Source organism: Miscanthus floridulus, chromosome 3 (genome assembly GCF_019320115.1).
Source record: "Miscanthus floridulus cultivar M001 chromosome 3, ASM1932011v1, whole genome shotgun sequence".
NCBI classification, from domain to species: Eukaryota; Viridiplantae; Streptophyta; class Magnoliopsida; order Poales; family Poaceae; genus Miscanthus; species Miscanthus floridulus.
Window position 1 is genome coordinate 112,616,696 of NC_089582.1, and position 51,032 is coordinate 112,667,727.

Below are 51,032 nucleotides of genomic sequence, written 5' to 3' on the forward strand. Positions count from 1 at the left end.
CGACATTGAAGGTCTAACCCCGCACTTCAATGGTTGTGGTACCGACGCAACGCTTGCTGGTACTTGGCTAACCGGAGGACAGCGACGTTGCATGCTTCATCTAGCTAGGCTCCTTCCTGTGCTCCCCCTCATTGGAGCGTTCGGACAAGAACTACTTCAAGAGGTCACAATCCTTATATAGGTGCTCGACGGGAAAGAATGGTTCGGGCATGGCCCTTTGAATAGCTTCTCGAAGTGGTTTGGGCTACCCTCGGTGGGCTTTTGATCCCCTTTGTAGTCGGTGGTGGCCACGAGCGAGCCCTCATGCCACTGCCTACTCTTCTTCATGTGAGGATGGTTGAAGGTGCTTTCGCCAGTGCCTTTGTCTCGCTTCACCTTGTTGGTCGAAGACTACTCCGACCGCCTCCTCGCCTGAGGCAAGGCTGGTGGTGATGTCTAGGAGCTTCTTGGTGGTTCATGGACCCTTTCATCATTGCTTGTGAACTAGGGACTCATAGGTGGTCCTAGACAGGAAGGCTCCTATGATGTCAACATTGGCGACATTGGGCAGCTCGTTGCACTATCGGGAGAAGCACCGGATGTATCCTCAAAGGGTTTCTCTAGCCTTCTATCAGTAGTTTTTGAGATCTCATGGGTTCCTAGGATGCTTGTATGTGCCCTAGAAGTTTCTCATAAAGATCTCTTTTAGGTCCGCCCATCTTTGGATTCTGTTGGGCGGAAGGTGTTCCAACCATGTTCACGCCGAATCAGCCAGGAACAATGGAAGGTTGCAGATAATGAAATCATCATTATCTACTCTACCGGCTTGGCAAGCAAGCCAATAATCCTTGAGCCACAACCTAAGGTTCGTTTCCCTAGAGTATTTTAGGATGTTGGTTGATGGTTGGTACCATGGTGGGAAGGCGGCGTTGAGGATGTGTCGGCCAAAGGCCTAAGGTCCTAGTAGGCTAGGGCTCAGGCTTTGATCCCCACCACTGTCATAGCATCTGCCATGACAAGGGTGGTAATCGTGGCTAGCTCCCTCCCCTGCATCGCCTTGGGTACGCCTGCGGGCATTGAGGGTATTATGCACATCACGGTTGTGGCCGAGATGCTCATGCATCGAGACCATGGTGCATAGCCTACCACCTTGTGGCACTTGGTGGACTGATGCCTCCTTGTTGGGTCGCTCTAAGGACGTGCGCTAGCTGGCATTGAGCTCACGTCGTCGAGACAATGAGCTTTCGCCTTGCTGCACCGCCACATGCTCGAGTAGCATGCGAATCTCACGATAGGCCCGATGATCCTTGGGCGTTGTGGGCCTCAGAAGCCCACGGAACAAGGCTACCGCAACAGCGATGTTCTGGCTTACCCAGACGAAGTGTGGGAGGGCTTCATCATCCTCGATGATCCTCTGATTCATGTCACGGGCCATGGCGCACGCGCGCCGACCATGTTCGTGGCACTCGATCTCTCGATTGAGCTCCACACGTTCCTGCTCAAGCTAGAGTCGCGCTTCCTCAAGCTCTTGGTGTCGAGCCTTTAGTTGCTCCACCCGCAGGCGAGGCAGGGTCCCTACATCCCCCCAACCTCATCGTTGAGGTCATTCATTGGGGTAGCCTCTTCCTCGTGGATGCTTTCGACATGTTCCTCAAGGGTACCCGCCATGAAATACTCACGAGAGGGGTGATGGCTCCCCTGCTAGAGTTAGAGCTGGAGGGTGACTCCGATTCTCCAATGAGGAGGTCATGGAAAGACTCCATGGCATATTCGGTCATCCCCACAAACTCATTGTTCGTGGGTGATGGAGGCGTGTGTTGTGCCACAGGGTGGCCATCGATCTCTATGGCGCTGTGGAGACCAAACAGGAGCACTGTTGGGGCACTCTGGATGAGGTATTACAAAGAGAGGAGCTCCCCTCCAACAAGCTATACCATGACATTAGCGAATGAGAAGGTGAGGTGGCGTAGGTCCTCCCAGGATGACCGGGGTCCCAGGAAGGCGCTGAGCTAGCGCTCTGACCTCCCGTAGTCGAAGTCGAGGAGCTAGTTGCTTCTGAGGGTGTGGGCCTTTGGTGCGTGCAACTGTAGCTCCTCAAGTACCTCGGCGATTGCGTTGAGGCCGGCAGAGTGGAGAGGTCGGACGACAGCGGGAGCCATCGCCAACTCTCCCTCCATCATGATGATGAAGTCTAGGTCCTCAAAGCGCACGTGCGCGCCCAAGACCTAGCTAAGGTTGCGACTAGCCATCCGAGGCCTAGTGTGGATATCGAGATGTGCAAAAGGCCCCTACCTGGCGTGCCAACTGTCGGTGTTTCAAGTTGCCACCAGCTAGTAAATTTCTAATATTATGCATCTAGCTCAGATGGTGTGCTAAGAGGACACGAGGTTTATGCTGGTTCGGGTAGAATGTCCCAACGTCTAGTTCATTGCTGTTGCTCATGTTACTAGCACTGAAAGTTTGTAGTAGGGGTTATAAATGGTTGAGAGAGGGACATGTCCCAAATCTCTGGTGAGAGGAGCGAACGGGTGCCGAGGGCTCGGTCGCTTCTCGGCTGTGTGCTTGTGTGTTCTAATCGGTTCGAGGTTTGAGTCCGAATTGGTGTGATGTGTTTTGATATGATGCCACTTATGGGACACCCTGCTTTCAGTTTTATAGGCCAAGGGAAAGCATGGGTTACAGTCGAGGGAAAAGAGGAGAATGAGAAGGAGAAGAAGTTCTCCAGGATCACCGGGTCATTCTTTTCCTTCACGCGGGTCCCGCTGACCCTATAGACGTTAATAGGGATAGCTCCACGTCATGGCCTTGTCCATCACTAGCGCCATGTGCATGCATCATCTCTCAGTCATGGCGCTCTATTCTGTCCTTGCGGACGTCGTGGTGAACTAATGCGCCTGTTAGTGCCCATACGAGGGTTAGGCAGAACAGCACCGGTACGCCCGACGCTCTTCCTTATGTGAATCCTCAGGTATGGACCATCACCTCCCTAGTGTCAGAGCTTTGACCCAGGCCCACTCGCTTGGACCTAGAGTGGTTGGCGGCGGTATGGGTCTCTGTCAGGCGAGATGGATCCCCCGGCCTCAGGGTCGGGTGAGGCGGAGCGCAAACCCAAGGGTCGGGCAAGGCAGAGCCATTCCTCAGAGGCTGGGCGAGGCGGAGCCAGCCCTTAGAGGCCAGGCGAGGTGGAGCCAGCACTTAGAGGTCGGGCGAGGCAGAGCCCACGGCCTTGGTGTCGGGCTAGGCGGAGCTAGCCCTCAAAGGTTGGGCGAGACGGAGCCTGCCCTAGAGATCAGGCGAGGTGGAGCCCTCCCTCAGAGGCTAGGTGAGGCGGAGCCATCCCTCAGAGGTCAGACGAGGCAGAGCCCACGGCCTCGGTGCCGGGCGAGGCGAAGCCCGCTCCTAGAGGTCGAGCGAGGCAGAGCCTGCCCTCGAGCTTGCGCACCTAGGGTCGGTTGGAGCTATAGTCACGTTCTTGACTGCTCGAATGAATTAATGTTGATGGTTATTAGCTCCTCCTCTTTGGGTACCCTAGTATTGGTCCCCGACACTCGAATTCAACATTCAACCACATCCCTTTCAAAGGCATATTTCAAAATTAATTTGGTGCGCTTCATTTTATTTTAGGTGCATGAGTTTTGTTTCGGTCTGGTTTGGAGTTTAAGTCCTTAAACCCCCTCCTTTGTCCCTAAAAGAAAAAGAAAAAACCCTTTGGCCTTGTAACCAAGCAAACAAGCCTCCACCGTAGACACAACATACTGCATCAGTAATATTTACTAAACAAGAGCAATACTGACATCTCTTGGTCTTTCCCATTGTTGGAAAATACAAAATGAGCTTCACAAACCAAGAAGAGAACACATAACTATAGGTGTTTATTACCCATTTTTTAGCATGAGAAATGAAAATATAATCATATAAAATAATTACTTTATGATAATGTAGTTTTACAATTATTGAGAAGAGTCTTAGCAAACATAAGATATGAACTACATTCAAATAAATAAAGACCATGGAAAAAACATAAAACAAAATTGTCTGCACACCACGATGGTACTCAAGCAGTAAAGCCTTGGATGTTCACCTCATATCCACATTTACATGGCTTTAGTTGTTTATCTGTCAAATCCATCTTGTTCAAGTAAAGTGGACATTTTTCGTTAGTTTGGTCACTCATTGCGACTCTGCCTTAATAGTTGAAGAAGCAAGATAACTGAAAGCAGAAGAAGAGTTACTCACCAGAATATGATACAGTATAAGGATGTACAATTTCAAAACATGATTAATCTAAACAACAGCATCGGAGAGATGTTACAAAATATGAAGCTCGATTGACATAGGCACATAGCCAGCACCTTTGAACACAAATGACCTATGTTAGTTTAATCAAGGAATATGACAATATAGCTTTTATGACAACTAACTATTAAAGGTACGCATAATGAATGCCACTGCCGACGGACCCCGCCCATCAACCTCACCCTCCCCATCCCCTTCTTCGTCCTGAAGGGAAAACTACTTCCGGCCCTGTTAAGTAATTTTGTCTTAAAATCCCTATGGCAACATCCAAACATGCAAATTAAAATAACCAAACGACAGCTTAATGCATCAGACTTAGCATTTCCCATGGACCTATTAAAGATGGAGGCTGTAAGGTTATCACAATATTAAAATTTTGCCATGCTCAGTCAATTCAATGTAGTTTTATGTACAATCATAATAAACAAATGTCAGCAAATCATTATCTGACTCTTGCACCTGAAACTTTAATTTCCAGCTCTATCCCTATCAAATGTTTTCTCTTCATGAAACAAAGGTTTTTGGCAAGTAGTACGAGTTAGCTTTACTCATTTACACAAAACAGAGGCTATTCAATACAGTTGGCCAATTGATTTCATCAATAGATAAAGATGGACATATATCATTTTCTGAATTATGACAATAGGCAACCTGTTTGAATGGATTAGTTCCTTGGGCTAAACAGCCATAGTCCGTGTCCTCCCAGTTGATTTAGTGATACTCTGTAAAATACAGATGAATGGATCAAACATTAGTACAACAACTTTCAAGAGTCTTCAGATTGTAGCGTACAAAAATTGTCATCTTTTTGGTTCTGGAGTTTGAAATTTACTAGGTAAGAAAATAAACCAAGCCTGATCTTTAGATTGAAATGGCAAAGCAAGCACAAGCAAACTACCAAGAATTCTCTAAAGTGAACCTACGATCTCACTTTGTACACCATCAAATCTGATAGATCCAAGCTATGTACACAAACATTTGTAAATTGCAAAAAAAGAAAAAAAAATTATGAACATCTGAGGCCTCAAAATACTTACCATGTATTGAGGCATTCCCCTCGCCATCGCTGCTCTTCTGCCATGCAGCACTTGCCCTTGCCGTCGCTGCCTTGCGCTCCTGCTTCCCGCACCACCGTTGCCACACTCCAGAGCCGTAGCCGCATGCCTCCGGCTCCTGTCCACCGAAAGCCACACATCCCCGCCTTCAGTCAGTTCTTCCATACAATCAAACTTTTAACCCTCAATACCATTTGGGTGGAGCTCGAAGGATTGGCATCTGTGCATTCAGTTTTTGCTTAGATTTCCAGTCTAATTTATTCATTTTTGCAAGGAACTTGTTCGTTCTTATAAGCACATTATAGATAAAGCATCTGTGCATTCAAGATATTATAGATAAAGCATCTGTAAAAATATTTATATGCCTTAAAACAACACATTAAATATACAAGTATTACCAGGTTGACAAACCATACCTTTGAGAGGTACCGGTGATATTCAGCATCTCCCAAGTAAGGCCCAAACTGATCCTAATATAAAAAGGAACCCACATGGTAAGAAAATAAACCAAGCCAGATCTTTAGATTGAAATAGCAAAGCAAGCACAAGCAAACTACCAAGAATTCTTTGAAGTGAACCTACGATCTCGTTTTGTACACCATCAAATGTGATAGATCCAAGCTATGTATACAAACATTTGTAAATTGCAAAAAAAGAAAAAAATATATGAACATATGAGGCCTCAAAATACTTACCATGCATTGAGGCATTCCCCTTGTCGTCGCTGCTCTTCTGCTATGCAGGACTGCCCTCGTCGTCGCTGCTCTTCTGCCGTGCAACATTGCCCTCACCGCTGCCACACTCCAAAGCCGCAGTCGCACGCCTCCGGCTCCCGTCCACCAGAAGCCATGCATCCCCGCCTTCAGTCAGTTCTTCCATACAATCAAACTTCTAACCCTCAATACCATTTGGGTGGAGCTCGAAGGATTGGTATTTGTGCATTTAGTTTTTGCTTAGATTTCCAGTCTAATTTATTCAGTCTTGTAAGGAACTTGTTCATTCTTATCGGGGACCTAATATTGGGGTACCCAGTGAGGTGGAACTAATAACCATCGAACATTGACATTTCTGGTCAGACAAGAACGCTACAACGCTTCTTGCCCGAACAACAGAAGATTGGTCCTGCCTCGCCCAACCCTTGAGGGCTAGACTCCACCTCGCCCGATGGCTAAGGGCTGGCTCCACCTCGCCCGACCCCCGAGGGCTAGACTCCGCCTCGCCAATGGCTAAGGGCAAGCTCCGCCTCACCCGACGTCCGAGGGCGGGCTCCGCCTCGCCCGACGGCTAAGGGCTAGACTCCACCTCGCTCGACGCCCGAGGGCGGGCTCCGCCTTGCCCGGCAGCTGAGGGCTAGCCCCGCCTCGCCCGACGTCCGAGGACAGGCTCCGCCTCACCCAATGACTACACCTTGATCCTTCATAAAGACGAGCATAGGGTACGATAGGACATTCGAGTCAACCGCAGTATCGAGGGCCATGCCCTGTACGCCTACAGGAAGGCACGGTCAGGATATGATGGGACGAGCGCTTTAAGCCCTTTCCGACCTAACAGTGCCTGAATAGTATTGTAGGCGCCGACTTTTGTCCCATAGTGTTATAGGCGCCGCCATCAGCCCTTGGACGCAGATACTAATACAAGCATGCAACAACCACTATGATCCAAGATAGAATTCACATCACCTACAGTGACGGATGTAGGGTCACTTCCCTGTGTACTCCCCGAAGGGTCGTAGCTTGGCCCTCTGACACGCCGCACCATTCACCGGCGTAGGATGGGACGCACCCACTTGCTGACAGAGGCCAGGGCATGGCCCTATAAGGATCAGTGAACATGTCATCCCTGACATGGTCTGCCATGTTAGTAGGGCAGGCACAAGAGAAAAGGAAGACCCGACTCCTCCGAAGGACCTTCTCTATCTTTGGTTTTTTTCTCTTTCTCCCATCTATAACCCCTGCTCTCCCTTGGTCTATAAAAGGGAGGGCAGGGCACCTCACTAAAGGGACCGACTTTTGATCGATCGTTTTCGATAGATAACACACAACACATAGCCAAGTAGCAACCGAACTCTTGGCGTCCTTTCAACCTTTCCATCAGAGACTTGGGACCTGTCCCTCTCTCGACCGTTTGTACCCCCTACTATGAATCTTTTTTGGTACTAATAACACGAGCAGCAGCGGACTGAACGTAGGGGCATTCTGTCCGAACTAGTATAAACCTTGTGTCCTTTAGTACACCATTCGAACCTAACGCGCAATAATTATAAATTCACTAGCCAGTGTTTGTTTGAAACACCGACAATTCTTATAAGCACATTATAGATAAAACATCTGTGCATTCGAGATATTATAGATAAAGCATCTCTGTGCATTCGAGATATTCATCCAAAAGTTCAGAATTCATGATTTGAGATTATATCTATCAAAAAAACATTATCAGAACATAAACTAACATGAGAAAATTTGATCATGACTTTCAATGAGCAAGTTAGTATCACGAACACAAGACAAGTGACTCAGTAGTCAGTGCTACGGGAGCATGTTGATACACTGAATATTGGAGTGCAAGAACGAAAGCAAGCTGTAAAAATGAGTATCTTTTACTGCAAATAAAGTGCGGGCGTACCTCCTGCTTCTTCTTGAACTCCTCCCAGGTGATGGTGTGCATCTTGTTAAGGTGCGTGTTGTTAAGGCTGGCCAGGCGCGCCGCGCCACATGTCACTCTGGAGAACTAAAAAAATCCTAGACTCAAAGAAATGAGGAAAAGAAAATGGAAGCAAAGGGAGCAGGGCGTACGACCTCTTCGGAGATGAAGTAGAGCTCTCCATGGGAGACTCACCGTGGCGGGCGAACTCGAGCGTGGCGTGGCTGCACCGGCCATCCGAACCGACGGGGGCAGAAGCAGGGAGGAGTGCACGTCGCCGCCGAGATGGTCGCGCTCTTTCACTCGGTTGCCGGCTAAGGGGAAGACAGAGATGCTGGTCATGGGAAAGATGGAGATGGCATCGTGATACCAGCCGCGGTGTCCTCAACTGCGCACATTTTCTCCATCGCGAGATGGACGTAGCAAACCCTACTGGCCATCTATTGCTTGCTTCTAGAACAAGAGAACGAACATGTACCCTACTGAGGCGACGGCGTCACGGTGGCGGCACGGGATTTAGGTCTCCCCTGGGATCCGCGCACTCCTCCGCTCCCCTCTTGCAGCGCGTGGGAGGAGGTCCGTCACGAGGATCTCGCGCTCGCTCGTGGCCGAAGGCGAGTGGAGGATGTCCATGGTGGGTGCGTTGAGACGGGTGCCACGGATCGCAAATGACGGAGGCAGTGGAGTCCCTTTCCTACCCGCGATCAACTGAGGCAGTGGAGATGGGTGCCACGGATCGCAATCGACGGAGGCAGTGGAAAAGTGGCAGTGGATATGGGTGCCACGGATTGCGCCGCCGTCGTTGCAGGCGTCGTGGGAGGGGAGGGGAGACGCTGCGTAGGTTGGGGTGACAGAGGTGAGGGAGGACGAAGGGGAGCGCGTGATGCGGATGTGCTTCGTCGTTTGTTTATTCCTCAGCCGATTCGGGAGTTGTCCGATGGTATTTGATAAAGTCTCAGATAAAGTCTCATTGCGTGGTGCTCCGCCTGGGTGGCATTTGGAGGGAAGATCGCAGGGGCCGCGGTAGGACGACCCGACAAACAGATATATTACATGTATACTGGGTAGCTAGCGTGTTCGTGCGTTACTATAGAACAACTAAATTTTTTTTACTAAAAATATATGGATCGTACGATAAGATAACAATACTGTTAAATTAAATACCGACGTTAAAGTGACATTTAATTTAAAAAGGAAAGTTCGTGAAATTAACACAGTCACGGAGAGCGCGGCATCGTAGGCTCACAAACTCTACTGTATAGACTTTTTTATGATATGGCTAAGATTATATTTTATATCGGCAGAAAGAATTCTCCGATATCCATTTCTTTTATGCGTCAATAAATCCATGAATAAGTTTTGCTGCATCTCCATATAATCCTGTACACACAGGTTCGAGTATATATATAAATATTAGTGCCTGTCACATGGATAATACTGCATGTTTTAAAAAATCTCTCATAAAATTTTAAAACAAAGTACGTTATACTCACCTCCATTCAGACATATATTATAGAATAAGGTATCCACTTGAGTGTCTGTTTCAAGACGTTGAATTAGGTGTTGTAATTCTTAATTTCGACATATCTTTCAGGTCAAGGCAACCAATGGTGAGACTTTTCTTAGTGTGCATAATTTTATGGTGCACCTCTTGACTATCTGAGTAAAGACAAGTTAGCACTGCAAAGGCTCAGAAAAGCTGCTAAGAAGGCCAAGGTTGAGTTTTTCTCCACTATGCATACTAAAACATATGTCCCCGTTTATCATTGTCGATGCTTTTGATGCAAAGCAATTCAACATTACCATGATCAGATATAAGTTTGAGTCTCTTGTGAGCAATCTCATAGAGGGAGTCTCATCCTTTATGTGATCTGCCTTAAGGATATTGGCAGGACGATGGACCCATGTTGGAATGTCGCACCAAAAAATGTTCACGTTTTGTCCACGATTTATTTTCCATAAACATGCGGGTACTATAATAACACTAACTACACCAAATGAAAGATTACATAGAATTTACATTGCCTCCAGAAGGATTTATTTATTAAGTTCTTTGGACTCTACAAGTAGTTTTGAAATATCTGTTTACGTGTCTTACCTCGTATCCTAATTCAAAATTTTGTAGTTTAATTAGAATATAGTGAAAGAATTCAAAATAAACAGATCCAAGGGCAGCAAGAAACAACAAGCGAGGGCGATAGAACACGTGAGCGTGAAACCAAATGAAAGGAGGAAAAAGTTATCCCTTTTGAAAATACAAAGAGGGGAAGTAATTAAATGTATACAGATTTGGCAAGATTCTTAGAAATGCAAAGAGGTTCCTTTTATCTTAATTATCTTTTTTTCTGTGTTAATTCTCTTGTCTTTTGCTCGTTGTCATGTATGCTGGTGCATGCAAACATGCAATGTGTATATGGATAGCACAATAATTTTCTACTTCCTATTTTACCGTGATTCCTCTATCATATGACAGGCAATATTCAATCAAAGAAAATCAAACCTAAGGACGCAAGATGCGGAAGATGTCGTGGGATCGTAGACGTGGACAGACGAACGAATAAAAAAATATCTACACTTTATTTTTTTAGTTGTAGGAGATAGGAGAAAGGAAATTTTGTATTTTCTATAGACTTTATATAGGTATGGCGTCCGCCAAGCCTTGCTAGATAACTAGCTCCACCCCTGGCTGCAAAGAAGATCCGAGATCCTAATCACTACTGTAGTACTCTACTCACTACCGTGTCCTCCCTGCTCTGGTTCGCGCCGTCACCACGACCACGTGACAGGGCTTGGCTGGTAGCTCGCGGCCGGGAGCTGCAGCTGCGGCGACGCAACGCAGTGCGGCGCCGGCCACTGGTGCTGCTGCTGGTAATGGTGGTGGAACGCCTCCCCCTGCAGCGCACCGACCGCTGGGGGCGTGGTCTGGCCCTCCACGCCGTGCTCGATCTCCATGGATGCGCCGTCTCCGTCCTGATCAGCGTCCATCATTTCCGCGCCCGCCGATGTGGAGCTGGAGGCGGCATGGGCATGGGCCTTGGCGGGCGCCCACGGGACCATGGCTAGGCTTAGGTTCTCGTCCTCGGCGGCCATCTCCTCGAACAGAGCCCTGTAGTTGCTCGCCTCTTGCAGCATGGTGCCTGCAGGATGCATCAATCTTCGTTCAGCATCGAACAAAATTTGCCCAAATTAATTTGGGGGAAGGAGCAGCCGAGCAGACAAACAGGTAAGGCGGCACATACTCTTGAGCCCATGGATCCAGTCGGGGCTGACGCGGAGAGAAGCCCCCGGGCGGAGTGGACCGTGCAGGAGGTTGCGTGCGGCCTCGGCAGGCCGGTACACCACGATCGCCCGCTCCTCGTTCACCGCCGGCGCAGCCACGCGAATCGCTGCGGCCGGCGGCGCCACGTCGCTGCTCATCGGCAAGTCCCCCACATCGAAAGGCTGCGGCGTCACGCTCACGCCAGGCTCAACAAGCGGCACACCCACCGCGGCCTCGACAGCCGGCACATCGGCGTCCTGTGCGAGCAACACCAACACAAACGCACGCGTCAGAGAGAGAGAGAGGGAGAGAGAACGAGCGAGCGAGCGGGCGGGCGGAGGTTTGTACGAGTCGGCGGATTTTGGTGGCGGGTATAGGGACCCCATCGACGTCGAACCACGGCTGCGGCGCCTCCTCGCCCTTCCTCTTCAGCAACGGCGTGGCGTCCATGGCCGGCTGCGCCCCCACGTGACCGCTCATCCGCACCTCCTCCACCCCGAAAGCATGTTGCGGCTGTGGCAGCACGCCCGCGCCGGACCCGACAGGCGGCACCTCCGCGTCCTGCGCAATCCCAACCCAAACGCACGCCCGTTACAGCGGCCCCATCCACCGGAATCTAATGAAGAGAGAGAGAGAGAGAGAGAGAGAGAGAGAGAGAGCAGGCTAGGTAGGTGCGTACGAGTCGGCGGATTTTGGTGGCGGGGACGGGGACCCCGCCGAGCAGCCACGCCTCGGGCGCCTCCTCGCCCTTCCGCTTCAGCACCGGCGCGGCGTCCATGGCCACACTTCCGCCGCGCGCCTTGCCGCCGCGCTCCTCCCGCTCGGAAGTGGCAGCGTCTCGGGTAATCGAGCCGCGGATCTGTCGAATCGCAATTCGCAATGCGGGAAAGGCTCGGCGCAGAGTTAGAATTGGAATTGGGATGCTGCAGCGGTGGCGCGGCGAATTAAAACGGAGGGAATGCGAGAGTTGGAGAAGGTTCAGCTGGCGCTCGCGAGGGCTCTAGAATATTTCCAGAGGGCGGACGATGATGCCCTCTTCGTTTCGCTTCGCTTCCCCTCGTCTCGGTCAGCGGGCCAGCGGCGGTCAGGTGAGTTGTCTCGTGTCACTGTGTCTCAACCCGCGTGTCAGCGTGTGCGTGTGCGTACGCGTACGGGACCGATGAGTCTGGTCTGGTGCTGTTGGTGCCTACCGACCGGCTGGGGCTGGGAGAGGGCCTCGACGTCCACGTGGCTCAGGTACCGTTTACGTAGATTTTTTAGAATCTAGATTAAAAAAAAGTCAGAACCCTAGAATTCCATCAAAATATGGATGGATTATAAAATCCGAATTCTAGATAATCTCTAATGTTTCGATAATCCTAAGGTGTTTGATGGAATTCTAGGATTTTGAGATTTTTTTTATCTGGATTCCTAAAATCCCTATGGATCGAACACTATCCTATGTAAATGCACCTAGACACCTACGCCCTGTTCTTCGTCACTACTTCAGCAGTACTTTTCAGCGAAAGAATAGTGTTTTCTCTCACAACAAATCAGCATAAGCAGCGGCATAAGCCAAACAGTGAAGTGAACGGGGCATTAAAGGATTCTTACACATAAACACAGAATCTGAAACATAAGAGATTATTTTTATTCGAGTGAATTTTAACACATAGACATAGAATATAATAAAACATGCTAGATTTTTTATCCGGATTCTAAAAATCTCCTAGTAACCAAACGGGACCTAAGGCTTCCACCAAGATATTTTTATCCACTTGTGCAACTCGCAAGGTCTTGAATTTGAGAGAGCGAGAAATCACAAATTTCTCCCTCGATCCCCTCCAATCTCTATAGAAAATGATTGATCCAGAGAGACCCTAATGTCATTGCTTGGAGTTGGATTTTATTTGGTTTTAATTTCTTGCTAGGAGTTCATTACTACAGAGCGTGTAGAGAAGCCAAAACAAGTAAAACAAAAAAAATGATTTTAATAGATTTTATAAGTTTTTAAAGGAAGAGAGATAAAAGGAACTCTTTGTTATTGACTACGGAAAATCCGAAAGGGACCGATCTAACAAATGATCGATCGTGAAGGCCAAAGAACGATTGAACGAAGGATCAGGTGGGGTGATTTGATGCTGAGCGCTTAGAATGTGTCAAGCTACCACCATAGGTTTCCCTTTTTTTTTTCATTTTTTGCGACGGAATCCTCCATTGCTCTTCTTGTCCGTGGAGCCAAATCCACGCATCAAAAACGTGAGTGTCTCCCGCGAAAAAAAAATAGTGAAACGGATGCTGCGAAAACGAGTGAAAACAAAACGGATACGGATAGATTTCAGATATAGATTTTCTTTGTCGGATACAAATACGAATACAAAACGAAAAGTCAATTCGCACTTGAATACAAAACGATTATAAATTAGATATCTTTCTTTTTATCAATAGTTTTGGAAAACAGTATCACTGTGCATGTAAAGATTAAAGTAAGAGTAAGTAACACACGCATCACATCATATTCGTCAACAAAATATTTTAATAGTTAAATTTATAAAAATGAAAAATATATACAAAATAATTATTTCTAACATATACAAAAACATTTATAAGGTAATTAATAAATTAAACTAGGTAAAAGTATTGTTCAACAACAAAAAATAAAATAATGCATTGAAATATAATTTATAACAACAAATATATAGAATTCAAACTAAATCAAAACAATATTAAATTAAGAACTTGATATCTATATTTAAATATTACATTTTATATCATTAGTCATTAATCATTTCTCATAGAGATAACTTTTAAATAGTTTCATCATGTGTATAATCCTCACATATACACATTCAATTAGATATTCCATGATTTTTTTAATACAGATCTAGAATCAAATAGAGAACGAATTCGAATAAATCCATTTTAAGGTTCATATTAGGGCGTCCCCAACAATGGTAAACAAATCACTAGCGACGTAACCTCAAAAAATAATGAAGAAAGAACATGAGAACGTGGAGCAAAAACCTGCTGTGAGAGAGAACTTTTCAAACAATATGCGAGACAGGCTATTTGTCTCTCGCTAGAGCGATGCTCGGTTTCCTTTTCGGCCAATAGAATTTGGCACAGGCTAGCGATTTGGCCTTCATTCGGGACGCCCTTAGTAACGAGATGAAAATTGAATACGAGTTCGTATTCAAATTTTTATCAGATATGAATTCGGACAAAACGAATAACTAGACATCCATTTCCATCCATCATTGACTCAATGCTCATGCTTCCATGATTTCACGGTCGCCTAGCTAGTGAATCATTCATCGCCTCATCGGTCGTCATTGCGTTGGCAACATCCAGTGGACGGGCCTTTTTTTTTCTTTTGTCAAAATAGCGTTGCTTAGACTGTCTTCAAAAGACTGCGCATCTACCTAAAATGCGTCGTATACAGGAAAAAAACATCCTCCAAGGGACTACGCAAACAAATTACCTATTTTGCGTCCACGGTGAGAGGCAACCCAAAACTGCGTCGCCTTCTCCCCGCTCTCCTCCGACGCCGCCCCCTCCCCGCACTTCCCTCCCGCACTCGCGAACGCCAGCGCCGACGCGTTGGACCTGTCCTTCACCTCCACCGCCTCCGCCTCCACCTCGTCCTTCACCACCACCACCACCTTCAGCGCACGGAGCTCGTTCTCACTGCCGTCCTTCTCCTCCTCCACGTCGCTCTCCCGCGCCCACACTCCTCCTCCGCGTCCCCGCACTGGGCGCACCTCGCCACGGCGCGCGCCGCCACGCCCGACGACGTGCTCCGCCTCGCGCACCTCCACCTCGTCCGCGAGCTCGGCCACGGCCACCTCGCGCGCGTCTTCCTCTAGCAGCGGGGTTCGCGCGCTCCGGCGGCAAATCGAGGCGGTAGGAGGCGGATCGAGGCATATGCGACGGCATGCGGCCGGATCCCGCCTTCCTCGGCCAGATCCGGCATGGAGGCAAGCGAGGATGTGGCCAGAGTGGAGGCGGGCGGCGCTCGGCGGGGAGGGAGGTGGGCGGCGCTCCGCGGGGAGAGAGGCGGGCGGTGCTGTTGGAGTTCGCCGGTTTGGGTTCGCTGTTGGAGTTCGCCGGTTTGGGTTGTGTTTTTTCTTCGCTGTGCGTGACCCAAACGCTCGTGTTTGGGTCGGCTTTGTTGGAGATAGTCTTAGGCTGAGCCCAATGCACCAGTGTGTACAGTAGCCTCACAGTCGCAGAGAGACGTGCTTGCTCGGATGCCATCTAGAAGAGAGGTAGCAGGATAGGAGCTTCGCAGTCTGTCAGAGTGTCTTACACAGGAGCCCGAGTCGATGGCCTGGTCAGAAAAAAAAAAGTATTAGCTTCGCTAGAAAGGAGCCGGAGAATGAACGATATTGGCTTGTACACTGCAAAAACAAGTCCTTGAAAGCAACATTTGGGGCATGCTCGACGGTGACCAAAACTTGCCACGTCTAACCTTCGACAAACTGTGACGGCCACAGAAAGCGTGGCGAGTAAAATCATAGCCACACTTATGGTAAGGTTTGACGCGAAAATGAGTCTATGACATGTAGAGCAGGGTACTAAGAAAGTTCGACGTGCCATAGCTCTGGCAGTGAACCAAAATATGACATGATTGACCTTTGGCATGACACGCCCTTGAAGTGAGAGAGAGCGGTGAGGTGAGAAAATAAATAGGGTAGTGCGGTCTATTTTGTAGAAATTACAATTTCAACTTGTACAAGTCTACGTGGAGCATGCCTTTTCAGACGAGGCCAACGTTCGTGCTACCTGCTTTGGGCTTGGCCTGATTTAACATGACGAATTGAATATGCTATTGGCTTTCTTTTCTTTTTTGTTTATCAAAAAATTGACAGTACGAACAACTATTTCTGTTGTCGCCCTCGTACCGTCACCTATAATACTTTTTCGATATCATAAAAATTAGTACTTTTCTATATAGATTTAGTAAAACTTAAAATTGCCTGACTCCTTAAGAACTGAGAATTTTAATTTTTTGACAGAGGGGAAGTAGAACACATGAAATTTTCTAAAAATGGATCGGTATATGTCTATTCTAAAAATTCTATATAATGGAGAGGGAAGCCTATGGTCAGGGACTGATTGTACGGTCCGCGCGAAGCAAGATACAAAGGCCGGCCGGTAGTAGGGCATCACAGGCCACTGATTTATTCTTCCGGTGGCTGTGATTTCCCCCCGGACGAAGCATTGGGATTTAGGGGTACATCCTCAAATTAAAGGAGTATCGAGCTGAGAAAGACACTTGGTAAAGAAAGGGATGAGACGAAAAGCACTCTGTGAAGTAATTAGTGGTGTTTGCAGTGGCCAACGGGAGCAAAGCCTTATCTCGCCAGATTTGTTTTTTTTTTCACCGAAAATAAAGCAGGAGCACTGATTGGCCCTGCTGTGCCGCAAATGAAAGCAGGTTGTCTAGCTAGCTAGTCGACTGCACACCAGCTCTGCTAGCAGGTAGGTGAGTGAGGACCGCCATGGCCATGCGTGATGCTCCCATGCACGTGGCGGCCGGGCCGGGGTTGTACCGGGACGACGCCCCGGCCAGGTTCGTGTCCTCGGCTTAGCTACCTCTCGGGGTGGGTGCGTGCAAGCCAGTGCCCATTTCTAATGAGCTGCTGCTGCCTTTTCTCCTCGATTCTGTGCTTGAGTATCACTTCCTCCATGTCACTTCGCAATAACACGACATCATAATCGATAACGTTTACTTTGCTATGATGCTCAAGCCATACTAAATTCAATGACTCATTGTCTACTCCCTTCATTCCAAAAGTGTAAGTTGTTCACTTTTCTAAAAACATATATCTTTTTACTATATACCTAGATGTGTATAGTAAGTGCTAAGAAAAAACAGATTAACTTACAACTTAGAATGGATGGAGTATAAAAGTTGTCTATAATATTTTATCTAGATAAAACTCATCCAGCATATGAATATGGATAAAAAAAGTATTATTCTAGCTATGAATTTGGACAAGTCATCAACATATCATAAATGTCTACATCATCCGTCCTAAAAAACATCGTTATAGCTATGAATTTGGACACAATTGTATATTTATCAGAAGGTTATTATTATATATACGTGTTTCCAAAAATGCCACACAATCATGTATGTCTGCATTCAGTTGATGGTTGTTTCATCATTTGGTCGATTCATGCAAGAGGCTAAACTTGTTAAAAAGAGTGTCCATTTGGTACTGCTAGTTGTTAGAGGAAGGTGGTTTCCGCTATAATAATTGTATATAAAAAGTAAATATGCCAAAACTGAGCTTCTCCATGAGTTTGAGCTTCTGTAATGGAACCATCAACTCCTTCAAGGAACTAGTAACATATAGGTAACCTCAAACGAGGTCCTACTAATATGTGATCATGTTAATCTTGACAACAAAGAGAAGAGAAATGAAAATCAAGACGTGGCAAAAAAAAATTGTATGCTAACTGTGTAGGCACTTTTAGCGGAAGCCATTTTCCTCTCCTGAGACCAAAATGAACAAGCGAGGACAAGAAGCTAGTTTAGAGGGGCTTCACTGACTTATGCTACAATAATACTATAGTGCGCTACAGCGCAGAAGCTGAAGTCCTATAACTCTATAAGCCCCACCAAAGAGGCCCCGAGGCAGCCTGGCTCATAGTAGCTCCGGCTTCTGCGAAAGTATTATAGCAACACTGTGTTTTACTAAGCTTGCAGGCGGGTTGGTTCGCGGCCGGCCGCTAACCCGCATCGTTTGCCACAGAGTTTATTGGCGGGTTTGTGGCCAGTCACCAAGCTATCTACTTTACGGGACAAGCCTTCCACGGACATAATATACTTAGCTGCAAAACCCGCAGGGCCTGCCGCACACACAACATCCCTCAAATATCTGGTGGCCAACAAGTGAAAGAAAGCTGCGAGGTACAGGAACAAGATCATAATAACGGGCACATGACCGGCACAACGACGAACCAGTTGACCTTGTCGGCGCCGTCCTAGAGCGTGGCGAGCGCCGTCGACACGAAGGCGCCCATCGATCCATGCATATGCAGTTAGCTTGCTAGCTATAGCTCTCAAATGACAAATCGATCTCTTCACTGAAAAATACGTACGTGCAGGCGCATATATACATACGATACGTACGTCGATGCAGTCCTTGTGGAAGCGGCTCATCGGCCGCAGGGGCAACTCGTCGCTGGTGTCGTCGTCGGATTCCTCGTCGGCCTCGTCATCGGGGACCTCGAGGATGAGGCGCGCGTGGCGGTTGCAACGACGACGATGGCCTCGAGCTGTGGGCCGCTGGTGTTCGTCGTCGTGGAGGAACAGCCGTAGAGCCTCCGCCCGATGCCAGACTATCGTGATGACACTAGCGGTAGGGTTCGGGAGATGCGGGTTCTAACAATTTTCTTTATTGTCCAACGGGCTCGGCGGGTTGAAGGACGTTGTGCCATAAAAAAAATCGCAGCTGAGCCACAATAGCCACGAAGATAAATTTTGCGGGTGAGCGGGCGGGCTACGCTAACAACCCGCCCCGCCTGCAATCGTATGTTTTACTATAGCAAGACTCTCTTTTTTTTCTCTCCACCATCAAAATGACTATGAAGGGAGGGAGATAAGCCGATGAAGCCAAGTTGGACTTCAGCTACAGCACACTATAGTACACCACAATGCAAAAGTTGAAGCTTAGGGAAGCTCCTCCAAAGAGGCCCTAAAGCAAAAAAGGGTTGTTTCCGCCCATACGTAGTACTACCTCGTTCAAAAAAAAGTATAATTTTAGGTGCATTTTCGGTCAAAGTGACTAAAAAAATTTGACAAAATATATAGATAAAAATATTAATGTTTATGATATCAAATAAGTACATTATAAAAATATGTTTGACGAGAAATATAATAACACATACTTAGTACGATAAATATTACTGATTTTTTAGATAAATTTAGTTAGAATATAACACTTCTTTCTAGAAAGGAGGGAGTACCACATAGTGCTGCCACACGTAACATGACACAGCTTTCGCATACCAGAATACGGAGTACTGGGAATATCTTGCCGGGTTGTGACGAAGCTGCCCCCGGCAATTGGAAGCCAGCGCAGGACGACCGGACACACTCACACACAGCAGGAGCCGGCAGGCGCCCCCACACCGTCTGCTACTGCATGCGCGCGTCGTACTTGCAAGCTATCATATCGTGTATCGATCTCTCCCGAATCCCGGCATCCGGTTCGGCGTGGCCGCCGGCTTTGAACATGCATGATGGATCGCAGGATCCTGGTCCATCACACTAGCTCCCACTGACGAGTGACGAGTGAGGCAGCAGCTAGCTGATCGAGTGATCCCAGGGCGACCACCGTGGCGTGGAAGTCTTGGTCGCGACCAAAGTAGGAAGACGACTAGGGTGCCCATCGTGGCTAAAGTGAAGTGGCAAAGGCGCTCTCCTCTGCTTCACTCCTTTTCATTTCATTTCGATGAATCTTTTCGTTTTGTTCTTACAGTGAGACGAAGGTACGTACTAGGCAAGAATTGCTCATATATATTTAGTTTCAGATTTGAACTACATGACCCGAGAAAAAAAAAAGAAAAGATCATCGGAGCAGTCCCCTCAATCCAAGCAAGCACCCTCGTAGTCGTAGCACAATGTCAGGTCTTAGTTACATCACCTGCTGCTAGTGCCAAGAACGGAAAGGCGAAGAGCTGAAAGAAAATCCATCCGGAACCAAACATGGCGCGGCCATTCGGTTGCGAGCCAAACCAACGACGTCCGGAACGAAGAAAGGGTCACGCGCTCCACCCCGGCCGTGTGCCCGGTGCCCGGCCCGGCAAGCATCGATGCTGCCTCCATACGCGACGAGGAGATGGCATTCGCTCAGCCTACCTGCTTATCATCCGGCGGGCGGGCGCAGATTTTGCACTGATTACTGGAGCAGTGCTCTGGTTTTCGCAAAAAAAAAAGGGGAAAAAAAGCTTACTACTCTGGCCATGGCCGAGTTTTGTGTTGCTACTTTTAGCTACTGATTGCTCGCTACTAAAGTTTGTGGGCTTTGTGTAAGATGCCACTACCTCTGCATCCTTCCTTCACCGTATCTCTCTGTGACTTTGTGTGGAATTCGGCCGTTCCTGCTCTATATATATGAGCGCCCGCCCCGCACACAGACAGCTCCAGACGCCTGATCGATCGGAAAGCAACGTTGCCCCCAATTGATCCGACGCTTAGCCAAGCATTCATTCTGCTTATAGGAGTAGCTAGCTAGCTAGCGTCGTTCCGTTGCTTGTGTGCGTTGCGTGCTTGCTCTGCTCGTTGGGTGGATCATGGAGTGGAGGGACAGCTTCTTGGACCTGGTGCTCATCCCGCTCAGCCTGCTCCTCCCCATGGCGTACCACGCCTGGCTGTGGCGCGAGGTCCGCCTCCGCCCGCTGCGCACGGCCGTCGGCATCAACGCCGCCACGCGCCGCCTCTGGGCCATCGGCATGATGAAGGTACGCTACGCTACGTCACGTTACGTACGCGGCGCAGCACGGCGCATTGTTTGTGAATTTTCTTTCTTTCATGGTTGCCTGATGATGCTAGCTCGCTCTCGAGGAAAATTAAACAGAAATGCTATACAACATATATATGTTTTAACAAAAAAAAAACACATAGATTTTTTTTATCTCTCTCCCTCTCTCTCTCCCCCTGCCGCGCCACCACCTTGAGCAGTTCCGACGACCGGAACCCGCCCAGCCACATGAAGAACCGCTCCGCGGGGCTCATCAACATGCCCGACAGCACGTGGAACACGTCCGTTCTGGTGGCCACGCCCTTGAGCCGGAACATCTCGTCGTAGTGCAGCATCACGCCGTCCACCAGCACGCCCAGGTCGTCGCCGCCGATCTGCGCGCTCAGGGCCACCCGGAGGTCGTTCATGTGGTGCTGGTGCTCGTCCCGCCACCGCGCCGGCCATGGCAGTGACGGTGGCAGCGGCGGCGGATCTGTGATTTGTCCTTCTATAGAAAAAAAATTTGTGATCTGTGATCTGTGGACACTGAAGGTTGGAGGGTTGGAGGTAGAAGAAGAGTGGAGGCTGTTGAATCTTAATCCTATTGTGCAAAAAAAAATTGTAGTAGACAGACTCCAAATTATATCTGCATGCAGGACAACGCCAAGAACGCGGTGACGGTGGTGCAGTCGGTGCGGAACGTGATCATGGGGTCGACGCTGATGGCGACGACGGCGATCCTCTTCTGCACGGGCGTGGCGGCGGTGCTCAGCAGCACCTACACCATCAAGAAGCCGCTGAGCGACACCGTGTTCGGTGCGCACGGCGAGTACATGATGGCGCTCAAGTACGTGGCGCTCATGCTGCTCTTCCTCTTCGCCTTCCTCTGCCACTCCCTCGCCATCTGCTTCCTCAACCAGGCCAGCTTCCTCGTGAACACCTCGGGATGCCTCTTCTCCTCCTCCGCCGACGCCGACTCCGACTCCGACGCCGCCCTCCCGCTGCCGCACACCAGGGACTACGTCGGCGACGTCCTGGAGCGCGGCTTCACCCTCAACCTCGTCGGCAACAGGCTCTTCTACGCCGGGGTGCCCCTCCTGCTCTGGATCTTCGGCCCGCTCCTCGCCTTCCTCTCCTCCATGGTCATGGTCCCCATACTCTACAGCCTCGACGTCGTCAATCTCAGGGGGCACAGCGGCTGCGTCATCAGCGGCAAATCTGCAGAGATGAACGGGAGCGAGTGCACGCATGTCGTCTGAAGCTGCCGGACTTGTCCTGAACATACCCTGTTCGCTTGATCGGTTCTGTGCTTTATAAGTTGGCTGATGTTGTTTTGTTACGAGAGGAAAACACGGTATTATTTGTCCTTCGTGTCGGGCTAGCCGTCGTAGCTGATGTACTAGGAAAACCTTCGTTGCATGGATGACATGGAACCCATACCCATGCGGTTCAGTTGCTTTGCCTTTGCTGCTCCTGGTGGTCGACAAGTTGACTGTGTGTGTGTGCCACTAAAACAGATATTCCTAGTTGGCTTTATCTCTTCCTCCCCTTTGTCTAGTTTATCTTGACATTTTTTGCCATGGCGGTTGAAGCAGCAGAAAGACAGCATGCGTTGGTGGCTGTTAGCATGCGCAATGTAGAATTGCACAATGTCAGTGAGTGCATGTCAGCTGGCGTGTATCAGCGCTGTCGTCCATTACCATGCCCAAACAACTGATCATTGACGGATGCGGCGTCAACACGCAGGTAGACCAGCACAGCAAGGCCCGTGCGCGCGGATGCAATTTTTTCAAAAAAGAAAAGAAAATAAAACTCCCTCAACTCTAAAATAAATGCACATCTTGCACTTTGAAAAGTCAAACAAACCAAAGTTTGACTAGATTTTATTAAAAAAAATAGTATTAATATTTATATCTCTAAATATGATTAGTATAAAAAATTATGATTTGGTTAATCTAATGATGATTTCTTGATATTATAAATCTTAGTATTTTTCATATAGATTTAGTCAAACTTTAGTTTGTTTGACTCCTCGAAGTGCGAGATGTACACTCATTTTTACAAAATATAGCTCTAATCTAGAAAATCTCACGAATAACATACTCCGTCAAAAAATAAGTAACTTTCCAAAATTTAAAATTGATCTTAGAAAAAATAACATTATACTAAAACATGGGACTTTAATACGAAAGCTAATCATAGGTGCATGCAAAATGATGACCGCCAAATCCATAAGATATTCTTCGAAAAAGGAAAAGAGACGAGGATACATATGTCATTTACCAGTGTCTTTAGGGCCTGTTTGGATGCATAAATTTAGCTGCTAGGCATCCAAACAGCCCAGTAAAAAGACCAGCTAAAGTTTAGTCGGATAAATTTAGCTGTTAGGTATCCAAACAGCCCAGTAAAAGATAAGCTAAAGTTTAGCTGGGTTTAGCTATTTCAACCCAGTTAAAATTTAGTTAAGTCTATTAGTTGGAGTATCCAAACACCCCAACTAAATTTTAGCTGGGAAACTTTTAGCCAACTAAAGTTTTACTTTGAAATTTTAGCGCTAAACTTTAGTTGGGTGCATCCAAACATGCCCTTAATCTACCTGAAATTTTACAGAAAGTTGTTTATTTTGGGATACAGTAATGGTCGTACTGGTGCGGGAGGAGAAATTGCTAAAGTCATATGCCCAGAGTACAATTTAAATTAATTTAGTTCTATGAGAAAACAACATTTACTTTTGCAAATAAAAGTGGCAATTTCTTAATGGAACTGTTTCCATCGGTAAGCAAAAGCTCGAAGTCATTCTACCACTGTATGACTTTACCCACGGACAGATATGGAGGCCGGGACTGAGAGCAGCTCACACACTTTTATGACACTCGATGAGCTTGCACAGGCCAAGGAGGACATGGCCCCCCTGAGAGATGCTGATGTAGTGAGTCTGGAGCCGGACTAGCTGGGGGATGGAGAGGACTTGCTGCTCACGACGACAAGGCAGGAGGATCTGGAGTGGCGACAGTAGAGTCAACATCTGTGCCTTGCCGGCAAGCTGCGAGCTGGGTGACGTCCCATCTCCCATCTTCCTCTATATTATTCGTGTTAGATTCACTCTGCCAGGAAGGCTCACTCGTATTCCCTGCGTGCATCAAATTTGCCTTATAACACGTGAAGTAACAGAAACTCAACCCTGTTCTCTCTTCTATCTTCTACTTCAAGGTAGAGACAATTCCCTGTGTGCCTATTAAAAAAGATCGTAATGCTCTGTGTGTCCCTGAAAAAATTCAGCGGTCTTCATCGACACTGCTCCAACTTTTTTGTGCCCTCCATGCCACTTCCGTCAGTTTGGACTCTAACGCCGTCAAACTGCAGGTGTGAAAAGACAAAAATGCCCTTAAGTGTAAATATGTCGTTAATTTTTTTGAGCATCTTAACGACTTCAAATGAAAAAACTCAAAACTAGAAAGTTGTAGATCTCGTCGATATCTATAATTTTTATATAACAATTATTTTCATTTAATTTCGCAAAAAAAATAATATGATTTTTCTAAGATATATCAACTCATATTTTTTTGTGAAATTAAATAAAAATAATTTTTATATGAAAATTATAAATCTCGACGAGATCTAGAACTTTCTAGTTTTGAGTTTTTTCATTTGAAATCATTAAGATGCTAAAAAAAATTAATGGCATATTTACACTTAAGGACATTTTCGTCTTTTCACACCTGCAGTTTGACGGCATTAGAGCCCAAATTGACGGAAGTGGCATGGAGGGCACGAAAAAATTAGAGCAATAACACTGAAGACCGCTAAACTTTTTCAGAGACACACAGGGCATTACGATCTTTTTTTTTTTTAATGGCAATCATAGAATTCCCCGTTCAAGTTATCGTGTTATCGAGGATCGCCAACGAGAACCTCACGACTCACGTCCCAAGCCATCACCACTAGAGGCAACGGGAACCCCATGGAGACAGACGCGAGGGCCAAGAGCCTCTGCCGTAATTTGGCTCCACACCACACACACACGCTATATATCTATAACCATTTCATTTTAAGGACACCACCAGGCATGTTCAAATGCTAATCCGCGTTCTTGCTACAAGGGTGTTATTTACAAATATGTACAGTGCCAAACTGGCTTGCGCTACAACAAGCAGTATGATCGCTCTATTTGTCTGTATGGTCCCATTTTGCTCGCATCCAAACGGATGAAAATGGGAAATAAAATGACGTAAGAAACAATTTACAGCCATCCAAAAATTTCCAGCACTTGGAAGAATCAGTTGCTACTGTATGGAGGGAAGGCTCCTTGGGGGCACTGGATGTTTGTTAGTTGCTACACATACAGCTCCTAGATAACAGGCACTTAGCTTTCCTCTACTATTGCTTTGGAAGACGGAAAAACTCATAATCCAAGCACCATTGCTACCAAAATTGCTTCACAAAAGCTGCCATACCCATGAGATTAGCCACCTGATTACAATTTTACAGATGAGTGTGTTAGCTTCAGAATAGCATATCAAAACAATTGAAGTAAATCCGAACACAAACACGAAGAGATGGAAACTTAGTGCTAATACAAAGCTTCATTTAAGGTATAAATATGTTAAATTGCTGTGGATATAGAATTACATGTGAATCAATTAATCAATCATATGCAGTCACAGTATAAATATACCATCAATGTCTAATAAAAGGAGGCAGAAATTTATAAATAACAAGCAGCAAAAATAAAAGATCAGTCATGAGTACATGACAAACAGAAAAAGTAAGAGTTGCTATATTTAGGATGCCTGAATTTTTGGGAAACAATCTTACACAACCAACTAGTAGTACATTAAAAGGATAACTCACAATACAATTCATAGTTTTTTTCTATTAGCCAAACAATGATAATTGCCTGAATAACAACAAAAAATCAGGCACCTAGCATATTGAAGTGAAAAATCAATGTGCAGCCTTCAACTATACTGAAGACATGAGTTCTGCACATAAAGCACAAGTGGTAGACAACTTTTGAAGTCTAAATGGCAATGCACTGACTAGCAAAAAAGACATAAAACTAGTTCTGTTTTATCCATAGCAAAGTTAAGGTATCATGAACTTGCCTTTGCTGGAGTCTTCTCATTTCTGTTTCTTAGTATGACGAGTTGAGGAAGGTTTCGTTGATGGCATAAGAGCTGAAGAAAGCAGAGTGTCGACATCCTCACGCTGTCGTTTCCTTTCTGCAACCAAATCTAAGAAAGCAGAGTGTCGACATCCTCACGCTGTCGTTTCCTTTCTGCAACCAAATCTTTTTGACTATTTAACTTACTGGATCGGCTTTTCTTGAGTTCTGGCACACGACTACTTGCTTCATCAAAATGAGATGGACGTGCAGGACCCACTTGAGTTAAATTCCCAGGTCTTGGTTGCTCAGAAAACTTCCTAGCTCCTCTGGCCTTATTAGCTTTCTTCATATCAGGGTCTGTTGGTGGATAAGCACCATCATTCTTATTCGCTGGATCCAAAATTTCATGATTTGAATTATCACATCTAGGTTTCTCAGAAACCCTCCTTGCTCCTTTTGCCTTTTGTATCAACTTCTGCAGATCAGAAACTGCCAGTGGAGAAACATCTTTCTTGCTGTTTTCGCTGGTACTCTTTTTATTATGTGTCCTCACCTTTGAATTCTGAAACAACTCTTGGTCAGTTGAAGCTTTATTAGTTTCCTTACAAAGATTCTGCTCCACAGGAATATTCAATTCCGTCTTCCTTGTGACACTAGAGCCCCTCATCACCTCGTTTAACCAAGCCTTTAGAAAGTTCCAGATGTTTATCATTATGCACAGCCAATTTTTTACCATCCATTTGTTTTCTAATAACAGAATGCTGATCCATGTTTTCTTGCAGTGAGCACTTGGTGACTCTCATATTACCACTATGCTTCTGTGACTTGTCTTCACTAGATCTCATAACAGACTCTTGAGCTCTAGGAATCTTTTGGTCCCATAATGATGTCCATTTTGATTGTACTTTTGATAGACTTTCTTTTTCTACATTCCTTATAGCATGTGTTGGTTGCTCCTGGAGTTGAGCATCAATTCTCTTTGAGCTCATCAAAGCAGCTTTTTTGTTATCCTTCTGCTTAAGATGACTAGTGTGATATCTATGAGTATCTCTGGAATGAGGTTGGCCCTTTTCAAACATCGAACCATATGGTTGTTTAATTGAGACAAACAGATTCCTTTCTTCAGCATCACGTACTAAGGAATCCCAGTGTGAATTAATCCGCAAAGTTCTTGCATTTCCAACAATCCATAGAGAAAGCCTGGCGCGTGTTAGTGCGACATTCATACGTCTAACATCTGCAACAAACCCAATGCTGCGTGCTTCACCAGTGTGATGCCTATCACCTGAAGAATTTGAGGCTCTAACAGTTGACAACAGCAAGATATCAACTTCACGACCTTGAAATCCATCCACAGTGTTTATTTCCATCTCAGCAACAATCTCAGGCCCAAAAGAGGAAGTGAACTTTGAACGCAGTAAAGAGAGCTGGCTTCTATACGGAGTAATGATCCCTATTTTCTTAGAGGCAAACTCCAATGGATATCTGTTCACAAAGAAAGTATAGAGCCTTAGATTCCTACACAATAGTAAACATGAGCAGGTAGAGAGACAATACCCTCACCTGTTCTTTAGAAATGACAATATTTCAAGAGCTGCGTCAGCTTCAAACTCATTACAGACTGACTGTGTAGCAGCATTTCTTCCACAATGTTCACGACCGTCAGCAATATCAAAAAACATGTATGAACCAAGACACTCATGAACATGAAATGAAGCCGATTTATCAGCCACCTCAGCACCATCAAGCAGTTTATTTTCATAGAAATGTAAAGATGGAAATCTGCTAATCTCTGGATGCATGCGATACTGCAGACAGGTCAAAAGAAATAATTAGCTAGGAATTAGCATAAAAGTTTACTTCTGTTTCACATTTTGCATACATATCTAGCAATAGCGAACCAATAAATAAACAAACAAATAAGAGAAAATAAGGGTCTAGCTGTGCAAATTCATGACAAAGAGAAATTTGAATATTGTTACTCCATTTAATCATGTCGTCAAGGTTGTTACTGTTCAGTATTAAGATCATTACAATTGCACAAAGCTATTCATGCACTAGAATCCAATCATATAGCACAAAATAGAAGACAGCATAAACTGTTTGGATGGCCCAGCAATAGAAGGCCTTATCAGTAAATAATATAAGGAAACTGAAAAGGCTGCCCTTCCTCTCAGGAATCCCCTGAGAAGCAAGGCATGCCAATCATGCAAAGATGATACACAAATCTAAGCTGTGTTATACAAAGTTAGAAACATAATGCAATAATAAACAACCTGTTTGGTGAGCATAATCACTGGGTAACCAGCTCTTTGTAAGCGTTCAAACATGCTGCACTCATAAAGAAACTTGCTAGCCAATCCAGACATCACAGTAGCAGGGAGTTGCTTTGGATCACCAACCTTCAAAAGGAACATTTTTTAGTAAATGAGTGCAAAATCTCTTATAGCTTCAGTGTAATTCAAAATAAGTGTATCGCCAAAAAGTATAAAGTAACACAATACCATAATACATTTAGTTCCTCTCGATTTCAGAACCTGAAGGGGAATTAGGGTTGCAGGCTCAAGGGCCTATAGAGAGGAAATCAAGACAAACTTATGTTAGAAAAACAGAGCTAGAACAATTTCAGAACCCAGTAAGTGCTAAGGAAATACCTGTGCAGCTTCATCAATAACAACAATATCAAACAAAGCATGCTCCGAAAAAGTACCATATTTATTAGATGAAGCAGTTTCCGAGCAAACTCCATAAATGTCACCTCCACACCCACTAAGTGTAGTCACAATTATTTCTGCTTCTCCAAGAATCGACTTCCGTACCTTGTGCTTTAGAAACTTGTTTTCATCAGCTATTTTCTTTTCACGAGCATGAGCAGTGGCAAGTTCTGCAGAAACTACCCTTTTCTGTGCATACAAAAAGTTAAGCTTTCCACCAAGTGCTTCATCAGAAACTTCATCTACCTCATCTTCATCAGGTACAGGAGAACCATCTTCACTTTTATCAGACTCAATTAGTTTTCGCCTTGACTCATAATATCTAATTCTGTCCACGACCTTCTCCAATTTAGACCTAAGTGAACTTGAGGATTCAGCATCAGATGATTTTTTGCCATCATTATTAATCTTCAACTGATCTGATAATCTTTGCTCAACAAGTGTGTCAATGAAGAAAGGCAACGAATTAGAATGGACCGTCTTTGCATTACCAACCCTCACTATGTAAGGCTTATACAGCTTTCCATCAGCACCGTACAATCCCTCACTGAGCCTTGACACAAGCTCATCAACTGCAGCATTTGACTGCGCACAAACTAAAGCCCTTCCTTTCGCAAACCGCTCTGCCGTTCGAGGACATTCTTTCTGAGAATCCTTTTCAAGTTGTTTAGCAAGGGCTGCATCCTGCCAAGCTCTAGTTACTGCAGTAGATTGGCTAATCTTTGCTCTTGGCTTGGTAAAATCAGTACTACCCACGTTCTCATTTCTCTGTGACTTGTAAGGGTCATCTGCATGTAAAGATAGCAATGCACTTACAATTGCTACGATTGTTCTTGTTTTACCTGTACCTGTAGAAAAAGCAAGTACAAATATTTACGCTTCTTACACATGGTGGTTAGAGTTACACAAAATTGCACATAAACATCATGGAAGGACAAACCTGGAGGGCCCTGAATAAGGGACAGATCAAAATTTGCTTTAGAGCTTGTTGGTCCAATGGCAATGTTTACAGCTTGGAGCTGGCTGTCATTGTATGATGACTCTAATGTTTTCCTCAGAGGGTGTGCAAGTTGATCAAGATACACTTTTCCAGATTTGTGATGGCTTGCAGCGCAAGAAACAGGATTCAAGATTGCCGGAAGCACTGGGATATCATGTAACGACGACAGAGCACTGAATTCACGAATTTGGGGGGTCATGCTCATAACCCGATTCAAGAACCACTTACTTCTTTCAACAAGAAGCCGTTTCACTTTATTTAGACGTGCATTGTCACTAGAAAGAAAGAACTTCATCACAAAAATCAATACCTTATTTTTATCACTCTCACGCCGCTCCACCTGAAAGAATAGAAAAATATTTGACAACACTTAAAAGAGTATATTTCATTGGACTGGCAAACAATGATGGGAACTGTACCTTCCCAAGCACATGGACTTGCTGTCCTTGGTTCTTCAGTGGATCTTTGGTGAGTAGTACTAAATCATTCTCTGAGCAACCTCTGAATTTGATTGAATGGCTATGCTCAGGGCGGGCACGGACAATAAGGAAATCATCAACTCTTTCAACTGAGAGGATAGACATATTTCCACACATCATGTCATCAGGAGGGGTCTCAACATAAGCATTTTGCAACTGAGCCTTGAACTCTTCTAGAACTAATGGCTGGAAAATCTCAACATATTGAGCTGGTGAATCAAAACATACCGGAACTTCTTTTAAAGCGGGTTTTTTTACTATCTCAGAAGAAGATAACCCAACAACAGCGAAGTAGTCCATTTCCAATATGTTTCTAAACCAGCTACCCAGTTTAGGTGGTTGAAGTCGTCGAGTACTTGTAACCCTACTGCCAGAACCTGGTTTTCTTCCAACAGGCACTGGAAGCTGAACAACTTGTCTCTTAGGAACTAATATACTAGGCTTTCTTGAAAGAATCTGGGGCCTTCGGTAACTATCAAGTGCATGGTCTAAAGGATCATCTTCATCATCAGATAGATCCCTGAAGATGGATTTAAATTTTTCTGTATCTGACAACAATTTAGGACGCAGTTGTTGAGAAGCGCCAGCAATAGATGATTTAACCACTTTGGGTGAAGTGGAATTATTATTTGTGTTCATTGGCAGCCTCGGTTTTTTCATTCCAAGTAATCCTTTTGTGGCAGCAATGTTGTCCCTACTATCTGTTGACACAGGTTTAGAAGAGGCACTAATATTACTAACAGGATGACATATCTGCGGTTCTAAAGGTACGTGTCTATCGTCGTTCAGCATTCTTTGTTCAAGAGGTGTAGCCTCTTTCAACATATTGGAAGCAGTAGATGCATCATTCTCCATAACTGATGACAGAACCTCCTCAGTGGACACATCAGGTGCCAGTAAATTATCCTCACTGTCTGAAAGAAGAATTATTTCATGAACATCTGGTGAATGGGAGGACTTTGTGCTTTCAACATCCACAAAACTGTCCATGCCAGAATGTCTCTCCTGAACTGGAGAGGGAACACTAACAATTGGTTCTTTGAACATTGGTAAGTCAGTTAACCCTCCCCTTTCAATTTTTGTGGTAGCCTCCTTGGACAGTACAAGTTTAAGATTTGAAACTCTCTCTTCAAGTTCCTTGATATTGACTGCATCTGAAAAAAAGGCAAAAGGTGTTACAATTTTTTTCTTTTTTAAACTTTTAACAGATTCAAAGCTTTGAGCATTCTTTATATTTCTAACCATGTGAAATGATATTGTCAAGATCTTCAATGTAGCATTGAATGGTACCGCTATGTGAACATTTTAGTTCTTTCAATAAAGAGAGCATGCACTGTTTCCAATGTCTGATAATCACAAGGAGAGATGATTTTCCCCAGTGAACCAAGTGAACAAACCATGAAATATCCATAGGATCCTGAAACACTGTCATCGTACTGCAAGATTGAGTACGGCAATTTGTGTTGACCCTCTCATAGACCAGAGGAAGCAACTCAAGCAAACGAACACAAGATATCTGAAACAAAAGTTAGATATGAAGGTATAATTGGTGGAAATAACAACATGAACAATGTTGTTAAACTTCATAAGAAACACTGCTAGAGATTTACCTGACACTGTTTGAGACCTATTAGCTCCTTTCCTTCTCTTAGGCATGTGGACATAAAAGGCCAGAGAGTTGCAGAAAGCAAAGTGCAGAACTTGTCCCAGTTAGTAATATCCACAGCATGTTCTGGTGGACTTGCTAGGATACTTGAATAGGGTTGCCGCAAGAAACCCCCTTCTGAAGGTTTTGCTGGCTGTGCAATTTGAGGTCTTTGAACGATAACCTCCTTAAGTAGTTTGCATATGACAAAAAACAAGTGATGAAAACTATGAAAATCTGCCAAAACTGATCTTGTTCCCACCTGGATATTCCAAAGAAGTAGATAATGTTATTATTGACTATTTCCTACTCAAGGAGGAGGAAAAAGGATACAACTGAATGAATAGGTAAGTGAAAAAATATGTTCTCCTTGATCCTCAAATTGAATAGAACTACTGCCCTTTAGAACTAAGAGCATCTCCAAGAGTTCCTAAGAATTTCTTCCCAAAAGGCCAAAACCATAGACTTTTCCAAGTCGCCAAAAAGTATTGGGAGGAATAAATAAGATCATCTCCAACAGTTTCCAATAATTCACTCCTAAAATATAGAAGACAATTTTATATCAGGAATCCCATACTATTTCTAAATTATCCTAACCACTTCTATATATTCTCTCTCTCTTGTACATTTGCATCAGCAACCTTTTCCTACTCTTTATTCTTTTCCCACCCTTAGACCTCTAGATTGGCCGAAAGATACGCGCCTTTGGATAGCGGCGGGAGGGGATACACGCGTTCGGTGATTTTTTCCAAGTGCCAAAAGATTGGGAGGTGGGATTGGGAACTCTTGGAGATGGGTTTTTTCCATTCTTGCCAAAAATCCTGGATTGGGATGCTTTATTGGGAACTCTTGGAGATGCTCTAAGAGATACCATAATTCCCATCCCAAAACTGTTTGTACAAAAATCAGATTTAGTGGTATTAGTATGTGTGTACTCAGGGTTCTTTAATACAATGAAACACAGCTCTCGTACGTGTTCGAGAAAAACAGATTTTAAATATGACCAAATTGTTTCTGCTCGTATTCCTCCAGTAACTGCAAGAAACTGACAATCTAACACCAACCAAGCGAATTTCAAACTTGGATTCATGCTTCAATTCCAAAGTCCAAAATGACGTTAAATGCCAGAGACAAGGAGAGTCTGAAGTTTTACCAGTTGCACTACATATCTTAGACCCAGAAAAACAGCAGTGAGTGAAAATGCACTCGAGCACAGAAATTGAAGCCCAGAAGTCAAACCCCGTGCTTGGGATACATGTTCCAAGATAGCTCTCCCAACTTGACGCACGTCCTATAATAAGTAGAGTAATGAGTAATACTAAGCAGTTAGATGCAACGAGTAGGATTATAAAACATAATGGAAGTAACCTTACATCATTATTATCGACTAGCGCCAATATCAAACTTTCTCCCATCATTGGTTCCCAAGTCCACTGCTTTTGGAGCCCACGTTGTTCAATTTGTGTCATGACATGAATGGCTAACCTAAAAGATATTAATTTCATGTATGACATTCTGGTAGAAATACTAAGGACTTAAGGTTTGCAATCAGTAAATGATCTGCCACATTGCCAATGCAAGATATCGATATAGCATTTTTTTTAAAAAAACTAAATAGATCGAATCAGATGAAAGATATAGATTTAATAAAATAGAACCAACCTTTTAAATATTCTCAGTAAGAGAGTGCAAAACTGTGACACCTTGACAGCATTAATACAATCCTTCCCACCACCACCATCATCAGCACCATTTGGAACTTGCCATGTAAATGTTGAGGAAACTTCTCCAGCATGTGATGATAACCAAGCATTCACAGGCACTGACCACTCTGTAGCTAATCCAGGCTCTAAAATAGAAATATGAGATAACCCCCAAAGGACTGCTTTTGAAAATGCTATGGGTAGCTTAGAGGGTTCCAACTGAACCATTGTAAGATACCACAACAAAGGCACGCATTTCCAATCCTTGCATTCCCGACTTGCCAACTTGTTCAGAACATTGAAGTCATTCCAACAACTTTGAGACTTCTCTTCAGCGTCATGCGAGAAAGGTAATTCATCATCGTCATCAGCAAACATGACAGAATTGCTTACATTGACCTTTTGAACAGCTCCATACTTCAATTTATAGTAAATCAAGGCAGAAGCATCAGAAATTATGATAATATAGATGAGAACAAGTGCAGGTTGTCGCAATGAATCATGTAAGGATGTATCCTCTATCGAACTGATCAAAGATGGGCCCCTATTAAAAAAATAAAGATCATAAGATGCCTGAAAACAATAGATAAATGAAGTAAAACTCAAAGGAGAAAACGTGCTCAGGCACGTTCTCCAAAAAAAACTCAGAAAATGGCAATCCAGAAGCAGTACAAACATTAGTTTGTTTGAAATAAACTAACAAATATTAATCCACTATATTATTCAGATTAATGAATTGCCTAGTCCGAAATATGTGTGAGCAGTCAGTAAGAGATAGACAGGGAATAGTTTGGGTTGGATGAGGTTATTTCACTCACGTAGCTCATCGAATTAAAATCAGTAAACAGGAACAAAAAAAAAAACCTAGCTCAGAAGACAATTCAACTCATGAACAACCAATGTAAACCACTTGACAGTTGACACACACCTGGTAACATGTGTGTAGTGTTGCAAGCCCTGCTCAACCTGTAAACCCAGGCCCATTTTATAATCCTACTTCCCATATGGACAATCTACATGCTAACTAAGATTAGTTCAGAGTGAAAACAATTTGACAGCACATGTCCTAGGGCACCATACTATTTTCATACTGATTAATTTAGAAACAAGGCAACTGAATAAGAAATTTAAAATCAAAGACCAGGAACAATGTTAACCAATAATATAGCACTTAACAAAAGCATGCATGACATTACAACATAACAATCCAAGAAACATTAAAAGCATATCTGCTATGAGATATTATGTGGGCAACAAATCAGTGGTTTCCTCTCTGCTTCTATTAAATAGCATCACCATGAACTATTACAGATGGCATCAATACATCATAATGAGCAATCTAATACATAAACTATTGTCAGAATAAGCATCCGTGTTCATTACCACATATGGGCGCATTCTGAAGGTGGGCATGGAGGGCTCATTGTGTAGCCTCTTTGTACAATAAGAAGTGCAATCTGGAAGGTAAAGAGAATTAGAAAGAAAAAAAAACATCACTAACACCAACCAATAACAGTGTATGATTTTTGCAACATCAGTAAATGAAATGAGAACCACCATACAATTTGAAAAACATAAACAAAATCCTTTGGTAGCTTGGTTAGCTGTTTTCCACTAAACAGAATTTATTAAAGGATGATTTACTTTAAAACACCAAGATACTTCAACCACTTCATCACCACCAAAAATCAATGATCCTGAATAGAGTGTTATTAAGATGGCAAGTTGACAAGGTCAATCATGCTTAATTTATTCCAAAGATTCAAACTAACACAAGAGGTATGTCCTAGAAAGGTGGCACTCAATAACCAGAAAAGAAAATGAGGGAATACAGGAAACAAAATTGTGAGGGGATTTAAATGGAAACTCAAATAACTTGAAAGGCAAAAAACACCAAGCTAACCTTAGTTGCAGTTTTTCTCATCAGAGCGCTGAAATTATTACTCCGGGTAACTTGATGAAGAAGAAAATACAAAATGTTCCTCCTTTGCTTTTCATGTTCACCGTCTTGTAGCGCTTCAAGTGACTGCATACAGGTAACTGACCTGTCATATTTACATAAATGTTTCCTAGATGAGGACAGTCAAGTAAAGGAATAACAAACATGCCTGAAGAAATGGGAGGAAAAGATCAAAAATTTCTTTGTGACTTTTCTCATTGCGCGTATGAAAACAGTGACCCAATAATGTGTTCCGCATAACACTAGGTGATAGTGTTGTTCTCAGCCAAAGCTTGCAACCTACAACAAGCGAATGTAAATCTTGCAACAGTGCAAGCATCACAGGTCAAAAGAAACTCAGCACACTTACCAAGCATTTCAAATGAAGCCTTGAGGCAACTTACAGCACACGACAAATCAGATGTGTCATCACTGACATGGTTAAGTACAATATTCAGGAATGGGTACTTTTCCAGAACTCCATCTTCAAAAGCTGGAGCCTCAAGAAATCCAAGGCTGAAACAACCAAGTCAACAAATTAACAGGCGTGATGTTTATAGAATACATATGCAGTGAGCCATGTTTTAAACTTACATACAGTGATTTAAATCCAAGCCATATGTCGGCTCTTTTGAGCTGCACCCTAGGTCTCAAATGTTCTGAAGTAGATGGAAGAACTTCCGCTTCCAAAAAGGTAATATACTTCTGTAATAAGGGTTGCAATGGCTCCAAGTCAATTGCTCTCCTGCAAATTATTGTCAACATATTTACATGTGATGACTTTATACTTAAACTGGGCCTGGTTAACAAAACACAACATGTTAAATCCCAACTAAGTTAAAACGAGACTCAACATGCTTATGCCGAAACATCATTAGAGCAATTGCTCAGGTACAGCTTGCATAAAGTTAAATAGTGAGTTGTATACAGCAATAGTTTCCTTGAATATAAGGCTGTTATTTAATTGGATTCGTCGAAGGATGGCTTGATGTGGATAGAGAAGCAGGAAGAGATGGGAGAATGATTTTCGGTTATAATATGGAAAGGAAGTATTGAAAGCAGAGGAAAGAAGCATTTGTGCAACAGCAATATTAGATAATTACCAAGAGTTGAGGAACAACTAAATAGATGAAACAACTGAGGTGGTTTTAACAAATTTATGAGTTTCCCAAACATTGTACATGAGTTCAAAGTCAGGGAAAATAGAGAATACATGTATAAATAAATGCAACGCCAACGCAACTTTATCATAAGCTTTCTATAGATGAAAAATAAACTGATTTGCTCATGCTATCATGACCATTTAGGGCAGGGGCGGATGTATATATGGCCATGTGGGTGCAAAATTGAAAACAAGTTATAGCTATCAGATTTCTACCCTATTTGCACCCCACCTCCCAAACCCAAATGTTTGCACCCACAGCCCAGCTAAGCCAATGGAGAAAGTTTAAACAACCGAGCAACTCCCAGCAAGCGCTAGGCAGCCTATGCACAAAATAAATCCACGCACAGTCGCCTTGTCCCTGACACTCAGACGCTGCAACGCTTCGCGTACTGGCGCCTTGCCCCTGATGCATGCCTCTCCTTCCTAGCCTCTTGCATCGCAGGAGGAAACTTCGGTGGTCGTCAGCTGCCGCCGGCTGTGCACCGCTCACGTGGCACAATAAGTCTAAGCGATCAACACGTAGGAGATGAGGCATCCAAGCGATAACTTTTACTCATCACCGATCACAAAACAAATCAATAAGAAATTCCAAAGATTCTCTTAACTCTTTCAATTTCCATCAATTAAGCATCCAATTTGGTTTCAATTTTATGGTTCTTGGTCGCTTGTCCTTGTCCAGATTCTATGGTTAGGTTGATAGGTTTTTTATTATTTGTATGATACTCTCTTCGTCCCAAAATAAAAAAACTTTCCAAGATTTAAAATTTAACAAAAAAAATAAAGTTCTATAAAAAAATGAGTTGATGAGCCATACTATGAAGCTATGGGAGAGAGTTATCGAGCATCGCTTGAGAGCAATAACGCGGGTCTCTATGAACCAATTTGGTTTCATGCGCGGAAGGTCAACTATGGAAGCCATTTTCTTAATAAGACAAGTTATGGAGCGGTATAGGGAGAAGAAGAAGGACCTACACATGGTTTTTATTGACTTGGAGAAGGCTTATGATAAAATACCAAGGAATGTTATGTGGTGGGCGTTGGACAAACATAAAGTCCCAACGAAGTACGTCGGGCTCATTAAGGACATGTATAGCAATGTTGTGACTAGAGTTCGAACAAGTGATGGAGACACGGATGACTTCCCGATTAGGATAGGACTACATCAAGGGTCAGCTTTAAGCCCTTATTTGTTTGCTTTAGTGATGGATGAGGTCACAAGGGACATACAAGGGGACATCCCTTGGTGTATGCTTTTCGCGGACGATGTAGTGCTAGTTGATGAAAGCCGGACAGGAGTGAATCAGAAACTGGAGTTATGGCGGAAGACTTTGGAGTCCAAAGGTTTTAGACTTAGTAGAACTAAAACTGAGTATATGAGATGTGACTTCGGCACTACTACTCGGGAGGAGGAAGATGTTAGTTTGGAAGGTCAAGTAGTGCCTAGGAAGGATACCTTTCGATATTTAGGATCAATGCTACAGAGGGACGGGGATATTGATGAAGATGTTAGCCATAGAATCAAAGCAGGGTGGATGAAGTGGCGGCAAGCGTCTGGTGTCCTATGTGACAAAAGGGTACCACAGAAGCTAAAAGGTAAGTTTTATAGGACGGCGATTAGACCTGCTATGTTGTATGGTGCAGAATGTTGGCCTACGAAAAGACGACATATTCAACAGCTAAGTGTCGCGGAAATGCGTATGTTGCGTTGGATTTGCGGTCATACAAGAAGGGATCGAGTTCGGAACGATGATATACGTGAGAGATTAGGGGTAGCGCCAATTGAAGAAAAGCTTGTTCAACACCGGTTGAGATGGTTTGGACATGTGCAACGGAGACCTCCAGATGCACCGGTGCGTAGTGGAATCCTAAGTCAGGATAGTAACGTGAAGAGAGGCAGAGGAAGACCGAAGTTGACTTGGGTAGAGGCAATAAAAGGAGACTTGAAAGGATGGAATATACCCAAAGACTTAGCCTTAGATAGGAGTGCTTGGAAGACAGCTATTCATGTGCCTGAACCTTGATTGCTTCTGTTGGGTTTTAACTCTAGCCTACCCCAACTTGTTTGGGACTTAAAGGCTTTGTTGTTGTTGTTGTTGCTATAAAAAAATGAGACACTACCTCAAGAAAGGAAACGATAACTATATATCAAATTTAGGAGATATCCTTCAAGAAAGGAAGGAGACGAGGGTATATGTGTCTTTTGCCAGCATCCTTAATTTATCTTAAAATTTCTAGAAAGTTATTTGTTTTGGGATTGAGTATTTCATAATTTGTATATTCTTGCTGCCGCTAGGATACAGATGGAGAGAATTTTCAAAAGAAAAGCACGATACTGTGGTAGTGCGAGAAATCATTCTATAAATTTTTTTCTTAAAACTAAATGGTTGAGTATCTTGTGGTTGAGGATTGCATTTTTCCAATATTGATAATCTTTTGTTTCTAGTTGTAGCATTCCCTAACTCTACTCTGGTAAATAGTAAGCACAATTACCACTATTTTATTATTAATGTACATGTTAAAACCTTGCCCATAGTACTATTGAATCACACTGTTCCTTTGACATTTACCAGCATGGCCGCCCTCCATATTTCTCTAGCTCCGCCCCTGATTTAGGGTCACTACCACTTAAGGAAATGACAATATATATTCCATAGGTATTAAGACTTCAAGTATGAAGTGCTAATAAACAATATGGTTGACAAAAAACAGAAACTATCAACACGGTTAACAGATCCTCGCGCAGTTTCACCACCCGGCCACCGTGCCTAACTGCCCACATTGCACAATTGAGTAGATGAATATTCCTATCTAGTACATCCTTCAGAAATGTCTAGTAAGTTTCTTGGCTTAAGATGAACAGACAAATGGAGAGTGCATTACCTCAGTTTCCCCATGGATCGAGCTAATCGAAGCCCAATAGCCCGAGCTTTACAACTTTTGAAGAAAAGTAGGGCATAGACACCCTAGATTTGAAAGTTTTAAAAACATTGTAAGATGGAGAATCTTAACACTACTATTTGAGCAATAGACTAAAATAATGGTGAGAAATATGTATCATGAACGGCTTGATTATTCAGAACATATCCATCTTTTAAGGCTCCAATACTCAACTGAGACATTGTTAGCTGCGCTTTGAGCAGGGTCAAGGGAAAAAGTTAGCTTACAGGGTATTGCTGATTAGTTGAAAGGCTCACTTCGTACGTCTCATCAATTTTTTCAATGAACATCTGAAATTGATTAGCCAATGATTGGTCATCCAATAGAACAGGATACATCAAAACCTGCAAATATGAAGGAAAGAGTATGTTATGGTTGTTACCGTACTTAAGAAACTGTGGGGGTGGTTTTAAATATCTCAAAGAAAGAAAAAGGAAACAAGAGTCTGTCATGGTTACTTGTTTTAAAAATAAAAGGACCAGGTTCATTGGCAGCAGCACACAACAAAATAAAAGGGAAATAAGCTGTCATTTACTGCCCATTAACACAGTACAGCATATGCACAGGCTAATTATGTTCCCTATGTGTCGTAAATATAGCAATTGCATTCGATTAATTTGGTGGAAAGACATATGCGACCAATGGGTGTCAATCTTCACCTAATAACAAAAACAAAATCAGCTGCACAGATTATGCAATGATGGTAAGCATTAATAAATAATTGCAAGTTTATCTTTATATACTCTATGCAGTGTTGTGACCTATTACTACTCCCTCCATTTCTTTTTATTGGGCGTATTATAGGATTTGAAAAGCCTTTAAAAATATACTTGGACCATCTGTTTATCTTATGAAATATCATCAATTGCTACAAATAAATGTTGTATTAAAAGATCTGTGGAACATCAATACATTTATACAACTTTTGTACACTAAACATGCCCATAGTTTGACTAACTGTTAGTTCGTTTCAATCCCAATGCACCCTATAGAAAAGAACTAGAAGTAGTCTCAAGTTATAAATCATTGTTCATGCTCATACTTCTCAAGAAAAAAAGGTCAGTAGAAGAAATCCATGTTTTACAAGAGGAAATCAATATGTTTCAAAAAGAGAAACTGAAAAGGCATCACATGAATGGAGCATACTTCGAACATTATGCTAACAACTTCTGCACCATGGCATGAAGGGTCATATTCCTTGAGCTGAATCTTTGTGTTGATCTGTATAAGATGTCCTGTTACCCTCTCTTCATCAAGAAGCCGCAATACTTTCAGAAGGGGATCAACAGTATCTGACTGATATTCGGTATCGAAAAATCCTTGTGCCTGGTGGTGTTCACATACACATTGTGTGCAAATGCCCATTTCTCGGGAAACTCTTCTCCATATTATTCGAAGAGATGAGTTCTCATCTTCATCGTCAAAGAAGCCATGGAATGTCTCCAAGAAGGGGCTCATGATATCAGCATATCCACACCAAATATGATCTTGTTTTGGTAAATTTATCAGAAAGGTATAGCAATGTGAAAACCTGCAGGTGATTAGACAAACATGAATGTAATATCTCATCTCAATGGGGTAATAAGGGGAAATAAGAGGGAGCACCACAAAACTAGTATCTAAATGCTTTTGCTGTTCCGACACAAGTCAAATTCAGATAGATGTCTTTCATTCGCAACCATAAATTACATCAGCTTTCACCCGCGGGGCGGTCTTTCACCCGCAGGTCTTGTTTTTTACTTTCTATTTTTTTCAAAAAAAAAATCCTTACTGTAAACGTTGTGTCGGATGGTCTACTTTTGAGCACATTACAAATGTCATACTATGTCTGCAATGACCGTTTAATAAAAAGTTAAGCTTCACAAAATCTAATTCCTATCAACTGTCCCCAAACCAAACGCAACCTAAAAATACTGCCACTAGATATCCAACAGCATGGATTCCGTTACAACAATGATTGCATTCATGACGTTAATAGAACCTGAAACCTGCAAATTGCATTCATGACGTTAATAGAACCTGAAACCTGCAAGTAATGTGAGAAGAAAGAGAGAAGCCATAGGCACATACATTCGCGTTGCACTATCCAACTTCCCAAAGCAAACCTCGAGCTTATTAAGGTCCAGCAAGCTGCTCGAATCATGATCTCAGTGCAGTCCTAAACCCAGGACGACAACCCTAAACCCGCGGCCGATTACGCGTCGTACCAACCGCCACGCCGCCTTAAGAGCGACGCGAAGCGGGGGGGGGGGGGGGGGGGGGGGGGGGGGGGGCGGATTGGGGACTATGATGTTCTATGAGGAGGAGGAGACTAAGAGGGCCTCAGCCACACTTACCACTCCTCCTTGGCGCGGATGAGTCGGCGGTGCTTGCCGGCGGACGACTCGCCGCCGTCATCGGCGTCCTCATCCTCCTGGATCCCGCGCCATCGCTCGGCCAGGTCAAGACGCCGCGCCGCCGCCATCGCCGCGGACGGCGGCGGTCCGTGATCGGCGCCGGCCCGGCGGGGTTCTAGGGTTCCGGCGAGGCGGCGAGCGCGCGCGCGCGATAGAAACGGGAATGCGAGAGCGCCGGAGTGCAGTTTCGGAACGGAAGGATTTGCGGAAGGTATCTGCCGGGCGAAGTTATAGGCAGTGGCGGCCTCTTGCTCGGAACCGCGCCTCCGTGCCCGCCGGTTTGGGGAAGTACGATGAGCGTTCTCGCGCCTGGCGCAGTAGCCGAATTCGTGTTACTGTGTTTTTTGATGTTTTTTCCCCATTTTTTCTCATCATGTTATTAATGTCTCGGTTTGGGGGGGGGGGGGGGGGGGGGGGGGGGGGGGTCAGTAGGTTACACAACGCATCAATATAGCGTGAGAAAAAAAAAACTGAACTTAGGGATGATACGGCTCACCTGGCATAATATCATATCATGCATCGTAGAGATTGTTTCTTTAATACTCTCTTTTGTGATGCGGCAGCTTTGATATCGATAATGCTTCCTCTTCCTCCCTCCTCCGTCCGTGCGCACGACTCGCCCCGCCAGTCGCGGTCGTCTCCATCCGTCTGTCGTGGCCACCTCCACCGCGCCACCCGTCAGACTCGTCTCGCCCACCACGAGTGCCTCCATCTGCCTATCGCGGCCGCTTCCACCACACCGATTCGTCACGCCGCCCGCCGAGATTCGCCGAGCAGCAAGGAGATATTGTGTTGAAAGCGCATGTTATAAACATATGTTTTCAGTGTTTCAGATGCATGTTGCGAGTGTTTCATATGGACGTTGCAAAAGTAGGTTCGGATGTTACATATGTTGCAATGGATATACACATATGTTGCAAGTATCTATTTAAAATGTTGCGCCTGTTTTAGACGTATGTTGCATGTGTTTTCTTTGTATGTTGCATATATTGTAGTAGCTATACACATATGTTATAAGTGTATGTTCTAAATATTTCAATTGTTTCAGACGAATGTTGCAAGCGTATGTTTCATGTTTGAAGGATATACTCCTTTGGATGGGATGGACGGAGTCACGCGGTGCACATGCGCAGGCGGGGCGCGTGGATCCCCGTGTGTGCACGCAAAATGGAGAAGGCGCGGGTGGTTCCGCGTGCGTGAGGGAAACGCAGCGGGCGCAGGGGGGTCCCTGCAGGCGCGTGCGTCTCTCAAAACGTCCGGGCGCTAGCTTTGCTTTGGATATTGGAGATGGAGTATGCTATCGTAGATTGAGATGAGAAGAGAGAAAGGTTGCTCTTTCCTTTTTTTCTTCTTACTATAATGATACGCGCTTCTCCTGTGTGTTTTGAGAAAAAAAAGGGCAAAGTTCTACCTTATACGTTACACTGATCGACCTTGAGAAGGTCTTAATCCAAAAAATGTAAAGGTCCGATCTCTAGCGGAAGAAACGACCCCATGCAATAAAAAATAATTTTGCACATCACACCATTGCCGCTCGCTGCAATGCACCAACAATGTGTTGTTGATGGGTGAGGATAGAGGAGGCAGCGATGGACAACTGATTCCAACAACATCGGTGGTGGGTGAGGAATGGAGCAGGCTCAGGGGCGGCTGGCTCTAGTGGCAGGTGGAGGGCGGAGGAGGCATCAATGATGGCCTTGGTGACCTTGGGTGCGTATGGAGGACTGAGGATGCGTGGGCGGTGGGGACATAGGATGAACAACATGGAACGAGCTCAATGTATGGAGGCAAGGCGCGTAAGTGGAGGTAGAGGAAATAGGGCCACCGAGATAGGACTGGAGATGGGTGCTAGGATGGATAAATGCCCGAAAGAAAACGAGAAGACATGTGTGTGTAGAGCAACATAAAATTAGAGGCATTTTTTATACTAGACATATACCCGTGTGTTGCACCGGAGTCATAATTTTTTGAATTGAACCTCAGTTATTGGACATGTAAGCTCCGAGGACTTCATATCAGACGCGCACATGTGGATCTGGTCTTCGTATCGAACTAGTTAGGACGTGGATGCGTGAGCTTCGAGTAGAGGATGATTCATATGGGTAGCGGATACATGAATAGGGATCAAGATTTGGTATCACTGGATAGATGATGACGTTAGAGTCTTTTTAGGTATAGATATAAAGATAAGTGAAACCATCTGTACTATGGGGACAAGCCTTATGACATATGGAACCTATCTCAAAGCTATTGAAGGCCTTTATGGCCCTATTTGGACCCCTTGGGATAACAACTAGTTGCTAAACTTTAACCCCTGAGATTCAATCAGGATGGCTAATGGGTAGGCTAAAATTTAGCCAAAGCCCAAATTAGTTGTTAGCCAACTAGTCCATCAAACCCAGCTAACAAGGGCTAAAGTTTCACCCGGTTGTGAAAAAAAACCATCGATACCCCAACCCTATCCACGCGCACGTGTTTTCCCTTCCTCTCGCAACCCTCACTTCGGTCCTCTTCTAGACGCGCGCACCTTCGTGCTTCATCTCCTTCGCTAGCGTTATGACGTGGCGTCGTGTGATCTACAGTCGTGACGCGCCATCGCTCTTCCTCCTGACGTCCGTACCCACCGAGGATGACTTACTAACACCCGCGCTCACTGTTGGAGTTCCTCTTCACATCCGTGCCCACTAAGGAGGTGAGGACAACTTGCCGACGGTCGCTCCCACCGCTGAAGTTCCTCCTCATGGCCGCGCACGACGCCGAAGTTCCTCCAGACAGCCGCGGCCACCACTGAAGTTCCTCCTCATGGCCACGCATGCTGCGGGGGTTTCTCCAGATGGCCACGCCTACCACCGGGGAGTTCCTCTAGACAGCCGCACCCGCAGCGACCTACCTTCAGTCGTCGACACCGATGAGCTTCCACTAGCGTAAAAAATAGAGAACAAGTCTATAACACCCTCGGTGTTACACTGTACAATTGTTTGCTAAAACACTACATGTGCATCGTGTTTATATGATAATGTATGAATTATAGAGTGTAAATCAATTTCTGTGACTTGAAACGTTTATCGAAAACGCAAAACGAATGTTATATTTTATGTCGCGTTATATCGCTTAGAGTTCTAAATGATTTTTTATTGAATGAAAATGCTATAGAACGTATACCCGACACTTTAATAAAGTTTGTAGTGCAAACTTCGTAGGTGGTGATGAAATACTTGCGGTCGAGAACGGGATTCGCTAGATAGCTTATTTCATAGCTTGGAAATCAAAGTTGACACGAATTCGAACAAAGATTTAGTCACTTTCTTAAGTCGGATAATGGATCGACGAAGCGAAGTTTAGGAATTTTTATAGGAGAATCGGTTTAAGTAGTAACATGGTTTTAGGGTTTGTTTTAGTAGTTTGATATACCATTTCGAGTGTTAAATAGTTAGTTTAGCTACTGGATCATCAAGCTAGATTTTTGAGCCGCTTTAAAACCATGGATGGCACATTACCGTCGGTCGCTGAGTTTGGACGCGATCACCCTCTCCTTCGGCTCGACGCGCTGCGCTGGTCCGCCTGCCGCGCCTGCTGCCCAACGCGCACGCCTCACGCGAGCAACCACGCTGGCCAGCCCTGCCACTAGCTCCGCTGTGGTAGAACCGCCTAATCTAATACCTCCTAGGAGTGATTGTCTTCCATTAGACACTAAGCACCCAAGGGAGAACACTAAGTTACTCGGTTTCGTCGGGCACACCCCAAGGGAGAACCCAAAAATCCATATTTTTACCATTAGAATCACAAATAAGAGAATAAAGCTTACATCATTCTGAACCATTTCTTACATCACTTTTAATACAACATCAGAGTATAATATTTATTAATATAACAGCGGAATGAAATCATATTATCAGAGTTATAAACAATTTAATTGAACAGCGGAATATAAACATATGATCAGAATTACAGCAGAAATGAATATCTAATCATGACATAAGGAAGTATTGATAAATAAACTACGACAACAGATTATGAAACTTTCATTTATAAAAATATTTGGTGAGAGTTATGAATAACAACTATGATCGCAGCGTAAAGTAATCCTTGCTGAGCCCACCAGGAGGTATCCACATATAAAGGTCAGCTCTAGCATCCACCTGTCACCTGCAACAGGGGGAATAAAAACCTGAGTACTCAATTGTACTCAGCAAGACTTACCCGACAGGAGGAAAGAAAATACTCTAAGAATATGCAATGCTATCTGGCTTATGGATTTATTGCCTTTGCAGGAAGCATTACTAAGCGTGCGTCCTTATATTCGATTTTTATTAATAGCCGCATTGGTTCATTAACTAACCATTCTATGTAAGCACATGTACTACTTTCAAGCAGGTGGTAAGCAATCAGAGTTCCTTTTTCTATTCCATCTGTCATCTTTCAGTTCTTACTATGGTGCTAGGCCATAGACAACCCGTACCGGATCGCCCGGCGATTCGCGAATCAATGCCCCCAGCTGGGTACCCTAAAAACACACGGCCCGCTTATACCCCAGGCACAAGCCGGATCAACCTATCACCCTCCTATCCTAAGGTCCTAGGTCCCCATCCAAACTGGGACTCTAAGCCCCCGCCCCTGAGTCCCGGACTCAGTGCGGTGCAAGGACCTCCTCCACCAAAACAAAACCCTAACAGTCGGTTCAGAAAGAGCCAGAACCCACGACAAGAGAGCAACAAGTCTTCTAAGCACCCATACACAAGTATGTGCTCAGGATAATAAGTCTGTGACTTGCCTAGAGTCTTATACAACGATCGGTCCTTAACTGACACAGATAGGGAAAACAGTGTAACCAAGCCATGCCCCACGTCCATGGCGATACAACCTCTTATACCCACCAATACCCAAAACATATCCCTACCCGGTCACTATTTTTCCTTTCCACTATTTATATTTTCCAAGTGATAGTAATTCAGTAATATATTTTCTATCTCTCGCGAGTGACAGACAATCACTCGACTTCTACCGGAGTCATGTAGCATAGCAATCTACATGTCCTGTCATACTAGTAAGACTCATAGGATAAAGATATATATGCAAGTGGGTTTCATTCAACTCCTTAAAACTTAATGCACAAATATAATTTAAACTGCAGAAAAGTAGGGGTTGTTGTGCCACCTCAGTTCAATTAGCCCCATCCATGGCTTCACGACGTAGTCGGCCCACCTCCTGACCCTAGCTCGAAGTGAGCATTGCTGTGCCACGCTCCAATTTGGAGCTTTTCTCTTGCTGGGTCGTTAAGACCATCGTGGCGCACGTCGAAGGCAAAGCCCCTAGTCCAGTGCTGCTCGCTTCAATTCATTGCACCGCTAGCTTCGCCTCCACCTGCTAATCACCCTGTGTACCTTTGCCTAATCGCTACCACCACCTAGCCTTCCCTGACGCGGCCTTGCCATCGTTGTGCGCCACCGCACCGTCTGTGTGCACGCGGCCAGCTTGGCTCGGGCCACCTCCGGTCGAACCGCCACCTCTTCTAGGTCCGTGGTGAGTGCCTGGATCTCACTCGTTGTCCAATTTGCCTCGGCATTGTTGTAGCTCACCGGAACGTCGCCGTTTTCAGTGTAGGAGCTCCACCACCGTGGTTCGGCCTTACTGCGGTGTCCCAGCTCACGCTTCCTTTGCCTAGTGCTTCGTGTTCATGCCTAGATAGGTATTGGTTCTGTAGATAGGACGGAAAAGGGCTGGTCTGGCCGGCGTAACCGCCCTGTGCCAGTGTCACCGCACCGGTGCGCGCACGGATGCCCGAGGGTATCATCATTGCGAAGACAGGTTGTTCCAAGGACTTATCTGTGAAGTAGATGATTGTAGGAATAGTGTTGTGGGTCTTAGAGTGATTTGCCATTAGGTTAGGGCTGTTTTCACAAAATAGCCAAAGCGCCCCTACGTGGGCTGCGCCGCCGGTTGGGCCGCACCCCTGCGTGGGCCGCGCCGTGCGTCGCGCGTGCGCGGGCATTGCGCTAGAGTGGGCCGAGCCGCTCGCTCGCGGGCCACGCGGGTAGGAATCGATTTTTTATTTTTCAGTGACTTAACAAATATTTATTCAATTTAGTTTTGACCTAAACTTTGAAAATGATAGTAAATTATGTAGATGTCCAAAAATAGTGAAACAAAATTTGTTAGGTTCACAAAAATGATATCTATCCATTGGTGTAGTTAGTTTATAATTAGCTGTGATAATGACAGGTTCATAAATTCGATTTAAAAAGCTTAGTATTACTTAGCTTAATATTTATAGGAATTTTTGTGACAAATTGACGATAGCTTTAGCCATGAAATTTTTTACAGTAAGATCATTAGATTATTATGTACTCACTATAATTTTTGTAGCCCTAGAGTAGGTTGATAAATAGAGTAGCTAGTACACCTTGTTTTATCATATATAGAGTAAATTGGTATTAAAAGTAAGAATACCTTTAGTTGCTAAGAAAGTATGTCATGCTTCATACTTGTTAGTGGTAACAGTAGGTAACTTAGCACCTTAGTCGGTAGAACTAGCTTAGTAGCTTAATTGATGTATTTTTATTTTAAGAGCTGTTGTTGTCGTATTACTCAGTGTTGCATCATCATTTCATGCATGTATATCACGAGTTAGTAAAGTTCGTGCCCATGGACGAACAGGATTACGAGGAGGTTATTGAGGAATACGAGAAGGAGATTCTCATGTAGGAGGGAGCCCTAGAGCCTTTTGGTGCTGACTTTGTTGACCCACCTGAAAGGTTCTAATGGCTAGAGGGGGGTGAATAGCCTATTAAAAATTTCTATAACAACACTTAATAAACCGGTTAGACAAATATGAGGCGAAGCAAGTGTTGCACTAGCCTACTAAAAATACAAGTCACCTACCACAATTCTAGTTTATATAGTTTCTATCCACATAATAGCTATGATACTACACTAAGTTAGTGTGCTCTCAAAAGCTAATTAAAGAGCCACACTAACCAAACTAACAAGCTCTCACAACTAGCTACATTAAAGAGCTTGACAACTAGTTTACGGTAATGTAAAGAGAGTGAGCAATTTATTTATACCGCTGTATCGAAGAAGGAGTCAATCAATCACAAGAATAAATACCAATGAAGACCAATCACCTCAGAATCAAATGATAAATACAATATTTTTTTACTAAGGTTCACTTGCTTGCCGGCAAGCTACTCCTTGTTGTGACGATTCACTCACTTGGAGGTTCACGCGCTAATTGACATCACACGCCAAACCCTCAATAGGGTGCCGCACAACCCACATAAGATGAGGATCACACAAGCCATGAGCAATCCACTAGAGTACCTTTTGGCTCTCTGCCGGAGAAAGGTCAATAACCCCTCACAATCACAACGATCGGAGCCGGAGACAATCACCAACCTCCGCTCAACGATCCTCGCTGCTCCATACCATCTAGGTAGCGATAATCACCAAGAGTAACACACGAATCCCGTAGTGAAACATGAACACCAAGTGCCTCTAGATGCAAATACCCAAGCAATGCACTTCGATTCTCTCACAATCTCATAAAGATGTTGAATCAATGATGGAGATAAGTGGGATAACTTTGGCTAAGCTCACAAGGTTGCTATGTCAATGCAAATGGCCAAAAGTGTGAGCTTGAGCTGGCCATGGGGCTTAAATAGAAGCCCCACGAAATAGAGCCGTTGTACCCCTTCACTGAGCACAACACGGGGTGACCGGACGCTCTGGTCATATTGACCGGACGTAGGACTCTAGCATCCAGTCGTGCGATGCACGCCACATGTCCCCTCTCTTCAAATACTAATTGCCCAATCTCAACGGTCAAGTAAAGACCGAACGCTAGACCTCAGCATCCGGTCGTTTCCAGTAAGCATCCAGAGATGACTTTTCACGACCGGACGCGTCCGGTCATGCTCGACCGGACCCACCCAGCGTCCGATCACATGGTGACTCTTCTGTGTGCTGCCACATCAGCAGGACCGGACGCAACCCTCCAGTGTTCGGTCACTAAGTGACCCAACATCTAGTCGAAGACCGATGCTAGCTGAAGGACTCGTGGACGCCTAAGAGGGGGGGTGAATTAGGCAACTTAAAATTCTAACTCCAAAACTATGGCCTCTTTTTCAACTTCTAGCAAAACCTATGCAAAAGATAATTTATCTAAATGTGCAACTACAGTTTTGCTAGTGTGTTGCTATCTCTACCGCAAATGATAATAATATGATCAATGTAAATGCGGAAGCTTAAAGAGCAAGGTAGAGATATACAAACTCCCGTCGACGACTTCGGTATTTTTACCGAGGTATCGAGAAGCGTGCAAGCTTCCTCCTAGTCCTCATTGGAGCCCCTCGCAAGGAATCCCTCGCAAGGGCTAAGCTCCTAGTCAGGTAACTCCATGGATAGCCTCAGGCCTTCCCCATGCGCAAGTGGGTCTCCGATGTGCCTTCCGGTAAGCCTCTCCCGGATGCTCCCCGCCGTCTTCACTATCAAGCTTTCAGCCAAAACGCCACGGGCCTTGTTCCCTTCGGTACATGGTGGCGGCCGTACCACAAATGCGGTTGGTGTGATCTTGCAAGACTTCAAGCCCCTCTAATGTACAACTCTTGTGCTCGCAAGCACGGGGTGACAAGAGGTATGCAAACCTTACTAAACACTAGGCAAACACCTAGAGCAAGCGCATGAGCGGTGGTCTAATCAACCTAAGCACTTTGCAAAGTACTTATGCTAATCACCTAATAAAACACTAAGCACTATGCATGTGGAGATCACTCAAATGGTGTATCAACACTCTTAGTATGTATCCTCAGCTCCACTCACCTCATTTTGTCGGTTGGGGGTTGTATTTATAAGCCCCACTGAGAAAGTAGCCGTTGGGGTTGAATTCCCACAAATCTGCTACTTACCAGACGCGTCCGGTCGTCCCGACCGTTGTAGCCGTGAACTACCAATCGGACGCTGTCAGCGTCCGGTCGCCTGCCACCGAACGCGTCCGGTCGCAGTTTCGCGCACCTGGAACCTCTCTGTACTCGATCGGATACTGATGCCCTGCGTCCGGTCGGTTGCCGCCAGCGTCCGGTCCTTGCATCCGGTCACCTATCTGCCGAGCCACCGGTCCAGCGTCCGGTCGCGCTTTCAGCGTCCGGTCCAGCGTCCGGTCGCCTCTGCCAGCTCGTTTCTTCGTGATCTTACGTATGGCTTGGTTCCTATCTTCATGCTTGGACTTTGCTTGATATTTTGGGTCTTTTTTATGCTTCTAATGTCTT

The 51,032-nt window shown here is 44.7% G+C and overlaps 4 protein-coding genes across 12 annotated transcripts; 1 reads left to right on the top strand and 3 right to left on the bottom strand.

The window, feature by feature from the left end:
- Positions 1 to 3,755: 3,755 nt before the first annotated feature.
- On the bottom strand, positions 3,756 to 8,850 carry LOC136546521 (uncharacterized). 9 transcript variants are annotated; one of them, XR_010781382.1, is made up of 7 exons: positions 8,166 to 8,850; positions 7,953 to 8,057; positions 6,026 to 6,190; positions 5,747 to 5,800; positions 5,313 to 5,448; positions 4,927 to 4,997; positions 3,756 to 4,189 (listed from the first exon to the last, which is right to left on the bottom strand). XR_010781382.1 is itself a non-coding variant. In XM_066538500.1 (7 exons), the coding sequence occupies exons 3-7, from the start codon at positions 7,992 to 7,994 to the stop codon at positions 4,987 to 4,989; spliced, it is 408 nt and encodes a 135-aa protein (XP_066394597.1). In that variant the 5' UTR covers positions 7,995 to 8,049; positions 8,166 to 8,304; positions 8,449 to 8,850; the 3' UTR covers positions 4,517 to 4,986. The 9 variants fall into 9 exon arrangements, 3 of the variants coding, with proteins under 3 accessions (XP_066394597.1, XP_066394596.1, XP_066394595.1); XR_010781383.1 differs by lacking the exon at positions 3,756 to 4,189 and adding an exon at positions 4,440 to 4,503; XR_010781387.1 differs by lacking the exon at positions 3,756 to 4,189 and having other exon boundaries at positions 4,517 to 4,997; positions 6,026 to 6,202; positions 8,166 to 8,304; positions 8,449 to 8,850.
- Positions 8,851 to 10,545: 1,695 nt separating this feature from the next.
- On the bottom strand, positions 10,546 to 12,259 carry LOC136546522 (uncharacterized). Its single transcript, XM_066538501.1, has 4 exons — positions 11,909 to 12,259; positions 11,578 to 11,790; positions 11,210 to 11,486; positions 10,546 to 11,107 (listed from the first exon to the last, which is right to left on the bottom strand). The coding sequence occupies exons 1-4, from the start codon at positions 12,005 to 12,007 to the stop codon at positions 10,737 to 10,739; spliced, it is 960 nt and encodes a 319-aa protein (XP_066394598.1). The 5' UTR covers positions 12,008 to 12,259; the 3' UTR covers positions 10,546 to 10,736.
- Positions 12,260 to 20,339: 8,080 nt separating this feature from the next.
- LOC136546523 (uncharacterized) lies at positions 20,340 to 22,144 on the top strand. Its single transcript, XM_066538502.1, has 2 exons — positions 20,340 to 20,685; positions 21,341 to 22,144. Exons 1-2 carry the CDS (start codon positions 20,518 to 20,520, stop codon positions 21,941 to 21,943), a joined length of 771 nt encoding a protein of 256 aa, XP_066394599.1. The 5' UTR covers positions 20,340 to 20,517; the 3' UTR covers positions 21,944 to 22,144.
- A 3,661-nt stretch (positions 22,145 to 25,805) lies between these two features.
- Positions 25,806 to 42,143, bottom strand: LOC136542108 (uncharacterized). Its single transcript, XM_066534395.1, is given in 23 exon segments — positions 25,806 to 25,886; positions 25,940 to 26,452; positions 26,454 to 27,276; positions 27,355 to 27,599; positions 28,068 to 28,193; positions 28,296 to 28,361; positions 28,446 to 29,353; positions 29,446 to 29,845; positions 29,925 to 31,138; positions 31,227 to 31,500; positions 31,595 to 31,891; positions 32,783 to 32,920; positions 33,003 to 33,114; positions 33,292 to 33,876; positions 34,716 to 34,789; positions 35,236 to 35,358; positions 35,441 to 35,571; positions 35,642 to 35,787; positions 35,870 to 36,016; positions 39,317 to 39,399; positions 39,601 to 39,717; positions 40,520 to 40,904; positions 41,710 to 42,143. Coding segments are annotated over 23 exon segments (7,116 nt in total). The 5' UTR covers positions 41,838 to 42,143.
- Between the last annotated feature and the right edge of the window lie 8,889 nt (positions 42,144 to 51,032).

Excerpts from the sequence above, each read along its gene's own strand:
- LOC136546521 (XM_066538498.1), bottom strand. The coding sequence starts at position 8,312 with ATGACCAGCATCTCTGTCTTCCCCTTAGCCGGCAACCGAGTGAAAGAG. Across the intron at positions 6,191-7,952 it reads AGTTCAAGAAGAAGCAGGAG|GCGGGGATGCATGGCTTCTG; the intron begins GTACGCCCGCAC and ends AACTGACTGAAG. Across the intron at positions 5,801-6,025 it reads GGGGAATGCCTCAATGCATG|GATCAGTTTGGGCCTTACTT; the intron begins GTAAGTATTTTG and ends TTTTTATATTAG.
- LOC136546522 (XM_066538501.1), bottom strand. The coding sequence starts at position 12,007 with ATGGACGCCGCGCCGGTGCTGAAGCGGAAGGGCGAGGAGGCGCCCGAG. Across the intron at positions 11,791-11,908 it reads CCACCAAAATCCGCCGACTC|GACGCGGAGGTGCCGCCTGT; the intron begins GTACGCACCTAC and ends GGGATTGCGCAG. Across the intron at positions 11,108-11,209 it reads CTGGATCCATGGGCTCAAGA|GCACCATGCTGCAAGAGGCG; the intron begins GTATGTGCCGCC and ends TGCATCCTGCAG.
- LOC136546523 (XM_066538502.1), top strand. The coding sequence starts at position 20,518 with ATGGAGTGGAGGGACAGCTTCTTGGACCTGGTGCTCATCCCGCTCAGC. Across the intron at positions 20,686-21,340 it reads GGGCCATCGGCATGATGAAG|GACAACGCCAAGAACGCGGT; the intron begins GTACGCTACGCT and ends ATCTGCATGCAG.